General features: G+C 36.6%; 1 protein-coding gene and 1 long non-coding RNA gene across 2 annotated transcripts; both read left to right on the top strand.

The window, feature by feature from the left end:
• The first annotated feature begins 25,243 nt into the window (after positions 1-25,243).
• On the top strand, positions 25,244-25,624 carry LOC145799533 (uncharacterized). Its single transcript, XM_082889122.1, has one exon. It carries the CDS (start codon positions 25,244-25,246, stop codon positions 25,622-25,624), a length of 381 nt encoding a protein of 126 aa, XP_082745248.1.
• Positions 25,625-35,727: 10,103 nt separating this feature from the next.
• Positions 35,728-38,557, top strand: LOC114269696 (uncharacterized). The gene is made up of 3 exons (XR_003631709.2): positions 35,728-36,222; positions 36,854-36,931; positions 37,762-38,557. It is a non-coding gene; the product is annotated as an uncharacterized LOC114269696 (long non-coding RNA).
• Positions 38,558-72,089: the final 33,532 nt, after the last annotated feature.

The raw sequence follows: 72,089 nt of genomic DNA on the forward strand, positions 1-72,089 counted from the left end.
GGAAGTTCTAGACTAAAGATGACCTCGGCTAAACTCACACCAAGCAAGGTACAAAACATGCGAGAAACACTTAAGCAAGACGAATCAAGGTTTGCAAAGATGCAACATATCAAGACAAGGTCATGTAATATATGCAAGCATGATTAGGGTAGAGTGAGGGTTGTTACATCCTACCCTCCTTAAAGAAGTTTGGTCCCTAAACTTAAATTACCTTGCTCTACAAATAACCCTAGATGACGGATTTTCATTTCTTCTTCCATTTCCCACGTAGCATCCTTGTCGTAATGCTCTTTCCATTCAATTTTCACCATTGGTATAGATTTGTTTCTCAACTGTTTCACTTGTCTATCAATAATTTTCATCAGCTTCTCCTTGTAGTCTAAATCGTCACTAACCGTAATCCCGGTATAATCAATTACGTGCAGTGGATCCCGAATATATTTCCTTAACTTCGAAATATGGAACACATTGTGGACTTGACTTAGTTCTGGTGGCAAAGCTAGTCTATAGGCAACTGGGTTAACTTTCTCAAGAACTTCAAAAGGCCTGACGTAATGGGGTGCCAATTTACCCTTCTTCCCAAATCTTGAAACTCCTTTCATCGGCGAGATCTTCAGGAATACATGATCCCCAACTTCAAACTCTAACTTTTTTTTTCTCTGGTCGGCGTAACTCTTTTGTTGACTATGAGCGGTTCTAATTCTCTGTTAGATAAGCTTGATCTTTTCAGTTGTCCTTTGAACTAGATCGGGGCCGACCAAAGCTTTATCTCCTACCTCGGTCCAGCATATCGGCGATCTGCACTTTCTTCCATGCAGTGCTTTATACGGCGCCATGCCAATGCTAGCTTGATAACTATTGTTGTAAGCGAATTCTACTAATGGAAAATGCTCTTCCCAGCTTCCCTTGAAATCCAATACACATAGTCTAAGCATATCTTCAAGTGTTTGAATTGTTCTCTCTGTTTGGCCATCGGTCTGGGGATGAAAAGCCGTACTAAACCTCAATTCGGTCCCCAAAGCCCTTTGTAAACTCTGCCAAAATCTAGAAACAAACTTTGAATCTTGGTCTGACACAATGAAAATCGGCACACCATGAAGTCTAACAATCTCATTCATATACAACATGGCAAGTCGATCAGCATTAAACGAAGTTTTAACAGGCAGGAAGTGTGCTGACTTAGTTAATTTGTCGATTATAACCCAGATCGAATCCATTCCTTTCTGTGTCTTCGGCAAACCAATCACAAAGTCCATGGAGATGTGTTCCCATTTCCATTTAGGAATCGGCAAAGGTTGGAGAAGTCCTGTTGGCCTCTGATGTTCTGCTTTCACTTGTTGACAATACAAACACTGGGACACGAACTCGACTATCTCTCTTTTCATATTCGGCCACCAAAAGGTCTTTTTTACATCTTGATACATCTTGGTGTTCCCTGGGTGAACTGCAAATCTGGATCCGTGAGAGTCTTGCAAAATCTTTCCTTTCAACTCTGGGACGGCGGCCACGAACAATCTTCCTTCAAACTTAAGCACTCCATTCTTAAGGGTGTAACCTGACCTCGGCCTGGTGATAATCTCATCGGCTACCTTCTTCAGGAATTCATCCTCCATTTGCCTTGCCTTCACTTCCCCAATAGTAGTCGGCTCCACTGAAATCATGGCTAGGCATGCCAAACTTCCCACTGACTTTCTACTCAATGCGTCGGCTACCGAGTTTGCTTTACCTGGGTGATACCGAATCTACATGTCGTAGTCCTTCAATAATTCAAGCCACCTTCTCTGTCTCAAATTCAGTTCCTTTTGAGTGAACAAGTGCTTCAAGCTCTTGTGATCTGTAAAAACTTGGCAAGAGGCTCCATACAAGTAGTGACGCCAAATCTTCAAAGCAAACACCGCGGCTACTAGCTCTAGATCATGGGTTGGATAGTTCTTTTCATGTGGTTTCAACTGACGAGATGCATATGCTATGACTTTGCCCCCTTGCATTAATACACAACGCAAACCCTTATGTGAAGCATCACTGAAAATCTGAAATTCCTCATTACCTGATGGGAGTACAAGAACTAGTGCCGTAACTAACCTCGTCTTCAACTCTTGGAAGGCTGATTCTCTGTCATCGGTCCATTCATATGTTGTTCCCTTCTTAGTTAGTTGTGTTAATGGTACTGCAATCCTTGAGAAGTCCTTCACAAACTTTCTGTAATAACCTGCCAAGCCCAGAAAACTGCGAACCTCGGACACGTTGGTCGGCATCGGCCAATTCACAATGGCTTCAATCTTACTGGGATCAACTGATATACCCTCTTCATTAATCGCATGCCCTAAAAATGAAATGCTGAAAAGTCAAAACTCGCACTTGCTCAACTTGGCGTACAACTTCTTGTCTCTCAAAATTTGTAGGGCGAGTCTCAGATGATTCTCATGCTCAATTGTAGTCTTGGAATAGATCAATATGTCGTTAATAAAAACAACTACAAACTCATCTAGATACGGCTTAAAGACTCTGTTCATCAAATCCATGAATCCTGCAGGTGCATTAGTCACTCCAAAAGGCATTACCAGGAATTCATAGTGACCGTATCTTGTCCGAAAAGCAGTATTCTCAACATCTTCGGCTTTAACCTTCAGCTGATGGTAGCCCGACCTAAGGTCAATCTTGGAAAAGACTCGTGCTCCTTGTAGTTGATCGAGCAAATCATCAATCCTAGGCAACGGGTACTTGTTCTTAATGGTTACCTTATTAAGTTCTCTGTAATCAATGCAAAGGCGAAGTGTGCCATCCTTTTTCTTAACAAATAGCACAGGTGCTCCCCATGGTGAAGTGCTCGGCCTAATGAATCCCTTGTCCAGCAATTCTTGTAATTGTAGTTTCAGTTGCTTAATTTCAGCTGGGGCCATCCTATAGGGTGTTTTGGAGATAGGTTGCGTTCCGACATGATGTCCACCGTAAACTCTATTTCTTATCGACTAAGTGGCCAGGCAACTCATTTGGAAAGACGTTGGGGAATTCCTTAACAACTGGTATGTCGGCTAGCTCAACTTTTCCATTCAAATCACTTAGTATACTGCACAAATAACCCTGACACCCTTTTTGGATCAACTTATAGGCTTTCATGGATGAGATTAAGTAAGGTGGGGGTACTACTCCCTTACCCTAGAAAATGACCTCGGGTCGGTTCGGGGTCTTCAATGTGACGCTCTTAGTAACACAATCAATGGATGCATGATTCGCTACTAACCAATCCATTCCCAATATGACATCGAAGTGGGTCATGCTTAATGGCATCAAATCAACTAATAATTCTACACCCTCAATCACCACAACACACGCCCTATAAATGGATACAACAATCATAATTCTCCCAGATGGAGTAGACACATATAACACATAGTCAAGGGGTTCTTGTTCTCTATTTAACTTCTTGGCAAACTTAGCAGATACAAATGAATGTGTAGAAGCCGAATCAATTAATATGTATGCATCTTGAGAGCAAATTGGGAGTATACCTGACACTACTGTCTCAGCATTCTGAGTGTCTCCTGGTACCAATGCAAAAACTCTGCTCTGTCTCGTCTGTGCCCTTCCGATGTTATTTCTCTGTGCATAGCCCGAGGTACTCCCATTCTTCTTACCATCATCAGTCCTTGCCTTCGGGCAGTCTTTCACACGATGACCCATTTCACCACATTCAAAACAGGCTCCCGATGCCCAACGGCAAACTCCGGAATGCGGTTTCCCACAGCTTGCACACGTCGGCCTAGTATTACCTTCTTGGTTTGAGTTGCTGGAGCTGCCCACATTCACTTTCTTCTTGGCGTTAAACGGAGCTCGACGATTATCATAGTTCTGCCTCTTCTTCTGATTTTCTCCTGAGTTCTGGTATCGGTTCAAGTTAGCCTCTGCCAAGATGGCCTTGTCCAACACTCCGGCGTAGGTCGGCATATTGAGCATGTTAACTCAATCCTGAATTGGTCCACGCAGTCCACTTTTGAACTTCCTGGCCTTTCTGTATTCATCATCGACCATGTGAGGCACATATCTCACCAACTTGGTAAAAGCACGGTCATATTCTGCCACTGTCTTGTTGCCTTGTGTCAAAGTCTGAAACTCTGTGGTCTTACGGTCTCGAACACTAAGGGGGAAATGCTTGTTGTAAAACAATTCCAAAAATTTGGCCCAAGTCAAACCTGGGTTGCTTTCTCGGGTCATCATCCACCATCTTCGTGCATCGTCGTCTAGTGTGAATGTTGCCAGTGACATCTTCTGGGCATCGGTACTGGGAAAGATCTCGAACAACTTCTCCATCTCCAAGGCCCACACTTCGGCCTTCATCAGTTCAATACCCCCAGAGAACCTCGGCAGTTTCATCTTTTTGAACTCTCTGATCAAGGCTATGGTGTTGTCCTCATATAAAGCTTGCTGTGAAGGCAATTGCGGCATTGGAGGAGGTGGAGGTGGAGGTGGAACTGTACGTCGGCCATTTGTCTGCTCGGCATGGGTAGAAGTAGTAATAGTGTCTTGTGGCCGAGTTTGCCTCAACTCACAGACCAAACCTTCGACCAGTCTCTCTAATCTGTCCAATCTATCGTCGGGATGATCTCGGCCAACTGGTGGTCTACCCCTTCTCATGATGCTAAGAGTATGCAAAACGTGATTTAAAACAAAACGATCAAATGGACATGTACGCTAGCAACAAACAGTCAAGCCGAGATAATGCACACCTTGTCAAATAGCAAGCATTATGATGCAATCCTAACATTTTTCTAAGGAAAATCCTACGCTCTTTAGGACTCAAGTGTGTGAATAACGTACTATAAGAAATTTGTGCTCTGATACTAATCTGTCACGACCCCATTCCGCCCCTAGTAGAATAATGCCATGATGGCCAGTAATCCGAGATTTACCGAAGGCCAACTTTCTAAATTCACACACAATTAGAGTATTACATATGAGGCTAACATGTGCGGAAGCAATATCTATATACAAATTTAGTTAGTCCATAAGAGCTGTGCATAAGTTAAATGGAATGGCATACATTCGTACATAGCTTTAATACAACAAAATGAAGTACAAAAATACATCTTGACCAAAAGGCTTCTCAGCTATCAAATACAAAATACAATAAAATACAACTAAGAAGCATAATCTTCAAGATGCGGCAAAAGTGCATAATCCAAAACAAGTAGCAAGTACATCTAGGCATCACCGCCGTCCTGCTCGTCACCTACATATATATATAGAGAGGGGTGAGCTTGGATACTCAGTGAATGGTATAAATAATAAAGGGGTTTGCATGAATGATATCCGACATCTTTATCAAATCAAGGCACATCACATATTGTACAAAATCCAAGGGCAAATCAAGTTTATCTAACAATCTTTCAAGTCTCAATAATTTAAGTCTTTCAAGGCTTTCAAGTTCCACGGGGTGACATTAACAAAGGTTGTGCTACAAATGCTTATAGTCCCCTAGCACGTACGGACTTTTCGAGATTGTGCTACAAATTATAGTCCCCTAGCACGTACGGACTTTTCAAGATTTGCCGTTCAAAACAAGGCTAATACTTGGTATACAAAATAGGGATCATCAATCATGCTTCACAAAATACTTTTCCAAAACAAGCAAGGCAAACCTTTATCAAAACTTAATAACATAACTTTATTAAAAATACCACTCACATAGCTCTTCAGACGTTGGGGTCAAGGCAAGTCCAAATCCTACAAACACATGGCAAAGTTTGTTGAATGCACTTTCAAACAAGTTCACATGCATACGAATGAAATCGGCATCCTTCAAAACCAAGCTAAGTCAAAACAAAACACTGTTTTCTCATCTCGGAAAAACATGCTGGGTGACTACCAGTTCTATGCCGAGGTCCCACACCTCCTTGTCGAAGTGTTGCCTCGATGGCCACATTCAAGGAAATGAGGTCGGGAAAATCTGGGTTTCCCTCTCTTGAAAAACATGAACATGAGGAAGATGAATGCTAAGATCATAATTTGCTATTACAAAATCTGAGATTTCATGCTATGCATTCAAAAACATGGACCTGGGTACCCATATTCAAGGATCTTGCGAGAACAAACACAAAACATGAATCTTAAGGCAAACTCTCGGATCAAACAAGACTTTTGCTTCAAAAACACATGAACACTATCTTCTCTTTCTAAAACCAACTTTAAATCAATGCATGACGTGTAGAACAGGTTTGATCGTGCAATGCAGCTAGATAAACATAAAGAACGACAAGAGTAAATCAAGAATCTAACCTCAATGCACGAATCTAGCGGTTTGATCTCTAGGAATCAAGCACGAAAGCCCACTCTCTCACTCTACAACTTCTTCTTCTTCCTAGAGCTTCTCTCTTCTCTACAAGGCAAGGATATAACACAAAATGTATATCTTCTAGGTCTGTCGGCTGACTTAACCCTCTGCAGGGGTACGTGGCCACGGCTGGTTGGTTCTACTCAAAAAGGTGACTGAGTGAAAAGACAAGACTATGACAAAGTGTACTTAGCAAGCTAGGCAGCAGGAGCACTCCGACAAGTAACGACATCGGCTAACAACAAGACTTCGGCAAACAAGGGGCAAGGACATCAGCTAGAAAGGACAACACTTGGCCTAGCTGTGCCACACCTTGGCCTAGATGTGCCACACCTCGGTCTAGGTCGTACCAATCCAAGGGTAAGGTCACTAGGGTTCAAGGGTAACATCTTGGCCTAGATAATAAACATCTCGGTCTCGGCGATGAACACCTCGGCCTAGATAATGACATCTCGGCCAATATGTCGGGGCGAAGGTGGAGATCAAACAAAGTGGTTCCAAGGAAGTTCTAGACTAAAGATGACCTCGGCTAAACTCACACCAAGCAAGGTACAAAACATGCGAGAAACACTTAAGCAAGACGAATCAAGGTTTGCAAAGATGCAACATATCAAGACAAGATCATGTAATATATGCAAGCATGACTAGGGTAGAGTGAGGGTTGTTACAGGTTGAGACGCTGGGATGGAAGCTGAGGTCGGCTGATGCAGAAGCCGATGGCAAGCCGACGTTGGAGCAGTTGAGACGCTGATACGGAAGCCGATGGGCAAGCCAAGGGAAGCCGGCTGAGACTACATGTGCAGGAGCGTGCAGAGAGTGGAAGCGGCGTCAACTGACGCGCTTTTCTTTGGGAGGCGCGTGAAGGCGTGTTAGGACTCCGATGGAGGTGAATCTGGTGTCGTTGGATTCGTCGTGAAGAGATGAAGAGGTGGGTATAGTCCAAACTTTGAAATAGGAATGGACTAAATACGTAGAAACCAGCAGAAATTGATATAGGACAGAAGCAAGCTGCCAAAGAAAAGCGTGTGGAAAAAAATGCTAGGAAAGAACCCTAGGCTTTGATACCATGTTATGAAAATAGAGAGAGTGTATATTGAATTGTATAATGAAGTACAAGAAGCCTGTATTTATAAGCTGAGAAAAAACCTAGATAAGTGTAGAAAAGAAGATAGAGATACATCAGAAATAGGCATAGAAAAGGAGATGAGATACATCTACAATACAGATAGATAAATATTAAATAATATATATATCTAACAATGCTATAGTGTTTTTCTTTCCATGTATGCTAAATAGAGTACGTGCTTCGACATTCCACAAAAAGATTTCAGTACACATCCCTATGGAACTTGTTGCATATTTTTTTTAAAATATTTGTTACGTATTTTTATTATAAATATTACACAATTTTTAGATAGTGTTAAAATAATAGGATATTTATTCATAAATTTCTCTTTACTTACTCTAATTTTTTTTTTTATATTCCAATAAATTTTATGGCTGATATAGTTACCAAAATATCTTAATAATAATATTCACATTGACAATGTAAATATTTCGTGATGTGAACATTCATACTGTCAATATGAATGTTCATACCGTCAACGTAAATGTCACACATCAATGTAAATATTTACATTGTACACTATGAATGTTCACATCACTAAGTTGCTAACAGTTCAAAAAATATTTGTAAGGATAAAATTGTCTATAAAATATCTTAAATATGAGAATTAAGATTTGGAGGATCAAATGTCCAAATAATATGACTTATTGAAATACAAAAATATGTTATGAACTAATTAAGATACAAATACTTGAAAAAAGATTTTCTAATAAATTTGCCTAAGATAACTTGTGATTTGGAAATGAAATTACTTATTTTTGTAGTAATGTCATGCATTTTTGTGATATTGTTGCACATTTTTTATTAAAAAATATTTACGATGAAAAAATACGTAACATTTCATTTCTAAATTACAAATTATTGTAATTTCTACCGACTTTTTCTAAAATACGTAACATTTCATTTTTTATTAAGAAATATTTACGATGAAAAAATACGTAACATTTCATTTCTAAATTACAAATTATTGTAATACCACATTCCTTCGCTGATCTCCTCCGCTTCTCTACCGACTCTTTCCATCTCTCTTTTTCTTTGTGTAATACACACACACACACACACACACACATACACATATATTATAGATTGAAGCTCAGATCTATGAGATCTATGATGATGATAATCTGTTGTTGATCTGTTTTTTTTTTTTTTTTTGATCTGTTGTTCTTTTTTTCTTTTTCTTTTTTAATCTGTTGTTGATGATGATATATGATGATGATGATCTATTGGTGTTGATCTCTTTCTTTCTTCATGTTGATCTTTTTTTTTTTTTTTTGATCCTCCAGCTTCAAAGCAGTTGTCAGAAAAAAATAAAAATAAAAAAGGGTTGGGGATTGTTCGGGGTCGGGGAAACCCGATCCCTGTTAGGGGGCGGGGGCGGTGATGGGTTTCCCTCCGGGGACGGGAAAATTTGTATCTTCGGGGATCAGGGATGGGAAGTGTGATCCCCAGCCCCGGCCTAGCCCATTGCTATTCCTAATCAATAGTAAACTTAATTTCCCTATCAATTAGATCCCTAGGTAGTTCATTTGGCAAGACAACAGGGAATTCACAGGCTACAGAAATAGCTTCCATATTAGGGCTATCAGAAGTCACATATAAAACACTGCACAAATAACCCCTGCATCCTTTTCGAAACAATTTGACGGCTTTCAAAGCATAAATTATATACGAAGGGGGAACTATCCCATTTCCAGCAAACACAAATTCAGACAAGCCAAGTGGTCGGAAGACCGCAAATTTATTCGCACAATCAATAGTTGCACGGTACTTAGTCAACCAATCCATACCCAATATGCAATCAAAATGAGCAATGTCTAATGGCAGCAAATCAATATATAATAACACATTCCCAATCATGATGTCACACATAGGATACACATAAGCACACATCATAGAACCCCTAGAAGGTGTAGATACATATAACAAATAATTCATAGGTTCTAGTGGTCTAGTCAATTTAGGAGAAAAAGCATGCGACACGAATGAATGTGTAGAACCAAAATCTATCAGCACATATGCATTTTGAGCACAAATAGGAAGTATACCTGACACTATAGATTCAGTGTTCTGGACGTCTCCTGGCACAAGTGCAAACACTCTACCTTGCCTCAAGGTTTCCTTGCCTGTATTAGTTCTCATGTTTGTTCTTGGTACAGAAACAGATCCGGCTAAACTTGCCACAGGATGGTTAGAATTTTGGGATATAAGCGGACAATTTTTATCATGTGGCCAGTCTTGCCACACCAGAAGCAAGCACTTGTTGATTAGTAGCAAGCACTCTTGTGTTTTCTTCCTCATTCTGAGCAAGTAGGGGTTGTACCACTACTTTGACTTGAACTACTAGAGGATCCTGTGTTTTGCTTCTTTGAAAATGACCGACCCTTTTTGAAATTAAATCTCGATCTCTTGCCTCTCCATTCAGTTGTTGGAGCTTTGGCTTGTTTCATAGCAACTAGGTTGGCTTCAGCTATTAGGGCTCTATCGAGAACATCTACATATTTGGGTAGTTTCAACACACCAACCTGATCAAATACATCTAGGTTCAAGCCTCCTTCAAAATTTTGAGTCTTTTTGTAATCGGTATCCACCATGTGTGCAACAAACTGGGCCAATTCGGTAAACTTGGCTTCATAATTTGCTATTGCCTTGCTTGAGTTCTTGGAATTTGGACACCTTTTGGTCTCAGAAACACTGTGGAAAGTATTTTTCATAGAAGATCTCTTTAAATTGATTCCAGGTTAAAGCCCCATTAGTGTCTCGGATAAGCATCCACCAACGTCGAGCTTCAATTTTCAATGTATAAGCTGCCAACAAAACTTTCTAGACTTCAGAACATGGAAAAACTTCGAATAGTTTTTCGGTCTTTAGCATCCATGTCTTAGCCTTTAACGGTTCAATACCACCTAGAAAAGTTGGTGGCTTCATCTTGTTAAATTTCTGAGTCAAACTAATAATGTCATTGTTGACCGGCTCTACTTGCACCGGAGGGGGCGTAAGTTGTTGTCTCTATTGTTGTAACATTGATTCTGTTAGAGCCTCTAACATCTATTCCACGCAGTTCATTCGAGCCTCAGAAGATTCAGCTGTACCATCATTTCTTGGATTTTCCATTTGCTAAAGGTAAACAAAGCACTAATAAACACAGGAATAATCTTTTCAAAGTATTCAATTTCAGTTCATTTCATTTCAGTGTCAATGTATATTGGTTCAGATGTGTTCACATGATGTCACATACTCACACATGCAGATGTAATGCCCCTATTTCTTTTCTAGGACATCATATAGCTCATATGGACCCATGTGTGCGGTATAACTCGTGTTTTGATACTACTCTATCATAACCCAAACCCGCCCCTATAGGTTTAGCATCGTAACCAGCCAGTAATCATGGGATTACCAAAGGCCTCTGAATAAATTAAACCAGGATACAAGGGCTAGCATAAGTAAATAACAATAAATAATGTTCATAAAGCTGTGTAGACATACATGGGACCAAAAAATTAAAAACTTATATTTATATATATATATATGGTGTCATCAGATTGTCAGTTTTACATCGTCGTAGATACAAATAAACCAAAAGCTTGACCAAACAAACAAAAGAAAGTAACTTAAACTTGTATCATGCCCACAAACTTGACCACAAGACATTTCGGAACCTCTTCGGGAGGCACACTGGTTGGTTGACTCAATCAGATCTCCAGGAAAACCACACTAAGCCTAGTCCCGTACTTGATCACCTACATACATAAATAATAGAATGAGCTGGAGCCTAGTGAATAACAACAGGGTAAAGGGTTATGAATAATGTCCAAAACAGATTTAGAAATTAGAGTTCATTTGAGAAACATATTAAGATTTACATACTTATACAAAATTCATGAGCAGTTAGATGTGGTACATCCGTTAGCTAACAGATCAGATTTGTCATAAGACCCACATGCATAGTTGGTACCGACGACCATAAAGGTCAACATCTTTGTGCACAAATAGCCATGGTATTATTACCCCATACAAGGGCCACGTGAACATAGGCTACAGTATTGTTATCCCCGGGCAAGGGCCAAATGAACATAAGCCACGGTATTATTACCCTTGGGCGAGGGCCACGTGAACTAAGGATGCCATAAATACATTTTAGAAAGTTGGCCAATCATTCATTTAATCATAAAATAGTATTTCAAAAAACAGATCATATCATATCATTCGGAAAATACTTGAAGTTGAACATAGCTTTACAGAGTTATTACTTATAGATAGCTCTAATAGTAGAAGAGTCAGAACCGTTGGATCAACAATCTATGACATGTAACCTACACAAACATATAGTGGATACAAATTGAAACACAAGCTCATAAAATATTTAACTCATTTCGTTTCTATCTTGGTGTGTTTATATTCCTTATCCTCATTATTATGTCTTAATTAAGGCTTAGGAATGCCTAAGATGTAATGAGGATGCCAAAATGTAACTTGAAACACTTAGCCAAATTTTCAAAAATAGGGTAGTTCGCTCGAGTGCAACTTCAGTCGCTCAAGCGGTCTGTAAAGTTTGTAAAAGTACTGGTTGCTTGATTTTTATGCTCGACAGATGCTCGATAGCTGCTCGAGCCAAAGACTGAGTAAATAGGGTCTCTGCTCGAGCGCAACTTCAGTCGCTCGAGCAGTCTGCAAAATTCTATAAAACTTCTGGGAGCTCTTATTTTACACTCGAGTGTAACTTCCTATACTCAAGCAGAGGATCAAAAATAAGGGTGGTCGCTCGAGCGCAAGTTCTGTCGCTCAAGCCAACCCCTAAACTGTGCAAAAGTACTGGGAGTTCACATTCTTAACTCGAGCACAACTTCCAACGCTCGAGCGCAGAGTGCGAAATCTAGAATTTCCAGATTCCACTCCCAACTTCAAAACTAGAGTTCAAAGCATCAAAACACGTCTCTTTGGGCCACAACTTGAGAAAACATGTGTAAACTCATAGGACTTCATGAATTAAAAGTCGTTTTGCCAAAATCAAGCCTAAAAGCAAGAGAATTAGTCAAAAGCAAACTTAACATTTTGACATCATAACATGCAAACAATGACTTAAAATCTTAGCTTCTAAAACATGCACAAATGGAGTGTTTAAGTGCAAAACCACAATGAGCTCCCATTATAGAACAAAAATAAGCTCTTGCATGTAAGAATTTGTTGAAATCAAAACTCAAAATTCCTGAATTATGCATGCATGCGTGTTATGATCTTCTTTCCTACCTCTTAGCTTGATTCTTGCATTTCCTAGCTTAACACTCTTGAATTCATGCATTAACCAACTCAATTATAAGACTAAAGGCTTGAATTCTTACCTTAGGTGTTCAATTGTGTTCTAAATGCTAAGTTTGAGTTTTCAAGTCAAATTCTTCCAATTCTTCTTCTTCTCCCTTGGTTTCAAGCACTATCACTTAATCTATCTCTCTATCTCATGTTTTGATGCTCAAAATAGTGAAGATAAGATGATTCTAGAGTGTTGTATAAGCCTTATATAGGCTTGATTAGGGAGCTTGATTAAACTTAGTTAAAGTTAATCAATTGGCATTATTCTATTCTAATTATTTGGTTTCAAATCGAATTTCAATTAAGCATGCCATAAATTTCCAAAAATTCTAGATAACATATAAACTGAGTCAATTTCGTGATTAGATGCTGATAAGGCCTTCAATTCGCATACCGAATCAGAAATACAGACAAATATTCCTACTATGAACAGATATAAATGCAACTAACATATAACACATGCAATTAAAGTTCATCTTAATTACTTATTAAGCAGTCTTAATCAAGGATCATGGGCTAATCATAGATTGGGGTTGTTATAGGTACGTAATAGTAAAACATCCTCAACATGAGACAAGAACGAAATGTAATGCATTCATGTATATATCTTTTAAACGGGACTTGTCAAAATGGGTTCTAATAAAGTTTGATGATAATCACAACCACCTTTTGCATATTCCTTAATGTACGCATATGATGCCATCTTAGAGAAAGTTGTGTGATGGTCAAGGTATAAATGTCGATGTAGTTGATGATACTGATTTATCACTTAAGGCATCACATGATGACTTTACCTCCTTAGTAGGGGGGAAGGAATTTGTGGGTTCACGCGAGAAGACCAAAAAACCTACTTGCGTGCAAAAAGGCAACGAAACTTGCAATATGGTGAAGCAAGAAGTTTGTTGTGATATTTCCAACAACAAGCCACTGAAAATCCATACTTTTACTTTGCATTTCAGTTGGATGTTGATGAGATGATTACTAACATTTTTGGGGCTGATCATCAGATGATTACAGATTATGGCATTTTCGGTGATGTTGTGTCATTTGACACAACATTCCGAACAAACAAAGAGTGCCGTCCACTTGCTTTATTTACTGGCTTTAACCACTTCAAAATGGCTGTGATTTTTGGTGCTGTGTTATTATATGATGAAACTACAGCATCATTTGAGTGGTTATTTGAAACTTTCATGCATGCAATGCCAAGGAAAAAGCCTATTAGTTTTTTTACGGGTCAAGATTAGGCAATGGCTAAGGCAATTTCTAAAATCATGCTTGAGGTATTTCATGGATTATGCACTTTTCACCTAATGCAAAATGCTTTAAAGCATTTAGGCTACTTGTTCAATGGTGGTTTAAAATTTGGTTGCGATTTTGAAACTTGCATTTTTTGTATGAGGATGAACATGAGTTGGTTGAAGCTTGGTATTCTTTGATTCATAAATAAAACTTGCAAGAGAACTTATAGATAAAGAAGACTTGGGAACTTAGAGAGAAGTATGCGTATGTGTATATGAAGTTGGTGTATACTACAGGAATGTGAAGCACTCAACTTAGTGAAAGCTTGAATATAGAATTGAAGAAGCATTTAAAAATTGACCATAACATTGTTCAAATTTTTACACGCTTCAATCGAGTTATTATGGATAAGCAGTATGAAGAAGTAAAAGCTATATACGATTCTAGACAACAATTGCCGAGAATAAAGTTGAAAATGTCTCCCATGTTAATTCAAGTTGCTAAGTTGTCTACCCTTCCTATCTTTGACTGACTCCATAATGAGTTAGACACATCCCTTTGTTATCAAGTGAAGCGATGCCATGAGTTAGTAAGAGAAGTAACGTATGTGATTGGCTTATATGGAGAGGATAGAGAGTATATTGTGAAAGGTAATGTGAAGTTAATGAGTCAGGAGGAGACAATAATTGTTGAGAAATTCATTGCACTTGTAAAAAATTTGAGAGTTTTGGAGATTTATGCGGTCATGCAATTAAGGTGCTTGATAGATTGAATATTATGAAAATTCTTGAAAGGTATATATTAGGTCGATGGAGACTAAATGCGAAGGATTGTGTAATTAAGGAAACAGTTACAGTGGTTGAGAATGACCTTAAGTTGGTGATAGCAGCACGCTATAGAGATCATTGTCCTAGAATGGTAAAACTAGCAACTCGATCATCTGAATGAAAACATGTCTATCAATTAGTTGATGAAACTCTTAGGAATTTGTGTTCAAAAGTAGACAGTATGATGGCTTCATTAGGCGGCTCAGGTGCTTCTGGAAGTGGAGGCAATATTGAAGTGGGTACCAAAGAATTTGTAGTTGATCCAAACTTTGCACGAGCTAAGGGCTTAAAAAAGAAAGAGGGCAAACACAAGGGTGAGAGTAGATTAAAACCTTGGCATGAGAAGACTACTAAGAGAACAAAAGTTGTTTCGCAACCTACCCGCCTCACTTACGTATTGAATTTACTGAAGTACTTGATTTCAAATTGGCTAGATTTATTTTTAAATTTTGCAATGTATTGATAAATGTTTTACAACCTCTTTAGAGCATTAGACAGTCAAGCGACACTAGAAATATTCAGAATTCATCTTCAAACCACACACCGGCGAGATCTTATTTTTTGTATTGAAATCATAAAATTTAGTTGGTACTAACAATATTTTATGAACTAGGGTGTTGAGATACGCAATTGGCCGCAACTAATGAATTACAGATATAATTTGCTCATGCACGTTGTTAATTTTGAATGCCTGCCAACTTATCCACTATCAACGCCTTTGTCTTCCCAAAAATCGTACAATCCACAAGGTTCCCAAGTGTGTAATATGCTTGTTTGTAATCTAGATTTTTGTTTTACATATATGTGTATTTAATTTCAATGCATTTCCTTATATCTTCTTCTTCTTCTTTTTTTTTCTTTTTTTTTTTTTGCTACATGGATTAGGATTTGATCTAGCATAGCACAGTCCCATGATGGCTAACTCAGTCTTTTGTAATGATAGTTTGTTTGATTTTTTCAGTCACTTGGAACCACCCCCGCAAAATTGAAATGTAAACATTTATCTAGCGAGCCACCCTTTGGCTTTATTTTTGAGAATTAAATTGAAATGGATTCAAGGTTTATTTAAGGAGAAGCCACTGTTATTGTGTTTGATTTTATTTGTATTTGATACATAACAGAGCATCAAATTGTGCAGATTTAATATGGATTCAAGGTTTATTTAAGGAGAAGCCACTGTTATTGTGTTTTATTTTATTTATGTTTGATACATAACAGAGTATCAGATTGCGCAGATTGGAATGTTTTTTTTGAAGATGGAAAGGATTTTTTTTAAAAAATTTATAAGCTTTATTGTGGCTGCAGATTGTAATTTTTTTTTTTTTTATTATCTGGAAGACCTACATATTGTAATAAATATAATATATGTCCAAAATATTTATGAGTAGACTATGTAGCATAGTGGTTCAAGGCACTTTCTCTCTTGAGGTTGTCCAGGTTCAAGCCCTGTTAATAAACATTTTTTTTTTTACTTGAATATGCATCTAGGAGATAAAACGGTGTCGTTTCATCTCACAGCAATTATTGTCGTACTTGAATATGCATCTAGGAGATAAAACGATGTCGTTTCATCTCACAACAAGTACTACCGCAAGTCCCTCATAGCAGTACCCCCGGACCTAAGGGTAATCACAATTCGGATTGTAACGCCCTCAAAACAAACCCATTATATGTATACCAACAACATGCATTATTTAAAGAAAACAATTTATTAATTCATTCATCAGAGTATTACTAAATAAAAACATTACATGTAACATCAAATTAGATGCCCTGTGGGCTTACATCTTTCCAAGCCAACACTTGGACACAAAATATGAGTTCTAACTCAAATACAAATAAAGCCCTAGACTTGATTATTTATCAAATAAAAACAAACATATAAAGATAGCCTTCAAAATCCAAATCCTTCCAAGCTAAGTCCTGGGAGGTAGCTTATCACCTGGACCTGAAAATGATGTTCCCATAAAGGGTGAGCCACAGCCCAGTAGAAATATACTAAACCAAATATAAGCATTGAATAAAGCATTAGTATTTAATAGATGGTTAACCAAGATAATCAATTACATCATTATACAGTCTCATGACACTAATGTCTACAACACGTTTTACTTTCCAACATTATCAATATGACTCAGAACCTGGCCAAACTTACAACAGTGAACTATATATATCATATTCACATTCCTCCAATGTCAACAAACAATTGAGACTCAGGCTCAAATCAAAACACTTCATACTTCCAGTTTGATACACATTTTAGTGCTGTATCAATAAAACACTTCAATATAGATAAGCACACATAAAAGTGATGCTAATGGAGTCCATCCCCTATCTCCTCCCAAACAAAATCCGGTTTAGAGGTCCATCCCCTATCTTCCCCTAAACCGTGGAGTACATCCCTTATCTCCTCCCACACAAAACAATGTATGTAAACACATAACATATACAACACACAATCAATACACATAATGTCTGTATTAATTCAACAGTCAAAATTGATGACTTAATCAATGATTAGTTTCAGTTATCCCTAATCCACATGCAGTGTCTACAACAATCACGACTATCCTCCACCGATAGCCCAAAACAATTATTTCTAGACTTGAAAATAAATATATCAACAATTCAATAGGCAAGTGATTTAAATTATCCAACTACACCATTTAATCAATAAATTCCCCAATTTCATGAATTTAACCAAATTCCCCAATTCCCTTAATTTAATTATACAAATTAATTAATTAATACAACTAGGGTTTTTCCCAAAATTATCAAAGTAACCCCAACATATCAATATACCAAAACTTAGAACAAAACTTATAGAATGGGGTAGAAAATCCCTACCTCGAAGAAAATAACCCGAAAAGAGAAGATGGAAATGAAGACCCAAACTCCAAAGTGCTCCAAACTACCAACAATTCAGATTAAAACGAAGCCCTCGACTCACACACTCTTTTTAATGAAGGATCTAGGGTAGGAACACACCCTAAGTGGATCAAATCTAAGAGAGAAGGTGAGCAGGGTGAGAGAGAAGTCGGACCTTAGGGTTTGGAACCTAAAAAGAAGATGAAAAACTGATCAAAAACCCGCTGCTGCCTATTAAAACTGGAAAGGCTCGCTCGAGCGAAAACTTGGTCGCTCGAGCGACCAGACACAAGAAATACTCGCTCGAGCGAAGAAAATCTCGCTCGAGCCAAGAATGCAATACTACAGGTCTATACTAGACGCAAACTCTCGCTCGAGCGACCAAACCCCGGCTCGAGCGAAGAACCAAAAACAACAGCTCGCTCGAGCGACCAACTCCTAGCTCGAGCGAAGATCCAAAATTCTGGACAGCAACACTTGGTTTCTAAATCCAACCAACCTGAAACAAACCTGCCCAACACATCCTATAACTCCAAATGAGAAAATAAGGGACAACAACAACAATTAAACAATGACAGAATCTACGGAACGTAAGTCCGGATACAATAATCAAATGGGACAAGACCGGGGTCGCTATAACCTCCCCCCCCTTCAAAGAATTTCGTCCCCAAAATTAAGCATAAGTTTTTTGAAAACAGGTTCTTTTTCTTTTTTATAATATGACAATTCATTAGTAAACAACTTGACCCAAAACTGGTCATTTCATCTCTTATCAAGAAGCATCTCATAATGTGTATATAAAACAACATATATTTCAGCCTGCATCCCTATTATGCATTATTCCTTTCAACGTTAGCAATTCCCATATCATATTCATTTGCATGATATATACAACTCATTCAACAATGTAATCAACATATGCAATGTTACACTAAACTTCTATAATGAAGCAAGTTTCAAGATACACCCATTTACCAAAACATACTCAATGTTTTACAACTTAAGACATATGTAAGGCTCTTAAGTTCAACAATATTACAAAATCTGAATACAAAATTACAAATCGATAAACATGTCCGGGTATTTCTGGCGGACTTCCAACTCACGTTCCCAAGTGGCTTCCTCCACTCCGTGATGTTTCCACAAAACTTTGACCAAATGGATGGTTTTGCCTCGCAAAACTTGGTCCCGCCTATCCAAGATCCGAACCGGTCTCTCCTCATACGAGACATCCTCATCAATCACTAAATCGGTCCAATCCAACACATGTGATGGATCCGGCTCATACTTCCGAAGCATACTCACATGAAACACGTCATGTACTCCGGACAGCTGCGGCGGCAAAGCTAAACGAAAGGCAGCCTCGCCAATTCTCTCAAGGATCTCAAAAGGACCAATAAACCGAGGGGACAACTTCCCGCTTTTCCCAAACCTCATCAAACCCCGCCTAGGTGATATCTTCAGAAAGACATGATCACCCACCTCAAACACCAAAGGTCTCCTCCTACGGTCGGCATAAGATTTCTGACGACTCTGTACTGTAACAAGCCTCTTACGGATAAGCTCAACTTTCTCCGTCGTTTCCCTCACCAACTCCGGACCCAACAGAGGTGCATCACCCACCTCGGCCCAACAAACAGGAGATCTACACGGTCGGCCATACAAGGCCTCAAATGGTGCCATACCGATACTAGACTGGAAACTGTTGTTGTAGGCAAACTCCACCAACGGCAAGTGCCTCTCCCACGACCCACTAAAGTCTAGAACACAACCTCGAAGCATATCCTCCAGGATCTGAATAGTACGCTCGGACTGCCCATCAGTCTGTGGATGATAAGCCGTGCTAAACAACTTTAATGTATTTTCCGCAAAAATGAAAAAAAATAAATAAAATCGAATGAACACACAACCAAAGGGGACATATTGATTTTGGTCATTCTATTCGCGAATTTAAGAAATGATTGGTGCTTTTAATTTGTGATAGGTTGATTCAGTATTATTTGATTCGCTGTAGTGGCTTCAACTGATGGCCTTATCTGTGAATAATAATTAATGTTGTGTTTGGTTGGGAAATTTGAAAAAGAAATTGGAAAAGGAAAAGGAAAAGGAAAATGTGTGAAATTAAATAAAATGTAAGTATATTTTATTTACATTTTACTTACTTTTTTCCTTTTATTTTCTAAATCACTTTCTAAATCTCACAATCAAACACAACATAAAGGAATTTTTGATTTGTTTATTATTTAGGTGTATGTTGAAGGATAATTAGTGAAAAAATATATTGGGTGTATTGAGAATAAATTATAACCTTAAATAATTTGATAGTAAATATTGAGAAATTGAGTGTACTAAATTATTTTTTGGGTGCAAATAAAATCCTTTGTTCAATCAGATGGTTTGGCCCTTTTTTGGGCCTACTTTTTCATTTCTTTATTTTTTGAAAATAAGCAGGGGCTTGTGTTTGGGCCTTCTTTGAGTTTGGGCCTGTTTTGGTGATAATAATTTTTGGGAAAATTACCCATAAGTCTTTTCTGAAAAACGTATAATCTATTTAGTCTCATAACCTTTTGTTGATACCCAAAAGTCCTATAACGTTATTCTTCTTCTCTACCTCTTTTGCTCTTTGTGATTTTTGGCGATTGTTGACGGGTAATCATATCTTGCTTCATCTCTTTCTCTTTCCGATATATAGTCACCGGCGACCGACGACTATCATCGATCGGGATTCACTGGCAGCCACCGATCGCCGACTCCTTACTTCACCCTCACCGACGGTAAAGAAGATATATTTCTGATGATGAAGATGAGTAGATCTACTTAGATCTGATGTAGATCTACATCAGATTTGGCTAGATCTAAACAAAAAATAGTTGTCGGAGTACAATCCTCTCTTTATGGATGCCTTTCTCCTTCGATCTTTTATTTTATTTTATACATTTTCTTTGTTATACACTTCTCTTTTTCTGTTCTAATGGAGAAAATTTTCAAGTTCTGAACAAGTAGTTTTTGAGTTTTAGTTACAGGCGGTGAAAACTGTAAAATTTTGCAGTTTCAAATTTTGTTGGTGCTGGAATGAATCATGGTCTAAAACTGTAAAATTTTGCAGTTTCATAACATTCTTTATAACTGTAAAATTTTACAGTTTCATAATATGTTTTTCAGTTTGATTAATAAGGATAAATGCTTAATAGATTTTTGCATCGAAACTGTAACATTTTACAGTTTCAAAACTTACTTTTCAGTTTGATCAATATTGGAGATTATTTGCTTAAACTTTACAAAAATTGAAAAATTGCATATGTTTTTCCCATTGTTGCTTTTTTTGTCGTTTCGTTTTTTTTTTTCTTTTAGTTTATCAATATTTAACACATTTTGCTATGTTTTTTTGCTATAATTTCTCCGTTTATTCTTTTTTTTTCCGGCAATATTCTAGATATTCCGATGAGTCTCCAGTGATGTTCTTAACTTCCAGTGAACATTCTGAACATTCCGGCGACTTCCATTAATGTTCTTAACACTCCGGTGAACTTCCGGCGATACTCTGGCGATACTTCGACGACTTTCCAGTGATGTTTAACATTCTGACGAGTCTCCGGTGACCATTTGATGGAAGTCCGACGGTAGTAAGATATAATTGCGTCTGTAAATTAAAAAAAAAAATAGGATTTTTTGGTAACAATTAAAAATGTATAGGACTAATTAGTGCAAGTGTTTTGTTTGAGAATTAGATGGGTCTTGAACTTTATATATGAGACTTATTGGTAAGTTTCCTATAATTTTTTTGGAGAACTGATGAAAAATCCTATTAGGCAAATGAGTGCACCATTAAGTCATCTTGACTTTTTAGTGTATCAAAAAGTTTTGTTGACTAATTATTTTCACAAATTTTTTTTTAATTTTTTTTAGCGACGTTTTTATAAAAAGTGTCACTAATTGTTAGGTTTTAAAGACAGTTTAAAAAATTCATCATAGAAAAACGTCATTAATTGTCATTTTTAGCGACAGATTCATAAATCGTCACAAAAAGTCTTTAAATCCAACTGTTAGAACTTTTTGATCTACAAACACTCATGGGATTTAATTGTGCACAAGTCCTTTTATATATATATATATATATATATTATTCACTCGTGTGAATTATTAATCCATAATTTATATATATATATATATATAAAAAGAAAATTGGGCCAACTTATGCACTGTGCTCGTGGCGGGAAACAAAGGCACTTTCAACACCAATTTAACATAATATAAGGTATCAACTCAATTTTCATGGTTTTTAATTTAGACAAAACACAAATAATTGCATATTCTCATCCAACCATGGCATTAAATCATATACAATCTAAACACATTTATCAGTGTTCCACAATCCTAAATTTTACTCATCAAAAAAATAAATACAATCCTAAATTTAGACTATAAAACAACAAATAAAATAATTATACTTGTCTATGCCACTGCCATAAAATATGTTAAAAGTGATACACCTAGAGGGCTTCTAAACCAATTGCACTTCCTTAACCTTTGTGAATGAGAGATTGGAGATTCAAGTCTCAAAATCGAATTGCACTTCCTTAACCTTTGTGAATAGGAGATTGGAGATTCAAGTATCACACGTAGCGAGATAGGGTGAAAATGTTTCATTAGTTTTTATTTGTACCACTTGCCACCTATTGTGGAACCTGCTCCACCGATTAGTGGCTTCTTTCCTCGCATCTTTAAGAATATCACTACCTTCCACAAATATTTAAAAAGTAATATATGTCAAGGGCTTCTAGTCAAGTAGCACTTCCTCAACCTTTGCGTATGAAAAATTGGGGGTTTCGCTGAAAGCAAGATGGAGTTCAAAATTTTCATTAGTCTCTATTTGCACCATTAGTCACCTATTGCGAGACTCGTCTCGCTACTTAGCGGCTCTCCTTTCTTATATATGTAAGAGTACACTAAATATATAAACTGTATTTTGCATCTTAAAAAAAAATTATTATAAAAGTCATCTAAAATAAATAATATAGTCATACACAAATATTTAAAAAATAATATGCAGTCATTAAAAATAAATATTATAGTTAGAGGCTACAGTGAATTTAAAACAAAAAAACACAACACAACACACAAAAGCCAACGCACTGCCATTTTGCTTTATTGAGAGTGAAAGTCCGTCAAACATCAATAATGCATTGAGACACACAACCAATTCATTCAAAGATGTAAACCTGCACATCTTGAATGAAAAAAAAAAAAAAAAAAAAAAAAAAAAAAAAACCGGCACATCAAAAAAATTCAAATGTAATAAAAAAAAAAAAAGTGCAAATATGCACCTAAAATTGTAGATGCTTACTTACTAACTAACCAAGTAAAGAAATACTTTGTCAATGATACAAGACTTCAATAAAAATAAAATTTGGGCTTGGGCTGGACATAAATTTGATTAAATGAGTTGAGATTATTTTAGACAAACTTTTTAACCAATAAATTAATTTTTAAGTCACAATCAAATGATAATCATGTAAAATGTGACATTGGGAGTACCCAAATATATTTGTTTGGTTTTATTTTTTAAAAACTATTTTTACATGGTTTTCTTTTATCTTTAGTAAAAAAATTTCATATCATAATCAAATTTTATTATTTATTATTTTTTAGATGTACCTAATCTACATGCTTTTAAAAAGTTAAAAAAAAAGGACTAAAATTCAAATAAAAAAATTGCTAAAAACAAAATAAAACTCAAAAAAAAAAAACTTGTGCGTTTTTAGACGAGTTTTCTTTCATCCTTAGTGAATTTTGACTATAGTATGAATTTTTTTAAATTAAAGATTAAAAAAAAATAGGGCAAATTACACTTTCCCTCAAATTTGCAAAAAAAAAATACAATAAATTTCACAACTTTAACATAGTTACATTAACACATTTTTAGTAAGTCTATACAGAATGAAACTGATGCAAATAGTATAAAGATACAAATATAAAAAATGTATGATATATATTTCATTATTAAAGAGATAACAATATCACTTTTATATCCAAATGACTAATGAATTTCTTATCGAAAGGGACTAAATGTTGTGTGAATTAAAATTTTGAAAAAAAAATTAAATGTAATTATGTCAAATTTGTGTCATTTACTATATTTTTTCTAAATTTTCATGAGAGGTTACTATATTTTATCCTAATTTTTAAAAAATTAAACCAAATATAGTCGCATTACTTGTTTAAGTATACTTGAGATTCTCAATAAAAAAGTTAAGTTGGAAGAATTTTTTTTTGAAGAAATTACAAATCAAGTGTATTTTTGAAAAATAATTATATACACATGAAAAAATTTATGACTTTAATAATTAAATTTTATTATTAATACTAGGCTGATTTGTTTTTTCTCTCTTTTTTTATCTCTAATTATCTGGAAGAACAGTTGTGAGAATTAGTAGATGATTGGGAACCAAACATTTTAATCAAAAAAAAAAAATTAAAAAAAAAAATTAAAAAGTCACAACAAATTATTAAATTATTTTTTTGACTTTTATATAATTTTTTCTTAAAATATTAAAAAGTGACTAAAAAATCAAACTTTCCAACCAGTACATACACCCAGCAGCATCTACAGCCAGCCAGATCACACCCGTTGAGAATAATGGAGCACATGTTCTCGCCCAAATATCTTACTATAATTCAAGAAAAATGACAAACTCAGTGAACTTTTCACAGTAAGTGGGATTCTTTGCTTCCACTTTTCTTGTTGTTTTATTTATTTATTTTTTTACTTCAAACTCTTTAGGTTTAATTTTTTATTTTTTATATTTTTTGTCTTCAGTAAAAGAAAAAAAAAAGAGAAATTATATATAGTGAGAGTTTAACCTTTTTAATAAAATAAATTTTTAATTTTTAATTTTTTCAATTTAAATTCTCATATTTTGATTTGTTTTCAATCTGAATCATTTGTCTATTTTCAATAAATAAAATTAATTGAAAAATAATATTTGAATCATTAAACTCAATTAACGTATATATAAAATATTTAAAATACTTTTTTTTTCTTTCAGTTTAATGATAAAAATATTATTTTTTTACCGATTTTACTTAACGAAAATAGACAGATAATTTGTTGAAAATATTAAAAATATATCCCAAGATTGATGGGATAGATAAGGAAGTAAATAGGAGAATGATTGGTGGCCACAAATTCTGTGGCTCAAATGGTCCGAAACTGTCAAAACAACGTCGTTTTGCACCCAAAACGACGTCGTTTTGGGTGTTTTGAGCCATTTGAACAACAGAATTTGTGACCCCCTAGCATTGCTAGAAGTAAATATGTATTTTTAGTGGTAAATGTTCGTATTCCAAGAATAGATTAGCACTGTTAGAGTTATTGTAGGATACCTCTTGTACAAATAGGTGATCCACGATTGAATGAAATTAATCTCTTTTGAAGCCAATACTTTTTCTTTTCCTAGTTTTACATGGTATCATAGCAAGGTTGAAAAGCCCTAGCCTTCTACCTTTCTTTCCTGTTTTTTTTTTTCATTACCACTTCTAATCATGGTGAACGAGCAAACTTTTTCTGATGGCAGTAAGATTGACCTTGCCAATTCTTTTTTTCTCCACCATTCTAATCATCTCGGAATGGTGCTTGTTTCCAAACCCCTCAATGGGGATAATTATTCAACATGGTGTCGAGCCATGTCCATCTCTTTGAATGCGAAATCCAAGTTGGGTTTCGTTAATGGTACTGTTGCCATACCATTGGAGAAGACTAAGCCGGACAATTACGCATCTTGGAGACAGTGCAATGACATGATCCTCTCCTGGATCCGTAATTCTCTTACGCCAGATCTTCCTGATAGCGTAATCTACTCCAACACTGCCCAAGAAGTGTGGGAGGATCTCCGTGACCATTTTTCGCAAAGAAATGCGCCATGAATTTTCCAAATTAAAAGAGATATTGCCTATCTCACTCAAGGTCAGTTGACTATTGCAGCTTATTACACCAAGCAGAAAGGATTGTGGGATGAACTTGGCTCGTATCAAGCCACTGTTTGCACTTGTGGGGCAAACCATCAAAGACGCAAACTCATGCAATTTCTGATGGGGCTCAACGAATCCTACAACGCTATCCGAGGATAGATCCTCTTAATGAATCCATTGCCTAATGTGACAAAGGCTTATTCAAATATTGTTCAAGAAGAAAAACAACGCAGTTTAGGTATTCCACGTAAGATACCAGAGACAACAGCAATGGTTGCTCGTAGAGATGAGCCGACCATGCTAATTTTTCGGCAAAGCTCTATTTCACGTTCCAACAATCGCAAACTATTGGAAGTTACATGGCTATCCGCCAGGACATCCCAAACATCATTCAACCAAATCTGTTCAAGGAAGAAATTGTCCCAAGTAGTTCAATGGCAACCATTCTTCAGCAAATAATGTGAATGATGGACCAACCATGCAGGAAATGCAATCGGTGATGCATGGGCTCTTTGATTCACAATTCCAGCAGATACTGTCTATTATGAATGGTAAAGAAACCACATCATCTGCTCATCCTCAAGCCCATACCGCTGGTGTTCCTTCAGGTTTGTCATCCGTTCCATCACGTCTTCATCAATTTATTATTGATAGTGGAGCCACTAATCACGTCACTTCTTTACCAAATTTACTTGTCAATAGTTGCCCAACCACATCATTGCTGCCAGTTATCATGCCGAGTAGAGAATCGACACCAATTATCTCTACAGGAACTTTACCTTTAACTTTAGATTTTTCTTTGACAAATGTGGTCAGTGTACCATCTTTTAAAGTAGACTTTTTTTTTTTTGATCAGCGAAGAAAAGGAAACTTTATTGATGAAAACCGAGTAAGGGAATACATCAATAAGGGAGAAGAGGAGGGGGAAGGGGTAGGGGAAAGATGGTGAGTTGGTGAGTAACCAACCACAATCAACAAACCCAACCCACAATACAACCAAAATCAGACACATGCCAAAGCCAACACCATCTTTCCCTCTGCTGGAACATCCAGCAGCAGACCACACACGGTGGTTGGTTAGCATCAGCAAGGGCAAATGCACTGCTGCCCAGACCAGAACCAAGCAGGCCTCTGCACTGCCATGACAGATCCGAAGCTGGTACCTACCACTCTGCAATTAAGCTGCATACATACCAATCTGCTTCAAAACCATCTGCTAGCATTCTGCATAATAACATAAGCTTCACCTACAGATAGCTGCAGACCAGACTTGTACAAACAAATCTGCTACTTCCCACACTGCTACCACTCTGCATAATGACAGACCAAGCACAACCTACGAAATACAACCTCTCACCTGCTTCAAATTTGCGACAATATCATGCACAGTGTAATTCACCCCTTTAACATATGACTTGATCCATAATGCAATTCTTACTTTCAGTAGCTCTACTATCTGTGCAAAATCTGCACTACCATTGTTAAATAAGCATTCATTCCTAAGTTTCCATAAGGACCAAAGCATGGCCAAAGGGACCACCTTCCAAATGTTGAACTCCTTCTTCCTGAATTTCATACCAGACCACCAGTCAAGCAAAATAGCCACAGATCCTGGTGTTACCCACTGCACTTCCCACCAGTTTACCAACGCAGACCATAACTTCCATACCAATGGGCATAAAAGCAACACATGATTTATGGTTTCTACCTCTGCTTTGCAAAATACACAAAGTGGGCTGACATTGGCAGGTATAGCTCCAATCCTTTGCATGAATTCTGCTGTTTTAAGTCTCCCTTTCCAAGCTAACCAAGTGAAGAACTGAGCCTTCGGGGGGGCTGCATTTTTCCACAGGAACTTAGAAATGGAAACTGTGGGTCCATTAACTAATTCCAACCTTTTCCACATTGATGCCACAGAGAATACTCCAGAATTACTTGCTCTCCACAAACAGTGATCCTCAGTTAGAGGATTTAGATTAGGTACCTCTGCTAGTAATACATTTAGCCTATGAACTTCCTCCTCCTCCCAAGCTAAAAGTGATCTTCTAAATGCCAACTTCCAATCACTGCCCGGCCCTTTCCGGTGGTAAAAAAATTGCAAGGAACCTTCCTTCTCCACTGATAGACTAAATAGTCTAGGAAATTCACACCTAAGACTCATATCATTGAACCATCTATCCGTCCAAAAATGGATTCTTTCCCCATTTCCCCAAATAATCCTGAAATTTTGTGAGAAAAACTCTGCCGCTACACTATTTGCGGAAAGTAATGATACAATGTCCTTCCACACTGTAGATACCATTGCAGCTGGCACTGTTTCTGGTTTCCACCTGCCCCCATTCCCCCCATATCTGCTACATACCACCATTTTCTATAGTGACTGTTGTTGATGACCATACCTCCACCACCATTTTAACATTAAACAGATGTTAACATCACTGAGACTTCTCACACCCAACCCCCCTTGGTCTTTACTTTTACACACCTCTTTCCATTGGACTAAGTGAATTTTCCTTTGAACTTCCGAACCACCCCACAAGAAGTTTGATTGAATCCTATCAATTGTTTTAGCAACACCAATAGGCAATTTGAAAATAGATAGAAAATACACTGGAAGATTTGACAATCCAGACTTAATTAGGGTCAATCTACCGGCAAAAGACAAGAATCTCCTCTTCCAAGATGCTAATTTCTTTTTAAACTTCTCCACCACTGGTTTCCAAGTACTTTTTTTCCTTGGGTTGGCCCCTAAGGGTAAGCCAAGATATGACAAAGGTAGACTCTGGCTAAGGCAATTAAGGTTGTTAGCAAACTCCTTAACTAACTCCTCTCCCACCCCAATTCCACAAACAATACTTTTATGAAAATTAATCTTGAGGCCTGACATGACTTCAAAACACCTCAAAATTCTTTTAAGCACCTTGATTTCATCCCAATTGGCTTCACAAAATATAATAGTGTCATCTGCAAATTGTAAATGAGAAATTATGAAGTCTTGATGGCCAACTGAAGCTCCTCTGATCATCCCCTGTTCTTTGGCTCTCTCTAACAGAATATTTAGTCCTTCTGCAACCATAGTAAAAAGGAAAGGCGATAGTGGATCTCCTTGCCTTAAACCCCTCTGAGGAGAGAACTCTGCTGTGGGTGACCCATTTACAAGCACTGAGATCCTTGACGTAGAAATACACGACCTAATCCAACCCACCCATTTATCTCCAAACCCAAAATTTTCCATCATTGACAACAAAAACTCCCAGTTAACTGAATCATAGGCCTTCTCAAAGTCCAATTTAAGAATGATTCCTTTTTTCTTGGTCTTTCTCCACCAATCCACCACTTCATTAGCAATTAAGACCCCATCAAGGATGCATCTACCCGAAAGAAAGGCTGTTTGAACCTCTCCTATGAGTTTTGGGAGCACTTGTCTTATTCTTCTGGACAACACTTTAGCCAACACTTTATAAATCGAGCTAACCAAACTTATAGGCCTAAAATCACTCAAGTCTAGTGGGTTCTTCTTTTTAGGAATCAAGGTAATGAAAGAGCTGTTTACCCCTTTAGCCAACTTCCCATTACGATGAAACTCTTGGAACAACTGCATGAACTCACCTTTCATTATAGACCAACACTTTTGAATGCAATGCAGGTTGAAGCCATCAGGTCCAGGAGCTTTATTCCCATCACAATCTTGAATGGCTGCCCAGATTTCTGCTTCACTAAAATTAGCCTCTAGCACTTCCTTTGAATCCACATCAGTAATGGCCAAAAAGGACCTTGCCAACTTAGGCCTACTCTCCCAGCTTTCAGCAAAGACCCTTGTAAAATAATTCTCCACTACTTGCTTCACTATGCTTGGGTCTTCCACCGCAACACCATTTACCTGAACTGAGTCCAATAAATTTTTTCTCTGCCTGTTGCTTGCCATCAAGTGAAATAGTCTAGTATTTTTATCCCCATTTTGTGCCCATGACATTCTAGATTTTTGTAGCCACATCCTCTCTTTGCTTCTACTTAGCTGCCAAACTTGACTTCTGATTTCACGTCTTCTATTCACCTCTGATTCCAACAAGGATCTAGATTCCGCCTTCAAGTCCCACTCATGAAGTTCATCTTCAGCTTGTTTAAGTAGATCATCAATATTACCAAAGACCTCCATATTCCACCTACGCAGATACGCTCTCAGTCTTTTGAGCTTAATCATGATTCTGAAACTTGCCCATCCCTGAATCTGTACCTCCTCCCAGACCTTCTCCACTTCCTTCTTGAACTGAGGATGTGATGTCCAAGCATTAATAAACCGAGAAGGTTTTGGCCCCCAATCCCTTCCATCCTCCATTAGCAAAACTGGACAGTGATCTGAAATGACTCTAGGCAATCCCCATTGTTTAAATTTGTACCTCTCCAACCAATCAGGATCAAGCAAAAACCTATCAATCCTACTCCACCTCTCCCCATCCAATGCATTACACCATGTGAATAGTCTACCATGCATATTCAGATCAATTAATTCCAAGCTCTCTATAAAATTGTTAAAATCTTTCATACCCCTTTCCCTTCTTGAGCAACCTTTCCTCTCACTCATAGCTCTAATCTCATTAAAATCACCACCCAGACACCAAGGGTTAGGATAAGAGAGTTTAAGTTTTACAAGACTCTCCCAAAGTTTCCTCCTCTTCAATGCATCAGTCGGGGCATAAATATTGCAAATAACACAATGAAATGATTGAGATAAGATACCTGCGAGAAGAATGAAGTTCCTGGAACTGCAGCAATCTACCAATTGAAAAATTTGGGTGTTCCAAATGCAAAGGAGGCCACCTGCACTTCCTTCTGAACCCACCTCCATAAATCCCATATCATCCACGGGCCATAAGGATTTGACAAAATTTCCATCAATAGCTTCTCTCTTAGTCTCCTGCAACATCAAAACATCTACTAATTTTGCTCTCACCAAAGCCTTAATTCTACTCCTTTTTTCAGGTTTTCTAAGCCCCCTAACATTCCAAGACATGATCTTCATTAAACAATCTTCAACACAGCCTCTATTCTCCTACATTTTTTCAGCAGCTTAATCTGCCTTTACTCTTCCTTCAGCTCTTTCCATATCTTTCTCCTCCAGCTCCATTATTTTAGTCACCACTTCCTCTTCCTTCCCGTCACAGTTGAGCCCTAATGCCTTCCCGACCTCAATCGTAGCTTGGGCCTCCTTGAGTATCTTTCTTCTCCTTTGGGAACTGCTGTTTTGTGACGCTTGTAAAGACATAGCAGCTGCTGCCGCTCGAAGGATCACTCCACCTCTAAGACAATTGTTGAATAGGATCCCTTTCTGTTTTGGTTGACCACCGTGTTTCACTCTTTCTTTCCCCTTTTCACTGCCTTTCCTCTTCAGGTCAGTCTTCCTTCTTAATCTAGCCTGAGCTTGCTGATATGGGCCCCCTTTCTCGTGATTAACTTGCTGAACTACAGCTTCCTCTACCGCCAGAAACTGTGATTGGGCTATGCAATCACTTAGATTAGAATTAGCTTCCCATCTTGGCCCATTAATTATGAGCTGAACTTGGGCTCCATGTAGCACCACTTCTAGATTTATGTTGGGCCTGCCGCACTCCAACCCAGATGCACTACACATAAAACCTTTGTTGCCTTCCAGATTTTCCACCCGTTGCTTTATCCCATTCTCCGCAGCCCTTGAGCAGACCGCCTGCACCATCCTTTCTTTCCCTAGAGCACGCTCAGTTACTTTGTCAGCTACTCCAGACATGCAATGATGGCCTCCATCCACCGCTACCAAAGCTCTGTCGGCTGTGTGTGTTCCATTGGTTGACATGTCCTCAGTTTGTGCCACATCATCATCATCATTGTCCTCCTCTGCAACTGAACTGACTTCACCTTCATCCCCACCTTTAACACCTTTAACACCATTAACAGCTACCTCTGCATGTACATGATCAACTTGATGCCTGCGTTTGGACAAGTGTTCACTCTCATTGTGCATATTGGATTCCAATACTTCATTTTTCTGGCAGCTATAGCCACCATTGCATTGACAGATACTGGCTAATGGCTCTTCGAACACTCGCACTTGATACTCCCTCAAATTTCCTACTAGTGTAATTACCGTATTAATGGGCTCCATCCTTTTTGTAATAATCCTAACTTTACCGAACATAAAATGTTGGCCTCCTACTGTATCTGCATCATACTGGACCACTTCTCCCCATACCTTGCCAATGGCTTCAAAAGTTTTGATACTCCAGAGATTGAGAGGAACTCCCACACAAGTGAGCCAGATACATCTGTCACATTCCAAAAACTTCCTTTCTTCCCATTCAAATACTTCATCACTCCAGTCGTGAATCCACTCCTCCATCTTTGCTCTTTCTTCCTTCATCTGATGGTTGGAGCTGAATGATAAAATTGCTACCCTTCCTCCTACTTGTCTAACTACTACTTCCTTACCAGTCCTCTTATAGATCTCCTTTTGAAAGTCAGGAAAGGAAAAAAATGCTTTGAGCTTGACGAGAACACTATCGTATAACCACCCATTCCCAGCCTCCACAGCTCGAATTGAGATGTTTTGTTTTCCATATTCTCCACCATTTTTACCTCCAGTTTGAACTACTTCTGCGTATGACTTGCCTTTGATTCCCATGATAGGTTGGATGGGGATCCCCTGCTTGTTCTGCGCCATGCCTCCCTGTTTAGCATTTGTTAGCATCTGTCTCCTTTGATTGTACTTGCTGTACTCAGCCAACTTTACTCTCAAGGCCCTGTTATGACACCATAATCCATCCGCTTTTGTCACTGCCACCTCTGCGGCCACCGTGCAATCGTACCTAACAAATCCAAATCTTAATCTTGTAGTTTTCCTCCTTTTCAATGGTATGAATACATCATTCACAACTCCAAACTTGCTGAACAGATTAAATAGATCTGAAGGGGTCATAGCCTCTGGTACTTCATCCACGAAAAGAGAGACCAAATCATTCATCCTTGATCGACCAGTTTGCAGACCCATCCTCCGTTTTTTAAGAACCGGCTTCCACCCTCCATCATTCATCTTTGCCTTCAGTATCTTTTAAAGTAGACTTGATGTTAGTTAGTCGAATCGACACCAATTATCTCTACAGGAACTTTACCTTTAACTTTAGATTTTTCTTTGACAAATGTGCTCAGTGTACCATCTTTTAAAGTAGACTTGATGTTAGTTAGTCGAAGGAAAATGTTTGAGAGCCACAATTTTTGTGGCCACAATGGCTTAAAACTGTTAAAATGACGTCGTTTTGGGTGCAAAACATGTCAAACCGATGTCGTTTTGACAATTTTGAGCCATTGTGGTCACAAAAATTGTGACCCTCTAGCATTGTTGTTAGTCAAATTACCAAAAATCTCAAATGTTCAGCGACTTTTTTCCCTTCTTGGTGTATTTTGCAGGACTTGACAACGCGGATGACGATTGGTTTGGGTAGACAACCAGACGGACTCTATTACTTGGTTGTTTTCACTCTAGAGAAACCCCACCTTAGACGGCCCTTAGCAGTCACCACATGTAATTCTCCATGTCCTCATGATTCCTCATCCACCACCATCTGGCATCGTCAATTGGGCCATTTATCTTCTGCAAGATTAGATTTTATGGCCAAGAATTTATTAAATTTTCCTTTCCAGTTCAATAAGCTATGTGATGCTTGTGCTCTTGCCAAGCAGCGTTGTTTACCATTCACTATCAGTAGCATTTCGTCTATTCGACCATTTGAATTAATCCATTGTGACATTTGGGGTCCTTATAGAATTTCTTTTTTTTTTTTTTTGTCCTGGTGCTAGATATTTTTTAACTATTGTGGATGACTATTCTCGCTTCACATGGGTTTTTTTTATGCAACACAAAAGTGCCACATAGACTTGCCTTAACACTTTGGTACCACAATTGCCAACATTTGTGTTGATAATGGCTTAGAATTTTTTGCTATGCGAGATTTTTTTCGAACCCATGGCATCATTTACCAACACTCTTGTACTTATACCCCCCAACAAAATGGGGTTCTAGAATGTAAACATGGCCATATTCGTTCGTCTGCTCGTGCTCTTCGTTTTCAATCCTCTCTTCCCATTCATTTTTGGGCAGAATGCGTCCTCATCGCTGTTTATCTTCAAGTTTTTAGGTGCCTTGCATATGCCACTGATGTGCTCGCATCCCATAAGTTTGCTCCACGAGCCAAATGTTGTGTTTTCCTTGGTTACCCGGATGGATAGAAAGCTTATAAACTTTATGACCTTGCCATCCACAAAATTTTCACCAGTCGTGACGTCGTCTTCCATGAATCTGTTTTCCCTTATGAGAACCCCTCTAGTCCACCCATCTCTTCCTCTCCCATCCCGGTTCTACCTTATTGTGTATCCGACCTTTCCGGCTCTCTTTCCACCCCAACGTTTCCACCATTCCCTGATTTGCAGTCACTATCACCTTACCCGGTGCTGCTCGTGGCTCCTTTAGACCTGATTCCGTCCCCGGCCTCATTTCCTATTTGTGTCAACCCCCATAGCTCCACTGCCCTTCTCCTTCACAGCCCTTGCATTGTTCTGAGCGCACTCATTCGCGTCCCATTCAATTACAAGACTATGCTTGCAATCAAGTATTGTCTCCCTCACCAGTGTTGTCTTCGTAGTCTGGTCCCTCAACAGGCACGCGGTATCCTCTTTGCAATTATTTATCTGTTCATCATCTCTCACTACCACCTAGATTATTTGTTGCAACTCTCACTTAGGTTGTTGAACCTACATCTTATGCAGATGCTGCTTCTCATTCCCACTGTTGTGACGCAATGCAATCTGAATTAACAGCTTTAATACTTGGTCTCTTGTTCCTCTTCTCCCGGCCAAACACCCCATTGACTGTTAGTGGATTTACAAAGTCAAGTGACACTCTGATGGCTCCATTAAACGTTATAAAGCCTTGCTTGGTCACGAAAGGTTATACACAACTGGAGAGTACTAATTATCATGACACCTTTTCTCCCACTACTAAGATGGTTACTGTTCGCTGTTTGCTGGCTCTAGCGGCTGCCCAACATTGGTCCATTCATCAACTTGATGTTCACAATGCTTTCCTTCATGGTGATATTCATGAAGAAATTTATATGTCTCCACCTCCTGGTCTTAGGCGACAAGGGAAGAACTTGGTATGTCGCCTTCATAAATCATTGTATGGCCTCAAGCAAGCTTCTCGTCAATGGTTTGCTAAGTTCTTTACAGCTATTCATGCCGCCTGGTTTGTTCAATCCAAAGCAGATTATTCATTATTTACATGTCAGAATGGCAAGTCTTTTACAACATTGTTGATCTATGTTGACGACATCCTTATAGCGGGTAATGATTTCACTGCCATATCTGCTCTTAAAGGAGTTTTTGCATAGTCGTTTCCGCATTAAAGACTTAGGAGATTTGAAGTATTTTCTAGGAATTGAAGTATGTCGTTCAAAAAGAGGCATTTCCATCTCTCAGCGAAAATATACTTTGGATATTATAAAGGATGATAGATTGTTGGGTGCTAAACCAGTAGACTTTTCCATGGAACAAAGGCATGAGAATTACTTAGAGATCCATCTCAATATAGGCGGCTTGTTGGACGCCTAATTTATTTGACTATTACACGGCTCGATATCACTTATTCAGTAAATGTGTTGAGTAGATTCATGCATGAACCACATAAATCGCATATGGAAACGGCCTTGCATGTTTTACGTTATCTGAAGTGCAGTCCATGATAGGGTTTATTTTTTCCTTCTCAGAATGATTTATCATTGCAAGCTTTTTTAGATTCTGATTGGGCTGGTTGCCCTACAACTCGTAGACCAACCGCGGGCTATTGTGTTTTCTTCGGATCGTCTCTTGTTTCCTGGAGGACAAAAAAGAAAAAGACGGTATCTCTCTCTTCAATGGAAGCCGAGTATAGGGCAATGATGGGTACATGTTGTGAATTCTTTTAGTTACATTCATTGTTGAAAGATCTGCGCATATCACATCCGAAACCAGCAGTATTACATTGTGATAACAAGGGGCCTTTCATATAGCAGCCAATCTTGTTTTTCATGAAAGGACCAGACACATTACAATATTCCTAACTTTTCATCTAGAGCCAAACACACTCCTATGTTAAACTCCATTTAGGATATCTAAACCCAACTCCAAACTTGATGGTAGGTGTGACCAAACACCCCATTTCAACACAAAAAAAAAAAATAGAAGTGCAGATTTTTTTTTCTTCATTGTCTTCATTCTTCATTCTCTAACTTCTCTCTACTTTCTCTCTCATTTTCCTTTACTTTCTTGGAGGCCAAACACCACACCTTTGCTCCACCCTTACACCACCACCTTAACCCACCATCTCCACCACCTCCGACCACCTTATCTCGCCGGAAAAAGGGTCCGGTCGGCCACTCCTTAAATCCATCCGAAAATAACACAATAGAAGCACCAACTCTAGATTTTTCTTAATCTTTTGAAGAATCAAAGCATGGGATTTATTTTCTTGATGGATTAGAGGCTTGTAATTGGTAAGAATCTTTCTCTAAAAGTTTAGTTTAAGGTTTCACATATTTTGAGTTAGAGATGATGAAATTTTTGTGTTTTAGATCTATTATGATTTAGGGTTTGATTGTTGAATTTTATACTCTCAATTAGTTTCCATGAATGTTTTACATGTTAAAAAAAAAATGGTCAATTTGATGGTTGATTTGGAGATTAAGATTTTGGGTTAATCTAGGGTTTGAATGTAATGTAAAAATTGGAGATTTTGGTGTTAGGGAATTTATATGTTGAAATTGATTTGATAAATGGTGGATTGGGTATCGCTATGTTCTATGGAGGAATTTTATAAGTGATTGAAGAGATTTTACTTAAGTTGTTGAGTTTATACAAAAATGTTGATTTTTGACTTTTGTAGTAAATTGATGGTGGTATTGTGCATATAAATTGATTGGATATTTAAAAAGTTACTAACTCAAAGATGTTCAAAGGATGGGTGTTATGGAGATTGGATAAGTTATTTGTTTGGGTGACTTAAAGTTGGAGGAGTTCTTTAGCTTGCCATTCCTTAGCATAATTTTATTTAGGATCATTTTTGTAGATGTTGTAATTTTCATTGAAAGCTTTTCCTAATTTGAGATCCTATTTACTAATTGTTAGGATTGGAGGAAGGCATCTCTACACCTCTTGAAAATTAATTTGTAGAGTTTCAAATCTACACTTTTGCTATTTTTGGAGGTGAGTATACTTACCATGGAAATTACCTTACCTCTATCTTTATTACAAAGTTTGAAAATAATTTTTGAATTAAAGGAAGTGAATGATACATTTCATCATGATATATGTATAAAAAGAAAATCTATAAATTTATTGAGGCCAAGGGTTGAGTTTTAATAAAGATATGATTTCATTTGTATAATGAAGCAGTAATTTTTTTATGAGAATTTTTTTAAGTTGAGTCTTTCAAATTTTATGATGATGATGATTGAATGACAGTGAAATGTTATGTGAGGGTATTTATTTTATTGATCATATAACCGAATATAGCCTTTGGGGCCACAAGGGCCAAAATGCTTTGGGGTCCTGGGGACCGAAATGTTTTAAGGACCATAAGGGTCGTTGTATGTATAAGGGGTCCCGGGGACCGAAACATTGAAACAAGAATTGAAGTGCTACGATGACATGAGCTATGTTCCTATGGTTATGTTTTGGGTAACGGTACCGTCACCACCTAAGTCGCGAGGTAACGCGACCCTAAGGCTATGTAGTGGATTGTATGACGGACAGGAAATCTTAATGTATTGAAAAGTTATATTTTTGTTTACTTTCATTATCCAAATATATTTTTTTCTGCCTTATGAGATTCCTTGGAAAAATCTTGATAACGTTTTATGAAAATTGTATTTCATCATTTTTATTTTTATTTTGTATAAATTTAAGTCCAATTAAGCTCTTATGTTTAGTATCTTTATTTTGAACCCTATTGGTAGGAGCAAGTTTTATAACTCCATGGTATTGGTATACTCATTGGGCTTTAGCTCATTCTTTTAAATAATTTTTTTTTTCAGATTCATAGACTTTTGTGTGACTCGCCTCAACTTGGAAGACTAGAATTTTTTTGAAGGATCACAGGTGGGCATCTTGTGGTTGAGGTTTTGCTTAGGGTCATTCTAGGATGTAAGCTTACCCTTTTTTTTTATGAAGGAGGTTGATTATAAATATTGCTTATGAAGTTGGATGTATTGATGGATTCGTGATTAGTATGTATTATATTTTTTTAGGAGGAAATGCTTAGGAACTATCTTGTAGCATGATAATACTTTTTTGTCTTTGAATAGATCATCTCATATATATTAGGCAATTGTAAGGTCTTATGTACTTTTGGTGATGTGGTGATGTGATGTAAGAATTATACAGGAATTGTGGTGTAAAGGTGCTATAGCGTTTGAGGTGCACCCTCTTGGCAGGGTTTTGCCTTGCCAAGATTGGGTCGTTACACACATAGAAATAGATTGTCACTTTATTCGCGACAAAATACAAGATGGTTCGGTTGTCACCAAATATGTTGCTTCAGCAAATCTGCTTGCGGACGTGTTCACCAAGCCTTTGGGAAATGATGCTTTATTAACCATGATACGTAAGTTTGGAGTTCTTGACATCCACTCTCCAACTTGAGGGGGAGTGTTGAAAAGATTAAAGATTTATCCCAAGATTGATGAGATAGATAAAGAAGTAAATATGTATTGTTAGCAGTAAATATCTATATTCCTAGAATAGATTAGCACTGTTAGAGCTATTGTAGGATACCTCTTGTACAAATAGGTGATCCACAATTGAATGAAATTAATCTTTTTTTAAACCAATACCTTTTCCTAGTTTTACATAGTTTGGATTGATAAAATTCATAATTCAAAATTTATTTTATTATAAGGTTCAAATCTTAAGATTCTTTTATGGGATAATTAATGAAACATCCCTCTCCAACTCTTAGTAGTAGGAGAGATCCGATATATTTTTTTTCTTATTAGTTAAGATTTCTCAATAATATTATTAAAAAAAAATTCAACTCGTCACAAAAAAAAAAAATAAATTAAGTTGTGAGTTTCACAACCAAACACTGCCAACACCTCTAAGAATCATACAATCATATATTTTTACATTTAGAAGTGAACTTCGCATCTTCCTATGATTAGTAGAAATTCATAGAATTAATGTTGAGGCAATGTCCATTCATTATGGGTGACGATAATTAATTGTAAAGTCATTTTCATAATTGTCACTCTAGGTCATAACTTTTTAAAATAATAATCTTACACTTCATTCTTTTGAGCTGAAAGAGAAAACAACAATTTCAAATATTATATTAGGGAGTGTTTGATAACATAATTTAGCATTTAAAACTAAATTGATTGAGTGATAATCAATTAAGTCTGTTTGATAATCATAATTGATATCACTTAAAAATTTAAGTGCTTCTTAAAATGTAGGCTAGAATTTAAAAAAAAAATTAAGTCATATAAAACTTGCTTAATTATGACTGAATTTATAAATATTAAATATAAGTATTCATATATACTTATAAACTCACCACCACCGCTACCACCACTACCACCACCATCATACTACCGCCACCATTACCACCATCACCACTACTACCACCACTACTACCACTATGCCACCGCCACCACTGCCGCCATTACTACAACCACCACCACTGCCACTAATACTACAACCATTACCACCACTATCATGCCACCGCCACTACTACCACCATCATGCTGCCGCCACCATCACCATCATGCCATTGCCACTAGTGCACCACCACCACCACCATCACTACCGTCGTCGCCGCCACCACCACCATCATGCCACCACCACCACTACTACAACCACCACCACCATCATGCCACCGCCACCGCTACTACTACCATAAACACTACTATTATCATTATTACCATAAACACCACTATTATAAGTACCACTACCATCGCTACCGCTACCACCACCGCTACCGCTACCGCCACCACCACCACTATGACACTGTCACCATTACCACCACAACCATCATAATATAAAAATTAAAATATATAATTTTGAAAAATCTAAAATTCCTCGAGATATTGATTTGTGATTATGTATCAATTTTAACCAATAAATAACAATCACAATCAAACAATCAAAGACAAATCGACTCAACGATTTAACGTGGAAAAACCATGATTGGAGCGCCTCTAATTGTGATAAAAAAAAAAAAAAACCACAAACCAAATCCCGTGGTTTATTTTGTTTATTATATCAAAGGGTTTTGTTTATTTTGTTCTATTCAAAAAAGAGAGAGTAATTATTTGGTGGATTCCGTGGAATTTAGGTTTGAAGCTTTGGTGGATTCCAATGTGGCTTATCGTCGTGGATTCGATATCAGCGTTATAGATTCAACGTTGGACAAGACAATTCCGAGGTGAAGATGGTGGTAGAAGAGGCACATTGGGGTTGGTTCAATTTAGGCGTGGATTCGCTAAGTAATTGAGAGTACACTTGTGTAATTCATTTTTGTCTTCTTAGTGGATTGTTTTGTGACTTTGGCCTGTGATTTTTTTATCAAAACTAGAGGCGCTCTAATTGTGATTTTTTCACGTTAAATCGTTGTGTCAATTCGTCTTTAGTTGTTTGATTGAGATTATTATTTACTAGTTAAAATTGATACATAATCACAAATCAATATCTCGGGGATTTTTAGATTTTTCAATTGGTATCAGAGCAGGTCGCTCTATTTTTTTTTCCAAAACTATTGGAGCGAGATCTTGGTGTTTGATTTGTGCTAATGGATTCAATTCGTGAGGTGAATTCTATGGTTCGACCACTCCTACTTGACAGATATAATTATTCATTTTGGAAAGCTCGGATGAGATCATTTTTAAAATCTATTGATGAAAAAGTTTGACAATCCTTCATGTGTGGGTGGACTGAACCAACGATTACCATTGATGGAGCAACCTTTCCAAAACCAATTGATAAGTGGGACACAGCTGATTACCAAAATAGCAGCTGGAATAGTAAAGCTATCAATTCTCTCTTTTGCGTCATCAAGTTTCAAAAACCTTTCAATGAAAAATAATGAGACCTTTGATGAATTTTATGCGAAGTTGAGTGACATTATAAATTTCATCTTCAATTTAGGTGAAAAAATACCGAAATCCAAGATTGTGGGAAAAATTTTGAGGTCCTTGCCCGATCAGTTCCAACCGAAAGTTATGACTATTGAGAAGGCTTAAGATGTTGACAACTTCAAGCTAGATCATTTGGTTGGAAATCTCCAAACTTATAAGGCACATATGAATTTCAAAAAGAAATAAAAAAAAATGATATTACCTTTAGTAGTACTCATAGAGTTGGAAAGAATTCTGATGAGGATTATGAGATAGATTCCAAGATTGCGGATGCTTTTGTAAAACAATTTAAAAGTCTTTATTGAAAAAGAATCATAATCTTCTAGAATCAACTCATAAATCCAAAGGCAAAGAAAAACTCAAAATTAATTCTATAACCAAGAAAGAGAAAGGAAAGATACAAGGGAACTTTGAAAGAGTCTAATGCTATGAATGCCAAGGATTTAGCCACTTTACTCAAGAATTCCCTAATCATTTGAGGAAGAAGAAAGCCTTCGCTATCACTTGGGATGTTGAATCAGAGTCTGATAAAGATGAAAGTGACAATGAAGCACAAGGCGAAAAAGGCCATGAACAATTCCTTGCTTTCATGGTGGCTTCCGAAACTAAAGGACAAACAGAGTATCTGAAGAGGCTGGTTGAGAATGTCATTGATGATGAATTCTGGGGGAGTGATGATGAGGAGCTTCAGAAAGCTTATGAAAAGTTGTATAAGAAATCTCTTAACTTATCTAAATTGAATGACAAACTCACTATCAAACTCAAAGCCTATAAAAGTGAGAATGTCAAATTGAAGAAGGAGATTTTTGAGGCTAGGAATGATGCAATCAAGATTTCTAGTGATCGACAAGCTCTTTGTGCAAAACTCTTGACTTGTGAGAAAGAGAGGAATAAGCTACAGCAAATCTATGCAACATATGAAGAAAAGATTGAAACTCTCAAGATGTCTCAAATTGCTTTGGAAGAGCTAGTCATCAAGAAAGAGGAAGAGCTTAAGTGTGCTATGGGTACCATTAGACTTTAGAACAAAGGATCAAAGACTTTGGACGATATCTTTGGGTGTCAACAAATGTGTTGTGACAAGAGTGGCATTGGCTTTTGTGGTGGCAAAGAGGAAAAATGGAGTGCATATACATCTCATGATACAAGAATTCAAGGAAAGGGAGAACAAAAATGAGGATGGACTTCTCAATCTTCCTAGAGTTGGTAAGGCCAAAGAAAAGAAGGTACACCTTGTTTTTATTTGTCATCATTGTGGTATGTATGGTCATATTCGCCCTTATTGTTATGAGTCACATGGGAGAGTGTCTCATAGAGATGGAAGAAATTCCAACATCTCGTGGGGTAAGAGACACTTCATTGATGGTAATGAGGTTAAGGGTCATATTAGACCTCGTTATTTTGATTTGCTTGAGACCAAACATGAATAGAGCTTGTGTTTGCCTAAACCTAAGAATAAGAAGTTGGAAACCGAGTCCAGGCGGGTTTCCATTGAAGGGGAAGGGAACCACAACGTCAAAACACCGCCCAAGAACCCAATTCTCACAACTTTGTTCATACTAAAACGGTTTGGCTAAGAAAACTTGACTTATGTTAATTTGTTTATTCGTTTAAATTTTTTTTTCGTGTTGCTTTTGGGTTTTTGTTTGTTTTTTTTTTTTTCTTTTTGGGTCTTTTAGTGTGTGCTTGCTCATTTTTTTTTATCTTGCTTTGTTTTTTTTTAAAAAAAAATCCAAAAAGATTTTCTTAGTATGATTTTGCAAGTTTGAAATTTTTGAGAAGTCCTTGGTTCATATTGGAATTGATGTGAATATCCATTACATGTTAATATCTGTGTATTTTCTATGGTCTTTACTCATTGTGGAGTGTGTGTATTTTGATTAGTATGTCTCATTCTGTACACACTCTTGGATTAGCAAATATCGAAATCTTCTACCTTAGTGATCAATTTTCTCTATGGACTTCTAGCATTGTGTCGTTTGCTTTTCTGGAGGAATTGACCTATACTAACATATCATGGGTGATGTTGAGTCTCTTAACCACCTTCCATCTTTTTGTATCTCCATGGCTTTTTCCTTAGTTCTTTGCAGTCAATGCATGAGAAAAAGGCTACCTCAGAGTCACCAACGAAGCTATCCTTATTGTATCCATGCTTCTCTGGTTCGGTTTCCATACTCTTGAGCGTGAAAGCCACCAATGAGTGTCCAAAAGAAAGAAAGAAGGAAAAAAAAAGAATAAAAGATTCATTGATTGAGGGGGAGCCTCCGCTTTTACTCAACAAATATCCCTTGATTCCTAGTTGTTTGACTTTCTTTAGTTGTGTTTAGGTTCTCTTACCGGTGGTCCATTTATCATATCACTACTAGGATTTGAATCTAGTGCTTGTCGAACTCCAAGAGTCACACACACACATACTTTTATCATGGGATCTATGCTTTTCACATGTTGCATCACTTTCTTTCCTGGGGAATCTTTTAGAGGCTTGCACATTGTGTTTTCAAGTAATTGTGTTTTTTGGATAATCTTGTGTGTTTTAAGGTACAAATATGAAATTTTTTGCTTGCTCCACCATATTATTTTTGTCTTTTTCGTATTGTTCATTGTTTTCAATGTTTGTGGTTGTTTTTAGTGAGAGGGAGCTTGGGTTATCCTACATTGATTGGTTTGGTAAGGGAGATCAGCATTAGTTGGTTTGTATGTGGCTATCCACTTCTTATTTATTGCTTACTTCTCGTAGGTTGTTAATTTTTACATCATCTTGTCCGTGCTTGTGTGATTTATGCTCTTGCTTTCATTGATTGAGCTTCCTTTGACAATTCATGACAAAAAGGGAGAGAAGTTTGAGTCAAAATGGTTTTTGAACGTGTTTGCATGTTTCTTAGGATTTTCATCTATTCATGCTACATGTTCTTAAAATCTCCAATTTACATCTATTCATGCTTATATCTCATGCTTCAAGACAATCTTGTCATATGTCAATTGCTTTTTTATATACTCTTGTGGCACTAATAGTTGTTTTATAGATCATGACCTTCAGAAAAAAGTTTGTTTTTGTTGACTGTAATGGGTTACAGTGATTAGGATTTTATTTGTTAGGTGTGTTTTGTCACAGCATTGCCAAATGAGGTGATTGTTAGGTTTTTGTTATTGGCAATCCCGTTTGACAAAACTTCTTTTAGATGTAATTTTATTCGTTCTTTTATTTTAGTGAGGTTATGAGTATTTAGATTCGAATCCAACCTGAATTGCGCCTTGCAGAGGAGTTTGTGATGTTAATTCTTTTATATTTTCCACTGCGCTAATTATGTTGAGGATCGAGCTACCCGATCAGCTTGCGAGGGTATAAGGGGCAGCGCCCAGGCGGGGTGGAGAGGCAGCACCCCAGAAGTAAAAAACAAAATTGCAGTCGAAGTTATTTAACTGCTCGAGCAGTCGATTTTTCACTCGAGCGAAGATGCAATCCTTTCAGAAGTTTCGCTCGCCTGCAAAAGTATTGAGAGTTGTATTTTTACGCTCGAGCAGCCTTTCTTGCGCTCGAGCAAAGATCGCGGTTCTGAAGCACGCGTTTTAGTCAGATAGCTCGAGCGTCCATTCCTATGCTCGAACGGAGATCGCGATTCTGTTTGCTATAAATCTGTGATTAATTTAGCTTCTAGGGGACAACTTCCAAATCTTCTTCTTGGGTATTAGGATTTTTATCTGGAACTTCTTTGCTAGTTTCCTTTGATATCTGTGAGAGTTTATATCATGAATTGAGTGGATTATATCAAAGCGTTTTGTTTATTTTGTTCTATTCACAAAAGAGAGAGTTGTTCTTCGGTGGATTCTGTGAAATTTGGGCCTGAAGCTTTGGTGGATTCCGAAGTGGCTCATTGTCGTGGATTCGACATCAACACTATGGATTCAACGTTGGACAAGACAATTCTGAGGTGAAGACAATGGTGGAAGAGGCATCATTTGAGTGGTTATTTGAAACTTTCTTGCATGCAATGCCAAAGAAAAAGCCTGTTAGTTTTTTTATAAGTCAAGATTAGGCAATGGCTAAGGCAATTTCTAAAATCATGCCTGAGGTATTTCATGGATTGTGCACTTTTCACCTAATGCAAAATGCTTTAAAGCATTTAGGCTACTTGTTCAAGGGTCGTTTAAAATTTGATTACGATTTCGAAACTTACATTTTTGTATGAGGATGAACATGAGTTGGTTGAAGCTTGGGATTCTTTGATTCATAAATAAAACTTGCAAGAGAACTTATGGATAAAGAAGACTTGGGAACTTAGAGAGAAGTGGGCGCATGTGTATATGAAGTTGGTATATACTGCAGGAATGCAAAGCACTCAACTTAGTGAAAGCTTGAATGCAGAATTGAAGAAGCATTTAAAAGTTGACCATAACATTGTTCAATTTTTTACACACTTCAATCGAGTTGTTATGGATAAGCGGTACGAAGAAGTAAAAGCTATATACAATTCTAGACAACAATTGCCGAGAATAAAGTTGAAAATGTCTCCCACGTTAATTCAAGTTGCTAAGTTATATACCCTTTCTATCTTTGACTGACTCCATAATGAGTTAGACACATCCCTTTGTTGTCAAGTGAAGCGATGCCATGAGTTAATAAGAGAAGTAACGTATGTGATTGGCTTATATGGAGAGGATAGAGAGTATATTGTGAAAGGTAATGTGGAAGTTAATGAGTCAGGAGGAGACAATAATTGTCGAGAAATTCATTGAACTTGTAAAAAATTTGAGAGTTTTGGAGATTTATGTGGTCATGCAATTAAGGCGCTTGATAAATTGACTATTATGAAAATTCTTGAAAGGTATATATTAGGTCGATGGAGACTAGATGCGAAGGATTGTGCAATTAAGGAAACAGTTATAGTGGTTGAGAATGACCTTAAGTTGGTGATGGCAGCACACTGTAGAGATATTTGTCCTAGAATGGTAAAACTAGCAACTCGATCATCTGAATGAAAACCTGTCTATCAATTAGTTGATGAAACTCTTAGGAATTTGTGTGCACAAGTAGACAATATGATGGCTTCATTAGACGGCTCAGGCGCTTCTGGTAGTGGAGGCAATAATGAAGTGGGTACCAAAGAATTTGCAGTTGATCCAAACTTTGCACAAGCTAAGGGCTTCAAAAAGAAAGAGGGCGAACACAAGGGTGAGAGTAGATTAAAACCTTGGCATGAGAAGACTACTAAGAGAACAAAAGTTGTTTCGCAACCTAGCCGCCTTACTTACGTATTGAATTTACTGAAGTACTTTATTTCAAATTGGCTAGATTTATTTTTAAATTTTGCAATGTATTGATAAATGTTTTACAACCTCTTTAGAGTATTGGACAGTCAAGCGACACTAGAAATATTCAGAATTCATCTTCAAACCACACACCGGTGTGATCGTATTCTTTGTATTGAAATCATATTACTTAAGTACATAATGATCATAACATTTAGTTGCTACTAACAATATTTTATGAACTAGGGTGCTGAGATACCCAATTGGCCACAACTAATGAATTCCAAATATAATCTGTTCATGCACGATGTTAATTTTGAATGCCTGCCAACTTATCCACTATCAACACCTTTGTCTTCCCAAGAATCGTACAATCCACAAGGTTCTCAGGTGTGTAATATACTTGTTTGTTATCTAGATTTTTGTTTTACATATATGTGTATTTAATTTCAATGCATTTCCTTTTATCTTTTTCTTTTTCTTTTTTGTTTTTTTTTTTTTTTGGCTGCAGGGATTAGGATTTGATCTAGCAAAGCACAGTCCCATGGTGGCTAAGTCGGTCTTTCGTAATGATAGTTTGTTTGATTTTTTCAGTCATTTGGAACCACCCCCGCAAAATTGAAATGTAAACATTTATCTAGCGGGCCACCATTTTGCTTTATTTTTGAGAATTCAATTGAAATGGATTCAAGGATTATTTAAGGAGAAGCCACTATTATTGTGTTTTATTTTATTTCTGTTTGATACATAACAGAGCATCAAATTGTGCAGATTTAATATGGATTCAAGGTTTATTTAAGGAGAAGCCACTGTTATTGTGTTTTATTTTATTTGTGTTTGATACATAACAGAGTATCGGATTGTGCAGATTGAAATGTTTTTTTTGAAGATGGAAAGGACTTTCTTTAAAAAATTTATAAGCTTTATTGTGGCTGCAGATTGTAATTTTTTTTTTTTATCTGGAAGACCTACATAATGTAATAAATATAATATATGTCCAAAATATTTATGAGTAGACTAAGTAGCATAGTGGCTAAAGGCATTTTCTCTCTCGAGGTTGTCCAGGATCAGGCCCTCTTAATAAACTTTCTTTTTTTAAGCTTGAATATGCATCTAGATGTCGTTTCATCTCACATCAATCACTGTTGTACTTGAATATGCATCTAGGAGATAAAAACGATGTCGTTTCATCTCACAGCAAGTACTGTCGTAAGTCCCTCATAGCAGTACCCCCAGACCTAAGGGTAATCATAGTTTGGATGGATTGGCATGCTACCTTTTACCCAACCAAATGGTATCAGGTTAAGAAAAATTCAACTATTGTTGATCAAATGTAATTTTTGAAATTGATCGAGCGGTTCAATTGTGTGATTATATTTGCGTCTAAATTTTAACTAGATATGTTTAATTAAAATTTTAAAATTTTACTTTTTATTATATCTTAATTTAAATTTACTAATGAGGACAATATAAACTAAACTCTGAAATAAAATATTATTTTTTTCTCATGGTACACACTAATCACTTATATTTATTGTTCATATTCAAGTCTTTCATATTCTTTCCCAAATTTCAATTATTTTCTGTACATCTTCTGCATCACTCTAAAATTGCAATCCAACTTACCAAAACTCATCATTATCATCAATATAATTATTAATAAGAATTAAAATTTGTGTGAAACAAATTTTCAAAAATCCTTCATATGTGTGTGAAAATAGTTTTTGAAAATCCTGAAACTACTTTTCTTTTTATCTTAAAATTGGGTTTTTGCAGGAAGTTATTCCTAAAATAGTTTTTGAAAATACTACTCGAAACAACTTTAATGTATTTTCTGCAAAAATGAAAAAAAAAATGAAATTTCGAATTAACACACAACCAAAGGGGACAGATTGATTTTGGTCATTCTATTCGCGAATTTAAGAAATAATTGGTGCTTTCAATTTATCATAGGTTGATTTAGTATTATTTGATTCATTGTTGTGGCTTCAACTGATGGCTTTATCTATGAATAATAATTAATGTTGTGTTTGGTTGGAACATTTGAAAAAGAAATTGGAGAAGGAAAAGAAAAATGTGTGAAATTAAATGAAATATAAGTATATTTTATTCACATTTTACTTACTTTTTTCTTTTTATTTTCTAAATCACTTTCTAAATCTCACAATCATACACAACATAAATGAATTTTTGATTTGTTTGTTATTAAGGTGTATCTTGAAGGATAATTAGTGAAAAAACATATTGGGTTCATTGAGAATAAATTATAACCTTAAATAATTTAATAATAAATATTGAGAAATTGAGTGTACTAAATTATTTTTTGGATGCAAATAAAATCCTCTGTTCAATCAGATGGTTTGGGCCTTCTCTGGGCCTACTTGTTCGTTTCTTTATTTTTTGAAAATAAGTATGGGCTTGTGTTTGGGCCTTCTTTGAGTTTGGGCCTGTTTTGGTGATAATTTTTTGGAGAACTGATGAAAAATCCTATTAGGCAGATGTGTGCACCAAAGTCATCTTGAGTTTTTAGTGTATCAAAAAGTTTTGTTGACTAATTATTTTCACAAAATCTTTTTTATTTTTTTTAGTGACATTTTTGTAAAAAGTGTTACTAATTGTTAGGTTTTAAAGACAGTTTAAAAAATTCATCATAGAAAAACGTCATTAATTGTCATTTTTAACAGCAGATTCATAAAATCGTCACAAAAAGTCTTTAAATCCAACTGTTAGGACTTTTTGATCTACAAACACTCATGGGATTTAATTATGCACAAGTCCTCATCACAAGACCTGTGAATCATTATTTCATAATTTATATATATTTATAAAGAAAATTGGGCCTATTTATGCACTTTGCTGGTGGCGGGAAACAAAGGCACTTTCTTGGTACTTTCAACCAATGTTTTAAAAATCGGATCGGTGAGTGAATCGGAAAAATGATCGGATGGACGGGTCACCGGTTCAACTGTCGGGTTGAACCGGAATTGAACCGTGACGTCATAAATATATTAAAATTATATTTAAATAAAAATATAAGTAATAAAATTATAAATTTTAATAATCTTAAATATTTATCTTAATACTTTTTTTATTAAAAAATATAAAAATATATTTTAAAATATTATTAATTTTAATTTTGGAAGAAGAAATCAAATATTCAATATTCCCTCCATATGATTTTAATTCAAATAATTTGATTGAAAGAAAAGCAAAAATTTTGGAGGGATATCAAAAATTTTTAGTTTCCCTCCAATAAATTTGATTGAATCCCACATAGATTTCTTGAATTTTTTTGGAAGAATTTTTTTCTTATAAATAGATAGAAGTTTTCACAATAATTCCAAGCTCTCAATGGAATTCCTCACAAGAGGGGACCCTTAAAAGAGAGTTTCTAATTAAATTTTTATTATATATATAATATATAATATATAATATAATATATATATATATATATATATATAATAAGAAAGAAAGAAAAGAAAGAAAGCATAAAAAAAATACAAAAAAATCCAAAAAATTCGTTTTATCAACCCGGTGAACCGGAATCGGGTCGACCGGTTCGACAGTTCGACCACCGGTTTTTCCAGTTCTCTCAAAATAGGCTGGTTTTCCACTATGACCGGTTTAGTGGGTGTACTCGGACCGGAACCACGACTGGTCGGCGGTTCAACCGGTTGAACCGGCCGGTCCGGTCCGGCTTTTAAAACCATGCTTTCAACACCAATTTAACATAACATAAAGTATCAACTCAATTTTCATGGTTTTAATTTAGACAAAACACAAATAATTTCATATTCACATCCAACCACGACATTAAATCATATACAATCTAAACACATTTATCAGTGTTCCACAATCCTAAATTTTACTCATCAAAAAAATAAATACAATCCTAAATTTTAACTATAAAACAAGTAACAAATAAAATATGTATACTTGCCTATGCCAATGCCATCCATAAATATGTTAAAAGTGATACACATAGAGGGCTTCTAATCCAATAGCACTTCCTTAACCTTTGTGAATGAGAGATTGGAGATTCAAGTCTCATGCGTAACGAGATAGGGTGAAAATGTTTCATTAGTCTTTATTTGTACAACTTGCCACTGTTATACTTTGAGGAGTTCAAAGTAGATAGGTTAGGTTGTAATAGTTAAATAAGGGGAGTCCCACATTGTTAGTGGAGAGATAGTTTTGTAGGTATATTAATAAGAGACCCATTTGGACTATTGTCTTAGTATAAGACAAAGAGAAAGGATCCCATGTGCTCCAAGTGTGGAGCACTGGAGCGCGCGTGGTGTGGGCAGTGGCACACTTGGCACGTGGTGCGTGCGATGCAATCGATCTACTAATAAAAGCATGTGTCGAGATGCATTGAATAATAATAATTATTTTTCAATTTTTTATTTGAATTGAACAAGTATGTTCAATCAGATTGAACAGACGTGTTCTTTCAAATTGCATCTCCTCTAGTTCTATAAAATGCTTGGATCCTTGGCATTTTGATATATCTTCTTCTCTTCCCTATTTTTTCTTTATTATGTCAATTACAGTTTGAGTATAGATTCTACAAAAAACCTCCAGAGTTGCTATCTGTAAGTTTTGGCTTTGTTGTATCCTGGAGGCGATTTGCTAGAAACCTTTTAGCAAACTTTAAATGAGTGGGTGAAAATTTTGCCTTAAAGAAAACGATTCATCGTGCCTCAAAGCCGTTGTTTTTCCATTTTGTTTTTTCTTTTTTTTTTTGTTCTTAATTTTCTAACAATTTTAAGGTGAAATTTTCAACAATGGATGGAACTTCAGATGTTGCGGCTTTTAAAATCATGAATCAAGATTTTGTTTGTTTGGATGGGTTCGATGGAACAAACTATGCTCGCTGGCAAGACAAAATGTTGTTTTTCCTTACACAACAAAGATTGCCTATGTGTTGAGTTCGGATTTACAGCCGTTATCACCGCCCAGTGACAAAGATACAGATGAGATCAATGCACAATGCAAGAAACGCGAAGAAGATGAAGTGGTTTGCAGAGGGCATATCGAACACATTGTTAGACTGTCTCTACAATCTATTTACGCCAATCAAGTCACCGAGAGAGATATGGCAGGCCCTTGAATTCAAATACAAGACTGAGGAAATTGGCACAGATAAGTTTTTAATTCTGAATTTTTTTGAATTTAAGATGATTGATACTAGTCTTGTTATGGACCAAATGCATGATGTGCAAGTGATAGTGAGTAAGCTTCCTAATCTTAATGTTCAAGTTTCTTGAATCTATCCAAGTTGGGGCTATTATAGCAAAACTCCCTCCTAGTTGGAATGATTATAGGAAGAAATTATTGCATCTAACAGAAGACCTTACTCTCGAGAAATTAGGAAAGCACTTACAAATTGAAGAAGAAAATTGAATTCATGATGGTGTTTATCCAAAGTCGTCCGTAAATTATGTTGATGGGGTTGGAACAAACAAGAACAAGAGAAAGCATTTGAGCATTAACAAGAAGAATTTCAAGAAGTTAAAAAGAGCATGTTTTCATTGTGGAAAGCCAGGGCATTATATCCATGAATGTAAAATCCTAAAGAAACATAAAGATAAAGACAAGGGCACTGGTTCTCATGCTACAAACGTACTAGAAGAAAGTGTGAAAATTCTTGTAGCCATGGTTTCGGCCATGGAAATTGGAATGCTTACCGATGTGAATATGACTGCTGTACAAAGAACTTCGGACTGGTGGTTTGATTCCAGTGCAACTGTGCATGTCTGTAATGACAAAAATCAGTTTCTGAACTATGACCTTTCTGGTGTCAAAGAAGTACTCATGGGAGATGGTAACACCGCTAAGGTTCTGGGCAAAGGCAACATTGAGATTTATTTCACCTCGAGCAAGAAACTTACTTTGATGAATGTTCTGCATGTTCTAGACCTTAAGAAAAATCTGATTTCTGCAAATCTGTTGTGTAAGAATGGCATGAAGGCTGTTCTTGAGTCTAATAAGTTGATTCTGTCTAAGGGCAGTGTGTCTGTTGGAAAAGGCTATTCTTGTAATGAGATGTTTAAACTCAGTATTAATAATAAGACTATTTCTTCTGCTTATATTGTTGAGTCTGATTGTTTGTAGCATAATTGTTTAGCACATTTGAATTATGGTTCATTAAATTATATGTCTAAACAAGGTTTGATTTCTTTTAAACCTTGTGACAAATCAAAATGTGATATTTGCATTCAAGCTAAGATGATTAAAAAACCTTTTCCCAAGGCAAAAAGAAATTCTCAACTTCTAGAACTTATACATTCTAACATTTGTGAATTAAATGGTCAGTTAACTAGAGGAGGCAAACGGTATTTTATAACTTTCATAGATGATTTTTTGAGGTATATTCATGTTTATTTTATTCGAACAAAAGATGAAGCTTTTAATATGTTTTTAAGATACAAATCTGAAGTTTAGAATTAGAGAGAAAAAAAAAAAAGGTGCTTCGTAGTGATAGCGGAGGGGAATATTTTCCTAATGAATTCTCAAAGCTTTGTGAAGAACATGGAATTGTTCATCAACAATTTGCACCCTACGCACCACAACAAAATGGTTTGGCTGAAAGGAAAAATAGAACACTTGTTGATATGGTCAATGCTATGCCTATAAATGCAAAGCTACCTTTTGATCTTTGGGGTGAAGCATTACTCACAGCTTGTTATATTCATAACAAAATACCATCTAGAAAATTGGTTTATTCTCCATATGAATTACGAAAGAGTAGAAAACCAAATTTGGAACACCTCAAAGTGTGGGGGTGTTTAGCATTCTATCGAGTTCCTGATCCAAAAAGAATGAAATTGGGACCGAGGGCCTTGAGGAGTGTATTTGTAGGATATGTAGAAAGATCAAAAGCATATCATTTATTGGACTTAGAGTCTAAAGTTATAGTTGAATCTAGAGATGTTGAATTTATTGAAGATAAATTCATTTGAGATTCAAAAATAATTGAAGAGCCTACACAAACTCCAATGACTGAAGATCCTACTCAATCACAAACAACTCTTTCAAATAAGAGGAAATCGAATGATGCTCTAATCGAGCCTAGGAAAAGTCAAAGAGTTAGAAAAGAGAAATCTTTGGATCCTAATTTTATTTCATCTCAGGCTATTGTTTTCGTAGTTGAAGGTAGTAGAGATATAGTTTTCTCTAAAATACCTGTTTTGTTACATTTAGAAGATGATCCTAAGACTTTCAAAGAGGCCATGACATCAAGAGATGTGGGTTTTTGGAAAGAGGCAATTAGTGATGAAATGGACTCAATTATGTCCAACAATACTTGGGTCTTAGTGGATTTACCTCCAGGATCAAAGGCAATTGGTTGCAAATGGGTATTTAGAAGGAAGTTCAATACAGAAGGATCCTTACAAACCTTTAAAGCTAGATTAGTAGCTAAAGGATTTACACAAAAAGAGGGCATCGATTATTTTGACACATATGCACCTGTTGCCAGAATTACTTCTATTCGCGTTTTGATGGCTCTCGCTTCAATTTATAATTTACATGTTCACCAAATGGATGTTAAGACTGCATTCTTAAATGGTAATCTTAGTGAAGAAGTATACATGGAACAACCTGAAGGATTTGTTCTACATGGTAATGAGAAGAAAGTGTGTCGATTGGTTAAGTCTCTTTATGGTCTAAAGCAAGCACCTAAACAGTGCATGAAAAGTTTGATTCCATAATACTATCAAATGGTTTCAAACATAATTTTGCTGACAAGTGTATTTATTCAAAATTCATAAAGGAATATAGGGTGCTTATATGTCTTTATGTTGATGATATGCTAATGTTTGGCACCAATATGAAAGGCATAACAAAAACTAAGAAGTATCTTACTTCAAAGTTTAAGATGAAAGATCTTAACGAAGTAGATACTATCTTGGGAATCAAAGTTAAAAGACATAGTGGGGGTTTGCTCTAAGTCAATCACATTACATTGGAAAAGTGCTTGAAAAGTTTGAGCATCTTAAGATTAAAGAAGCAAATACTCCTTTTGATTCCAGTATGAAATTAACAATAAATTCAGGAAGAGCAGTTGCTCAACTTGACTATGCAAGTGCCATTGGAAGTCTTATGTATGCCATGCATTGTACTAGACCAGACATAACATTTGAAATAAGCAAACTTTCAAGGTATACTTCTAATCCAAGTGTAGATCATTGGAAAGCAATCGGACGAGTACTTGGATATCTTAAGCGGACTTCTAGACTTGGACTATTTTATTCAAAATTTGCAACTGTACTAGAAGGTTATACTAATGCTAGTTGGATCACAAGTGCAGGTGATAACAAGTCCACTAGCGGATGGATTTTTACTTTAGGTGGAAGTGCTGTTTCATGGGCTTCAAAGAAACAAAGTTGTATTTCAAATTCTACTATGGAGTCAAAATTCATAGCGTTGGCAGCTGCTGGCAAGGAAACAGAATGGCTACAAAATATGTTATTAGATATAGGGTTGTGGTCACAACCAATGTCAACCATTTTTTTGCTTTGCACAGTCAAGCTACATTGGCTAGAGCTTATATCAATAGTTATAATGGTAAGTCTAGGCATATTAGTATGAGACATGAATATGTCAAATAACTTATTAAAGATAGCATTATTACCATTACGTATGTAAGGACAAGCAATAATTTAGCAGATCCCTTTACCAAAGGCTGGACAAGAGAAATGGTAAAGGCAATCGCTTTAGCTATGGCGTGTAAACCTTTTGAAGAAAGTCACTAGTAATAGAAACCCAACCTTACTTTAGCAAAACTACTGATAAGCTTTAATGGGTAACAAGTTACTAATGATTTAATAAGCACTGAAATTTTATGCCCTGCGGAATGTTCAGTGCAGAGTGTTACAAGTAAAGAGGAGGATGAGTTAAAATACTCTTAATGGAGTTTAATAATGTTAGGATAACAAGGACACATATGTCAACTTCACCTATATGAGCATAGGGAGTGGTGCCGCTCCTAACCAAATTTTGGGTTTAATTTTTGTAAATGTTCATAAAACCCGAACATAGGACATGGCCATAAAACGTGCTGCAAGATATCAGAATTTTTTCATTTAAACTGGACAAAGTCATGTATGTGGCTTTCCCGGTTCTAACACAAAAAAGATATGGTTTAAGCAATAGCCACCATTGTCTTTGTCACAACTTTGGAAAGCTTACATTAATTGAAGGTTTAGTTCGAAAGACACCTTCTCGTATTCATGAACTTGTCAAAACTGACTATCGCTTAATTTTTAATATTACAACCTAGTGGAGGATTATTATACTTTGAGGAGTTCAAAGTAGGAAGGTTAGGTTGTAATGGTTAAATAAGGGGAGTCCTACATCGTTAGTGGGGAAATAGTTTTGTAGGTATATTAATAAGAGACCCATTTGGACTATTGTCTTAGTACAAGATAAAGAGAAAGCATCCCATGTGCTCCAAGTGCGGAGCACTGGAGCGCACGCGCGCGCGTGTGGCGTGGGCAGTGGCTCAATGTGGCGCTTCAGAGGCGCACTTGGCACTTGGACATGTGGCATGTGCGATATGATCGATCTACTAATAAAAGCATGTGCCGAGATGCACTAAATAGTAATTATTATTTTTCAGTTTTTTATTTGAATTGAACAAGTATGTTCAATCAGATTGAACAAACGTGTTCTTTCAAATTGCATCTCCTCTAATTGTATAAGATGCTTGGATCCTTGGCATTTTGATATATCTTCTTCTCCTCCCTATTTTTTCTTTATTATGTCAGTTACAATTTGAGTATAAATTCTACATAAAACCTTCAGAGAGTTGCTATCTGTAGGTTTGGCTTTGTTATATCCTGGAGGCGATTTGCTAGGAACCTTTTAACAAACTCTAAATGAGTGGGTGCAAATTTCGCCTTAAAGAAAACGATTCACCGTGCCTCAAAGCCGTTGTTTTTCCATTACGTTTTTTCTTTTTGTTGTTCTTAATTTCCTAATAGCCACACTTGCCACCTATTGTAGAACCTACTCCACCGCTTAGTGGCTTCCTTCCTCACATCTTTAAGAATGTCACTACCTTTCACAAATATTTAAAAAGTAATATATGTCAAGGACTTCTAGCCAAGTAGCACTTCCTCAACCTTTACGTATGAAAAATTAGGGGTTTTGTCGAAAGCAAGGTTGAGTGTAAAATTTTCTTTAGTCTCTATTTGTACCATTTTTCATATGTTGCAAGACTCGTCTGGCCACTTGGCGGCTCCCCTTTCTCATATTTGTAAGAATACGCTAAATATATAAACTGTATTTTGCATCTTAAAAAAATTATTATAAAATCATCTAAAATAAATAATATAGTCACACACATATTTAAAAAATAATATGCAGTCATTCAAAATAAATATTATAGTTAGAGGCTACAGTGAATTTAAAAAAAAAAAAAAAAAAACACAACACGACATACAAAAGCCAATGCACTGCCATTTTGCTTTATTGAGAGTGAAAGTCCATCAAACATCAATGATGCATTGAGACACACAACCAATTCATTCGAAGATGTAAACCTGCACATGTTGAATCCAAAAAAAAAAAAAAAACCTGTACATCAAAAAAATTCAAATATAACAACAACAACAACAAAAAAAATTTGTGCAAATATGCACCTAAAATTGTAGATGCTTACTAACAAACTAACCAAGTAAAGAAATACTTTGTCGATGATACAAGACTTCAATAAAATTAAAATTTGGGCTTGGGATGAAACATAAATTTGATTAAATGAATTAAGATTATTTTAGTAAATAAACTTTTTAACCAATAAATTAATTTTTAAGTCACAATCAAGTGATAATCATGTAAAATGTGACATTGGAAAGTACCCAAATATATTTGTTTGGTTTTATTTTTTAAAAACTGTTTTTAGATGGTTTTCTTTTATCTTTAGTAAATTTTTATTATTTTTTTTATTTTTTAGATGTACCTAATCAGCTTGCTTTTAAAAAGTTAAAAAAAAAAAGAAGACTAAAATTAAAATTAAAAAAATTGTTAAAAACAAAATAAAACTAAAAAAAAAAAAACTTGTGTGTTTTTAGATGAGTTTTCTTTCATCTTTAGTGAATTATGACTATAGTATGAATTTTTTTAATTAAAGATTAAAAAAAAATTAAAAATATTTTTTAGGATAAATTACACTCTTCTTCAGATTTGAAAAAAAGTATAATAAATTTCACAACTTTAACATAATTACATTAACACATTTTTGGTAAGTCTATACAGAATGAACTGATGCAAATAGTATAAAGATACATTAACAAACAATGTATCATATGTATATTTCATTATAAAAGAGATAACAATATCACTTTTATATCCAAATGACTAATGAATTTCTTATCAAAAGGCACTAAATGTTGTGTGAATTAAAATTTTGAAAAAAAATTAAATGTAATTATGTCAAATTTGTGTGATTTACTATATTTTTTCTAAATTTTCATGAGAAGTTACTATATTTATCCTAATTTTTTAAAAATTAAACCAAACATAGTGGCATTACTTGTTTAAGTATACTTGAGATTCTCAATAAAAAAGTTAAGTTGGAAGTATTTTTTTTGAAGAAATTAAAAATCAAGTGTATTTTTGAAAAATAATTATATATGCACGAAAAAATTTATGACTTTAATAATTAAAGTTATAAATTTTATTATTGACACTACACTGATTTGTTATCTCTCTCTCTCTCTCTCTCTTTATTTTTTATCTCTAATTATCCCGAAGAACAGTTGTGAGAATTAGTAGATGATTGGGAACCAAACATTTTAATCAAAAAAAAAATTTAAATTAAAAAGTCACAATAAATTATTAAATTATTTTTTTTTTACTTTTATATAATTTTTTCTTAAAATATTAAAAAGTGACTAAAAAATAAAACTTCCAAACCAGCCCTCAATATTTCTGTCTTTGTGCGTGTACATACACCAAGCAGCATCTACAGCCAGCCAAATCACACCTGTTGAGAATAATGGAGCTCATGTTCTCACCCAAATAACTTATTATAATTCAAGAAAAATGACAAACTTAGTGAACTTTCCACAATAAGAGGGATTTTTTGCTTCCACTTTTCTTGTTGTTTTATTTATTTATTTTTTGAGTAATGTTAGAAATTTCAAAAATTCTATCAAAGCATTTAGTAGAACTTTTGATAGAATGTTTGGAGTCTCTAGCATTTTTGTTATTGTTTTACTTCAAACTCTGTTAGGTTTAATTTTTGATTTTTTTTGTATATTTTTTTTCTTCAGTAAAAAAAAAAAAAAAAAAAAAAAAAAAAAAAAAAGAGAGAAATTATATATAGAGTAGGAATGGCAACGGGGCGGGGCGGGGCCGGGGATCACCCTCCCCGTCCCCGATCCCCGATGGCAGAGCTTCCCCCCGTCCCCGTCCCCATCCCCGACGGGGAACCAACTACCATCCCCACCCCCGCCCCCGAACGGGGATCGGGTTTCCCCGATCCCGAAAATCCCCGACCAAAAAAACAACATCAACAGAATATCAGGGCTCAAATACATCAACAACATCAAAAAAAAAAAAAATTAACATCTCAACATCAAAAAACAGCATCTGTGGCTTTGAGGAGCTCCGTGTGAGAGAGAGAGGAGATCTAAAGAACAAAAGCACAAAAGCCGACTGCGTAAGAGAAGGAGATCCGTGTGAGAGAGAGAGGAGATCTGTGAGAGAGTGTAAGAGAAGCTCAGCCGACTGCGTCTGTGGCCTGGAGGAGCTCAGCCGACTACGTTTGTGTTGTGCGGAGAGAAGAGAGAGTGAGAGAAGAGAAGAGAGAGAGTGTAAGAGACCACCTAATTTAGGTGACCTAAACAATAAACATATATATAATATTCAAAGACTCTTTACAGCTGTAACATATATATATATATATATAATATATATTCAAACATATATATATATATAATATATAATATTCAAAAACTCTTTGACAAAGAGAGGAGCTTACAGCTGTAACCAAACCAAACATATATATATATATATATATATATATATAATATGTAAATCGGGGATAACCGGGGCAGGGGGCGGGGCCGGGGCCGGGCCGGGATCGGGGATGAAATATATATCACCGTCCCCGGCCCGAATATCACCGGGGATTTGTTTTTAAATACCATCCTCGGCCCGTCGGGGGTATTTTTCAGGGAAAAACCACTCTTATCGGGGACGGGGGGTCGGGTCCCCGTCGGGCCGGGTTGAAATTGCCATCCCTAATATAGAGAGAGTTTAACCTTTATAACAAAATAAATCTTGAATTTTTAATTTTATCAATTTAAATTCTCATATTTTGATTTGTTTTCAATTTGAACCATTTGTCTATTTTCGATAAGTAAAATTAATTGAAAAATAATATTTGAATCATTAAACTCAATTAACATATATATAAAATATCTAAAATACTTTTTTTCTTTGATTTTGCTAATAAAAATAGGGTAAATTACAAGCACATCTCATGAGATTTACTTAAATTACAAATTTTTTTTATCAAACCTCTCACATGGGTGTAAGACCCACACACATGTGATTCGTGTGGGTCTCACATCTATGTGAAAGGTTTGATAAAAAAATTTAATAATTTATTTGGGATCCTTAGCATAACTTCGATAATTAATTGTAAAGTCATTTTCATAATAGTCACTCTAGGTCATAAATTTTTAAAATAATAATCTTACACTTTATTCTTTTGAGCCGAAAGAGAAAATAACAATTTCAAATATTATATTAGGGAGTGTTTGATAGCATAATTCAGCATTTAAAATTAAATTGATTAAGTGATAATCAATTAAGCCCTTTTAATAACCACAATTTATATTACTTAAAAAATTTAAGTGCTTCTTAAAATGTAGGTTAAAATTTAAAAAAATTTTAAGTCATATAAAACTTGCTTAATTATGACTAAATTTATAAATACTAAACATTAGTATTCATATATACTGCCACTCTTACCACCACCACCACCACCACCACTACCGCTACCATTACCACTACTACCATGCCACCGCCACTACTACAACTATAGCGACCCCGGTCTTTTCCCATTTGATTATTGTATCCGGACTTAGGTTCCGTATATTCTACCATTGTATAATTGTTGTTGTCGTCCTTTATTTTCTCATTTGGAGTTATAGGATGTGTTGGGCAGGTTTGTTTCAGGTTGGTTGGATTCGTAAACCAAGTGTTGCTGTCCAGTTTTTGGGTTGTTCGCTCGAGCCAGGGATTGGTCGCTCGAGCGAGGGTTGTATTTTGTGTCTTCTGGCTCGATCCAGCTTTGCTTCGCTCGAGCGAGCGACTGCGTCTGGTATAGACCTGAGGGCAATGCTTATTCGCTCGAGCGAGATTTTCTTCGCTCGAGCGAGCGAGGTGTATGTTTTTGAGTTCCTTGCTTGAGCGAGCATTCTGTCGCTCGAGCGTGCTCCAGTGTTGCAGACCTGAAGCATTGCATTCTTGGCATGAGCGAGCTTTTCTTCGCTCGAGCGAGGTTTTCTTGTGTCTGGTAGCTCGAGCGATCAAGTCTTCGCTCGAGCGAGCCTGTCAGGTTTAAATAAGCAGCAGCGTGTTTCAGATCAGTTTTTCATACACTTTCATATTCCAAAACCCTAGTTACGAGTTCTCTCTCCCTCTACACACCTTCTCTCTTAGGATTGATCTACTTAGAGTGGGTTTCTACCTTAGATCCTTTATTAAAAAGATAGAGTGAGTCGAGGGCTTCCATTTAATCTGAATATTTAGTGATTTGGAGCACACTGGAATTTGGGTATTCATCTCTGTCTTCTCCATTCGGGTTATTTTCTTCGAGGTAGGGATTTCCTACTTCATTTTATAAGTTTTGTTCTAAGTTTTGGTATATTGATATGTTGGGGTTACTTTGATAATTTTGGGAAAAACCCTAATTGTATTAATTAATTAATTTGTATAATTAATTTAAGGAAATTGGAGAATTTGGTTAAATTCATGAAATTGAGGAATTCATTGATTAAATGGTGTAATTGGATAATTTAAATCACTCGCCTATTGAATTGTTGATATATTTATTTCCAAGTCGAGAAATAACTGTTTTGGGCTATCGGTGGAGGATAGTCGTGATTGTTGTAGACTTTGCATGTGGATTAGGGATAACTGAAACTAATCACATTGGTCGAGTCATTAATTTTGACTGTTGAATTAATACAGACATTATGTGTATTGATTGCGTGGTGTATATGTTATGTGTTTACATACTTTGTTTTGTGTGGGAGGAGATAGGGGATGTACTCCACGGTTTAGGGGAAGATAGGGGATGGACCTCTAAACCGGATTGTGTTTGGGAGGAGATAGGGGATGGACTCCATTAGCATCACTTTTATGTGTTCTTATTTATATTGAAGTGTTTTTATTGATACAGCACTAAAATGTGTATCAAATTGGAAGTATGAAGTGTTTTGATTTGAGCCTGAGTCTCATCTATTTGTTGACATTGGAAGAATGTGAATATGATATATATATATATAGTTCACTGTTGTAAGTTTAGCCAGATGCTGAGCCATATTGATAAAGTTGGAAAGTAAAACGTGTCTTAGACAATAGTGTCATGAGACTGTAAAATGATGTAATTGATTATCTTGGTTAACCATCTATTGAATGCTATTGCTTTAATCAATGCTTATATTTGGTTTAGTATATTTCTACTGGGTTGTGGCTCACCCTTTATGGGAACATCATTTTCAGGTTCAGGTGATAAGCTACCTCCAAGGACTTAGCTTGGAAGGACTTGGATTTTGAAGACTAATTTCAGTTATTTGTTTTTATTTGTTAGTACATGTAAACACTCAAGCCTAGGGCTTTATTTGTAATTGAGTTAGAACTCATACTTTTATGTCCAAGTGTTGGCTTGGAAAGATGTAAGCCTGTAGGGCATTTAATTTGATGTTACATGCAATGCTTTTAATTAGTAAGACTCTGATGAATTGTTTCCTTTTTAACATTGCATGTTGATGTTATATATATTTAATGGGTTTATTTTTGAGGGCGTTACAACAACCATCATCACCACCATCATGCCACCGTCACTACTACCACTACTGCTATCACCATCATGTCATTGCCACTATTACCATCACCATCACTATTACTACCATCGCCGCTGTCGTCATCACCACCACCACCATCATGCCAATGCCACCACTACTACAATCACCACCATCATCATGCCACCGTCACTACTACCACCACTTTCGCTACCGCTTCCGCTACCCTGTTACCGCCGCTGGTACTACTACCGCAAACACCATTATTATCATTATTACCATAAACACCACTATTATTAGTAGTACCACGACCACCACCACCACCACCACTACCACTATGCCATTGCCACCACTACCACCAAAACCATCACAATATAAAAATTTAAATATATAATTTAAAAATAATAACTTTTAAATTTGATTTTATACATATCAAACAACTTATTTTTAATTCAGCACTAAAATTTTTATCAAATAACTTTTCAACTTAAAAAATTCAGTATTCAGTTTTCAATACTTAATTTCAACCTTCAGTTTTCAGTTTTAGCTTTACCAAACAACACCTTAGTGAACAATGGATCTAGAGGATACGGACAAGGGCAGTCGCACCCCCAAAATTTTAAAAAACTATATATATTATACTAGTAATTAGTAAAATAATTTTAAAATGGAGCACTTCACACCTCTGAAATTTCAGTAGTTCGCCCTATCCAAATTATTTACATTACAAAATTTTAAAAATAGTTTCTAAATTGAGCTTTATCAAATATTGATATACTAGTGTAAGCTTGTGCCTAAAGACATGCTGTAAATAAAATAAGTGAATAAAAAATTAAAAAAATCTTAACCTCAGAATGAATTTAAGAATTAAAACGACCAAATTATCCAAAGTACATATATATATATATATATATATATTATACACGGTTAAAAATTATCAAAACACACGCACACACACACACACACACACACTCTCTCTCTCTCTCTCTCTCTCTCTTCACCTCTACGATTGCTCGTCACTGTTGCATTCACCTCTGCTGTTGCTCATCGCCGTCACTGTCGTGTTGTCTCGGACTCGATTCCTCACTATCTCCACTCCACCCTACAACCGTCTCTCTCTCTTTCACCATTTTCGTTTGTGAAACCAACGAATCGAACCATTGAACAGAGAGTTCCAGTGGTGTCAAGTATGTTCACCACCACCCATCATTATCGCAAACCCAGATCTGGGCAACTCATTGGCGGCGATGAGGCGACAATGTTAGTCTCTCGACCTCCCTCTGAAAAAAAATTTGAAATCTCAGCTGTATTTTAAATTTCAATTGAATTTCACAAACACAAACATAGTTATAGATGTTCATCATAACTGCAATCAATTTACCATTTTCCTTTTGTCTTGGGCACAAAGAACTGAAAAACTGAAGAAAAACCAATGAAGATAGCGAAACACAAAATACAAAAACAGAGAGTAAAATACCTCTGCTTTGGAGTTTGAATTGCAGTAAGGAAAACGCAAAGACAGACACAATCACAAAAACAAAAATAGAGAGAGAAGGGGAGAGGCAAAAATCGAGTGAAACACATTCTTAATCTTATATTGCGAGTGCAAGTTCGAAGGAATCCGAGGGAGGGTGGGTGTCGATGCTGAATTGGGTTTTTACTGTTTGCTGATCTTTCTCTTTAATGGTGGTGAACAGTTGCGAAGTTGCTATGGTAGCAGACCGATGTTGATCAATGGTGACAGTGATGATGAGCAACAGCGGTGGTAATGAGCGGCGGCATCTACTCTTTCTTTATTGGTCGATCTTAGGCTAGAACACAACACCCATCTCTTTCTCTGTACTACAACACCTTGAAGAAGATTATGGATGATGAGAGAGATCCACCATAGAGGGAGTTAAAGAGAGAACGTGAGAGAGAACTTGTAGAGAGAGAGTTAAAGAGAACGTGTTTGCTAATGAAACTTATGGGTAGACGTGGGAGAGAGAGAGAGAGAGAGAGAGAGAGAGAGAGAGAGAGTGAGCAGAGAATGTTTGGGCAGGAAAAAATTGATCTTAACCGTTAGATATTGATTAGGAATCATCTCAGCCATTTAAATGAAATGTATCTTTGATACACTTTGATACATTTTCAAAAACTATTTTGTCTTATTATATAGATTCTATTTGTTATCTATATTATTTATTATATTTTTATATTATTTAAAGTTACTTATATTCTTTTATTTGTTTCTATTTAATACTATTCTTATTTTCTGTTTATATATCATTTATATATTTTTTTCTTTTATAAATCACATTTTCATTTGCTTGTGCACCTTATTTTGTATTAATTCTTGTTTTGTTCATTCTCTAAAAATATGAATATTATCTGGAAAAGAAATATATTGTTTATTTCAACATGACATTATTAAAATAAAGTTAATAACATTTAATATCGTTTATTGAAACAGATTGTCATTATATTCATAAAAATATACATTTTCAATTATAAATGTTTTTCAAAACTAAACTGTGTAATAAGATGAAAGATGATTTTATAGCAAGTTACTTAATCATATTTATTGAGAAAGATATTAATAAGATTTTGATGTCAAGTTTATAATAAATGTTTTTATATAAATTATAAAAAGTGGTGATTACAACATTTTCAAATAGTTAGCTTTACTAGATGGAGACATAGTAATAGCTAAAATTTTGTTAAATTAATGCATACAAGAAATATATCTAACTATATTTTTGTTCTCAATTATGTTGACAAAGAATGTCTGATTAATAGTATTTTTGAAAAATTTAGGAAACCCGAGACTCGTGCCAAAGGCCTTTAGTCCGTCATCACCAAAGTGTCTCGGCTCGGGAACTTCGATACGAGAAGGGAAGATCATGAATTGAGCACCGTCGCTCGCCCGATCAAAAATTGGCCTCTATTAATCATGATGTTATTCTTATTTACATTATATGCTCTTGTTTCAATTATTTAAGCTAACTTATTATGTGACGCACATAAGTATAGACTAATTTGTAAAAGTTGGAACACTTTGATTCTATGTTTGTTTGAAAATTGTTTCGAATATGTACCACTTGAAAAAGTGATCTTATATGCACATTCATCAAATTATTCCAATTCAAGCAATTAGCCATCATCCACATGCATTTAAGAGTTATATCAATTAAGCACTTAGCCTCATGGTACTCATGCTTGACATGGCAATAATCACACACATGCGATATGCTAAAGCAATAAATGCTCACCTAGTACTCCAAGGCAAGCCAAAAAGAAACAAAGGAGTTAGAAAAAATGCATGATCCTAACAATGCAAGATGGCTAATGCAACACACACAAAAATGTAACTAATAGGTTTTGTTGTCTAATATGTCATGTAAATCAGTTTGATAGCATGCGATGGCACTCGTATTCAAGGAAGTAATAAATGACAATGTCGTTAGAATTATGAACTAAACCTTATGTATGTGAGACAAATGGATTCAAATCGTGGAAAATGCTAATTAAAACATGATACTTTATGGTATCCATCATAAGTAGTTAAATACAAGAGAGAAAGACATGGGGTTGGAAGACATACACGCATTATTACATTTTTTCCCTCGCACAAGAGGGTCCAAATGAATGTCCTAGCTAATTTACCAAATTAACTAACTATTACAAACCAAATGAAATAAATTAACTACGCTAGCTAATTATTACAAGTTAAGATTAACTAATTAATTAATTAGAACACAAGATGAACTAACTAATTAAGGGAATCAACTCACTAATTAATTAACTAATTAACTAAAAGCTATGAATTAAGGTAATTGAACTCGAGTGGACCATGCGTGCCAATGCGAACATCTGCCCGGAAACGCCTTTATTTTGCTGCCAGAACTGTTTTGTCTGCATAAAATGCTTCTATTTTTGCCTTAGCTACTGCTCTATTTTGTATGAAAATGACATTGCCAAGCCGAAAAGAGCTGGTTGGCCAGCCAGTAAAAGTGGACGGTCATACAAAAGAGGTGGCTGTCCAGCCACTATTGTTGGTATTGCTCTACTGCAACAGAAAAGGAACAAAGTAGAAACAGAGTGTTTCCAGGGGATGTTTATCCTCTCTACCTCTCCTTATCATGAAATTGATCAAAGGAGGGGTAGAATCGATTCACAAATCATCAATGGTTGTAAAGTTGCATGATGATCTATGACTCGATTGGACAAAAGCTCAATAAGGAACAATAAAAGATCAACAAAACCTCCTCCCTATCATGGAATTGATCAAGGGAAGTGGTTGACATTGACTCTCAAACCATTAGCATCATTAACAAGTATGAAATGGCCTAAGACTCAATGGATTAAATTAACGTCCGATTGAACCCCAAACTAGATTTTATTATCTTGTTCCAGTTTAGTCCAAGTTTTATTGCCTCTTTTAATTACCTTTCCATTCCTTAGTCATTTTTGTCCAAAGAAAATAGTTAACTCCACTAAATGGAGAAGAGTGTCAAATAATAAGTTGTTTTCGGCATGAGGGAGAGGTAATGCCCTAGTAATGAACCTCTGAAGAGATTAAACCATTTAGCATTGTACGATCTCTTTCTCAAGCTTAAACAACACTCGGTTGAAACAATTCTCAAAAAAATAAAAAGTCAAGAAATGAGAGAGGTTGTAGAGATGATTATACATGAACACAAGTATGCAAAGCATGAAATAAATGCTATCGACTCAAATAGATTGGTGGCTAGGCCTAAACCACCAAACCTATGAGGACCACTACACTACAAGCATGCTATACAAAGAATAAATGAAATAAACAACCTAAAACAGTTCTAAAATTGCTACAAGTAGTGTTGGAAATTATATGGAAAAGCTTGAAAAAGTTGGCTAAAACAAACGAGCAATTGAGCTAGTAAATAAGCATAAGGAGGGGTGGCTAACCCCTCCATTTTTTGGACCTCAAAACAACATTTTAAGCTTCTGAAAAAACTCTGAAAATCAGTGGTAAAAAGTTGAGGAAGAGATGGGAAACACAAGGGCAAAAGCTTAGAGAACAAGGTTCAAAGAATGGTGGCTAATCCCTCCACCTTTAATAGCTTTAAGCCATAAGTTTCAACCCATAAAAATAGTCCAAAAATAGTTCAAAAATAGAAAGAAAAGAAAAGGAAGAAGTAGTGTAAAGATAGTCAAAGTTATACCTCTTGAAGAAAAGTAACTCTTTTGTTCACAAACCACAAAGCTTACACTCTCAAGGGCTAAGATTTGAGTTCAAGAACCTCAGCAAGAAGAGCTAAATTTTTGGTTTAGGAAGTGTAGAGAGAGAGAGTGTAGGTTGCAAGATAGAGAGAAAGAGAGTGTTATGCAAGTATTGGAGTTTTTGAAATTTTTTCTAACGTTATTTCAAGAGGGGTGGTCCCTTATATATAGAAAAACATGTTACTAGGTCAGAAATATCTGTATAGAAATAGCTGGTGCAGTACATGCACCTGTGGGAACAGTTGGCTACAAATATCTGCAAAATTCTATTTTTTGACACAAGTGGTCGGCCATACACTATTGTAGACACCCCATTTTTGACCGTCCTCAAGACTTGGACGTCACCGTTGGAACACCCGGTGATCATCCATGTTTGTGTTCGTTTGGAGTTCCTGGAGGTCTCGGCTACGCGCCTTGCCTCAAGATCTCCGAACTCGACTGTTTAGTGTCTGGTTTTGCACCAAACACTTGTGTTTTGCCTTGGAGGGGTAGGGAATGCCTTGTGAGGCATCCCCACACATCACCGGCCATGGCCAGAGGCCACCGGCTGGTGTTTTGATGCCATCGGCAATGTATATTGCCGGTCGGCACTCAATTTTGACAAAATGGCAATTTTGAGCAGCCGACTACTGTTCATCTTCTTTTGCAGATATTTTAATACAACTGTGTGGCATTTTTTTCCCCTCCATACACGTGTATGGAGGGATGGCTTCCTTGTTAGCTTACCTTGTAAGCTTTGCAAGATTGGCTCCTCTATAAGAGGAGCCCTCCCCTCTTGGCTCTAGGTTAGACATTTTAGAGAGAAAAGTGGTGTGAGAGCTCTGGTTTTAGGTTTAGGGTTCTATACATATTCTATCTCTATACCTCTATCTCATTTGGCCTTTGTGTGTGTATAAGTGTGTTTGTGTCTTACTATTGCACACAAACACATAGTGTTACACCTTTCCTTGGTTTCTTGAAGGACCAGAGGTTGTTCTTGAGGTTCTTGGGCTGTTTTGAGCTCAAAGAAGCTGCTGGAGCTTCATTGGTGAAGAGGGTCTTCAAGGGTAAGAAATTGTCCCTTTAATCCCCATTTTTGCATCTTATTTTTTCCTATCTTAGAAATGTTTTTGAGCTTAGTGTATAATACAAAAAGTTCTTTTTTTAGGCCCTCTAAATAGTTTGTTTAGAGTGTTTTGTGGTTTGAGGTTGTTTGACCCCTCTTAAGCCTTGTAAGGCTCCATTTTGTGCTATTTTGTGTAAGCTCCAAGACCTTGGTGTTTGGGCCTCCTCACCACTGAACTCTTGAGGGATTTCAGAGGTGAGGATGGTGCCTTGAGGTCCCAAGAAGGAGAGGGCCACCCCCTCTCCTTGTTGTCCTTAAAATGGACCCTTTTTGGCCTCTTGAGGGAGCACCTAGCTAAGCTTCTTGTTGACCATGCCTTGGCTGTTTTTTGTGCTTATTATATCATAATATGCCTCTGTTTTTTGTTGGTTTTGGTACACCATGCATGCTTAGCATACCTACCTTGTAATGCCATGTTTAGGCCTTAACATGCCTTAGGTTGTGAGCCTTTGTTCTAGTATGTTTTAGGTCTAGTTTTGTGAAGCTTTCATGCTTAGTGTGCGTGTGCGTGTGTTTTGGGCCTCATTTCCTTGGCTTTGGTCACTGTTTTGGGCCTAATTAGAGCTGCCCAAATCATGTTTAAGTCCATCATTTGCATGCTTACCTTGCATGTTGTTTGTATGCTTGCATGCACATCTTGCATTCCCATGTTGCATCCTTAGCTTGCATGCCTAGGTTGCATTGCATCTAGCATGCATGTCTTGTTCCTTGATCTAGTGATAGGAATTGGGCTGTGGTTTGTTGGTTTGCATTGCATTTGACATCAAAATGTGCACACTTGGTCCCTTGGGCCATCACGCATGGAAATGCGCGATTGGTGGTCCGAGAACCAAGGAGCATGTCCCTTTGACTCACTCACATGATAAGGAACATGATTGGTGCATATATGGCTTGGATTGTATTTCCATGCAAAGTCCTGTTCTCTGCTGCTGTCAAACAGGTTCTGCAGGCATTCTCTGCCGATCGACTTCATATAGTGCCGACCGGCAATAAACTGGCAGCCGAGGGATTCATTATGTGCCGATGACCACCAGACCACTGCCGGTGACCATTCTACTCAGCCGGTGGTGTCTCCCAATGCCCAGAGAAGCAACTCTGAGACTTTGACAGTCTTCAGAGGAGCAGAGCAGGGAAAACAGAGGCAGATTGAGCATGGCAGTGAATTCCCGAGCAAGACCGAGCATGCATTGCATCAAGCTCTCTTCCCGATGCGGTTTACTATTTTTCTTAGCTTAGTTAATATGTCAATTAATTAGGTGATTTGTAATAATTAATTAGGTTATAGGTTAATTATCTGTACTATTCTTTCGGTCCCTCCGAGCGAGGGTAAATCTGTAATAAGTGTGGGTGAGTGTGTGCATGTCTTCCAATCCTCACTTTTTTCTTCCCTTTTATTTCCCTGCTTATGATGGTAGACTAGGGCATATTTAAATTAGCATACCTTATGCTATGCATGCGTGCATCCATACATTTGTCTTGCATGCACCGGGCTCGGTACATCATGCTAACTGCATTTGTATTTCAATTCCAAATTGAATGCGTGCATCAACTGATTGCATTTCACATACCATGTTTAGGTTAGCCGAGCCTACTCTAATTGCATCCTGTATGTGTTGCATTAGACATTCAAACATGGACTTGGATCATGCATTGTTTACTAACGAGTTTATTGTTTTGGCATGGAGTACGATGTAAGTATTTTCATGTTTTAGCATATCGCATGCGTATGAATGCTATCATAACAGCATGTTTACCATGTGGCTAGCTGCTTTCGTGATATAACTGCTTGAATGCCTGTAGGTGAAGGTTGGATTGTCTGAGTTGGAATAGTTCATTGAAATTCGTGTTTTAGCCTACTTGTGAGTAGCAAATTCCAAAACATTTTTCAAAAACAAACGGATATGCAATGCTTATTCCCAAATTAGGCAATCTAGTCTATACTTGTTTGTTGTGCGCATAACATAGTAATTCTAGGCTAATAACCGGAATGAGAACACATAACGTTTTCAAAAACGGATATCACGGTTAGTAGAGGCCGGTCTTCGGACCGGGCGAGAGGGGGTGCTCATAGATGACCTTTCCCAATCGTACCCAAGCTCCCGAGCCGAGGCAACTCTGGTGATGACGGACACGTGGCCTTTGGCACCGAGTCAGGGTTTCCTAAATTTCTCCATTTCAAAATATTTAGGTGGCGACTCTGTATCTGGCAAAGTAGTCCATGTTTGGCACTTCTTTTCAAAAAATCTGTTTCTCAAAACGATTTGCCGGATTTGGACTCTTTGGTTCAGATTAAGAACCGTGACACAAATCGAGTCCGAGCTGTAGCAGCGGGGTCCCTCGCGGGCGCGTCTACAGTTTCTGGCGACTCTGCTGGGGATTTAGAGAGCTTGACTCGAACTCGTGATATCCTATTTTGATTCCACTTATGTGTCTCTTTGCATTGCATGTGCATTGGTGCGCCTAGGAACACAGTGTTTGCCATCTGCCATTCCTAAATGGTTTGCCGGAGGCTTGTCTTGTCAAGACATGACCATAAGGCTGACCGGTTATGGGCTCTGACAGTATGGGAACACAAACCCCAGTTTTACCGGGGCACCCTTTTCGACCATTCGACCAAGTGTATATTCGGATCCATAGTGACCATTCCAAGTTAGGACAGGTTGCTTACCCGATGTTAGGTTGTTTGAAAACTGCTGCGTGCATAGTGAAACCCTAGCTCCTGACAAAATAGGATAGGGAAACCCTACCCCAACATAGGGGTGTTTTGGCTCTCTTTACTTGCTATGTGCTTTTAGAGTGTATCTCTACAGGCAAAGTACATATCAGTTTGCAAGTTTGAGTATCAGACCTGAGGACATCAGTGTCAGTTATAAGAATCAGTTATCTGCGGGTATCAGGTTCAGTTTTGGGGACAGTGATTTCTGGGGAACAGTGATCAGTAGTAGAGTGTAGATGTTCAGCTACGCTCGTGTTTGATCTGTTTGGGCTGAAATGATGTTTGTTGTCTCTTTCAGTTCGGACAGCTGGTACAAAATAGCTAGTGCTCCCCCCTTGCTGAGGTAGGACTTATGATGACGCAGAATTCAGAAGAGATCGTGGTTATGACGGCTGCATTAGAGTAAGGGATCACTCTGCAAGGTGAGACCAATGTTGATATGCCACATCCACCCAGGTCGCCTGTTGCGCACCCGGTCTGGGCCCCCCAGCTATACCAGGCTCGCGAGCCTACTACATTTGAACTGATAGGGATGATAGGTGATCTCCAGAGGTTTGTGCCGGATCTCGCCTACGGAATGTCAGCTTCACCTCCAGCCGCACCATATGCCGGGAGTTTTGTACCCTAGGAGCCCCTGTTGTTGGGGTGAATTGTGATCGAACTTAGCCAACCGGAGATGGCCTCCAGCTATGGTAATGACATATCAACATCAACCCAAATCCTCGATCAGGCTGAGGCTAGAGGAAAAGACAAAATGAAGGCAGATGTCGATCCCATTGAACAACTGCTGTGGGCAATCGAGGCTTTGAAAACCGCAGGGATGAACAAGCAACAGATATCCGCAGTTATGGCAAAAACTGTGGACGATGCTTTC

This window comes from Camellia sinensis, chromosome 9 (assembly GCF_055761805.1).
Source record: "Camellia sinensis isolate YWXY chromosome 9, ASM5576180v1, whole genome shotgun sequence".
NCBI lineage: Eukaryota > Viridiplantae > Streptophyta > Magnoliopsida > Ericales > Theaceae > Camellia > Camellia sinensis.

Excerpts from the sequence above, each read along its gene's own strand:
- LOC145799533 (XM_082889122.1), top strand. The coding sequence starts at position 25,244 with ATGGTGAACGAGCAAACTTTTTCTGATGGCAGTAAGATTGACCTTGCC.